At 39.4% G+C, this 71,097-nt stretch overlaps 2 protein-coding genes across 2 annotated transcripts; one reads left to right on the top strand and one right to left on the bottom strand.

Moving 5' to 3' along the window:
• Positions 1-22,448: 22,448 nt before the first annotated feature.
• Positions 22,449-30,636, top strand: LOC137259497 (glucoside xylosyltransferase 2-like). The gene is made up of 8 exons (XM_067797137.1): positions 22,449-22,621; positions 23,343-23,390; positions 24,365-24,512; positions 26,237-26,365; positions 26,759-26,951; positions 28,257-28,406; positions 29,914-30,095; positions 30,490-30,636. The coding sequence occupies exons 1-8, from the start codon at positions 22,449-22,451 to the stop codon at positions 30,634-30,636; spliced, it is 1,170 nt and encodes a 389-aa protein (XP_067653238.1).
• A 14,845-nt stretch (positions 30,637-45,481) lies between these two features.
• LOC137259496 (P-selectin glycoprotein ligand 1-like) lies at positions 45,482-46,063 on the bottom strand. Its single transcript, XM_067797136.1, has one exon. The coding sequence runs from the start codon at positions 46,061-46,063 to the stop codon at positions 45,482-45,484; it is 582 nt and encodes a 193-aa protein (XP_067653237.1).
• Positions 46,064-71,097: the final 25,034 nt, after the last annotated feature.

Genomic DNA, 71,097 nt, shown 5'->3' with positions numbered 1-71,097 from the left:
CACAAAGTCAGATACATAATCACAAAGTCAGATACATAATCACAAAGTCAGATACATAATCACAAAGTCAGATACATAATCACAAAGTCAGATACATAATCACAAAGTCAGATACATAATCAAACAAAGGTAAAAGTAAAATCTCCAACATAAGTGTCAGACCCACATCGCCCGTTCATTATGTGTATGTTAAGTACTGCACATAGATCAAGAAAACATTTTCAAAACTTGTTTTTTATCTTATCGGCAGAGTAACCCACTTGGTTAAAATTATCGAATATATAATCTAGGAATGCAAAGTTTTGATTTTCAACTTGTTCATGCATATCGTTTTCGACCAAATCTTCATCTGTACATGTTCGTGCGTTAAAATATCCACCGCATAAGACCAAAACATCCACGGGAGTGTCACTAGTGAGTGAATGAGTTAAAGTATACGCAGCACTCAGCAATATTCCAGCCATATGTCAGTAAATAATCGAGTCTGGACCAGACAATCCAGTGACCAGCAAGATGACCATCGATCTGCGCAATTGGGAACCGAGCCTGACCACTCAATCCCGTTAGTCACCTCTTACAAGAGAATGTCACTAATGTTGTGGGAAACTGTCTTGAAAAATACTAATAACAATGGTTTTTTGTACCAGGTAGATGATTCTGGGTGTACACATGCACATGCATATAAAATATCATGATCCAAACCAAACATCTTTTTGTCAAGCACATAAATATGGAATTTTCAGTGATTTTCGACCATAGTACAAACTTCTCAAACTCTTTGATTATCAAAACGGATATTCCACTAGATAATCTACCGCAGTTAGCAATTCGTTCCGCATGTTTCCTTATAGAAAAGTAGTCTGAAAATGCATCTTGTATATTCAAATCATCCAGTTAATCCTATAATATCAAGGTTTTGCAAGTAATTTACAAATTCGGTTTCACAGAGTTTATGAAGAATTGAACTAAAATATGAACTGAATGTCTTGATCTGACACATTTGTGGTTTTATTATTTCTATCCTTATTGTGATCACTGTAGTGTTCTGTAAAGTTATTGTCTCAGTCTGTAATGTGTCCTGTAAGAACGACGGGGTGCAGTCCTGGTCTTGTCTGCTTGACGTTGTTGTTGTCGTTGAGGTTATCGCTGGCAGCTTGGGAGGGGCCCCTCTCACATGCTCTGGCTATCATCAACAAGTTTGTTGCCCTTGAAATAGAATGTCTGGATGCAAACTTCTTTTCTTAGTAAGCTCTTGTCTTTGTGCAGCAGTGAGATCATTGGCGATGCCCATACCCTTTACCACCAGAACATCCCTCATTTTAACAGTATGCCATTTACTCTCCCAATGTAGCATTTTCACAACAACAAATCAATTAGGATCTGATTTCTTAGTATTTATTCTGTGGGCCTCCTCTTTGTCTCTGGTATGTGGTAATTCTTTCACTTCCCTTGCAGTGTTAAGCACTTCCAGAAAATTAGGCTTGCTTTCAGTGGATGTCACTGAACCTGGCGATTCTGGAATACCATATACCAGCATTTTATTTCTCCTATTTCGCTGCTCCTATTCCTCTAACCTCTTCTCTAACACGCAGTCTTCGGCGTCTTGCACTCTCTCAGTTAGTGACTCTTTGCTTAGTCTGAATAAATTCTGTTCTTCTTTAGTGTTGTCAATATCTGTCTTAAGTTTACTGATGTCAGACTGGAGGGATTTTATGTTCTCTTTAACCGAATTGATTTCCCCACAAACCTTGTCTTCAGAATACTGAATGCGTTTGAAAATACTGTTAATACTGTAAAAATACATTAATTTTCCTCAAATTCTCTACTCAGAGGTCATATTCAGTTCTACGTTGCTTGCTAGATGTATCGTTGATGGGAAAAATGAAGCACACAGTATGATCGGTGGAAATGTAAAACAATTTGTTAGGGCTAGTGACGTCAGGTGTGAAAATAGATCAGTCTACAACATGAAGCCCACCGCCTTCGGTCCTGTCTTAATCGCTGTATGCCAGCCAGTTCTGGAGATGGGGTTTGGTTTATGTGGATTCTCTTCACGATAGACTTTTTTTTCTTGTGTACGTTTGCACATATGTACTTATCGGATGATCTTCTGTAGATGCATGTCAAGACTCATGAGGAAAGCCAGGAATTCCAAAGCTATTTTGACCATGCCATGGTTGGTGTACAGAATCCGAAATTTGAGGTTGATTTTGTTGATGACCACGTATAGTACAGTGATAGGTGTCGCCATTTGTGGTGAAGCTTTCTGTAGAACCATTGCATTGCATGTGCGCAACAGTACAGTGAGTGCAACAGAACAGTCATCATCTGCATGAAGTCGGCTGGTCTAAATGTGAAACTGAGGGCTTTCTTTCTGCTGTTCATGACCAGTTAATCTCCAAAATGTGATTCTTAAAACGATATCGACTTGTTGATGAATCTACAAGAGACTGTCCAACACCCTGTCAGTGGATGCCCTTCCTTTGCACAAACATCAAATCGTAAACAAAATGATGGCATGGCTTTCTGAATTCTACAGTCTTGCCCAAACCTGTGGCTCTGACTCTGATGTACATCTATGGTAAGACCCTGAACATGTCCAGAGCATCATTGAAAATAATGCTTTTATAGATTTTTGGAATAGGCCCATGTACATACAAATATATAACATGGAACGATTGTGCATCTTGAAGCGAAATGTGGGAAAAAACCAACAGCACATGGCACCTGTCGAACAAAGTGGACGCTTTCTGGCACTGGGAGAGATGCTTTGTTTAGACTGATAATAAATTGTGGCAAAGGACTAAGAGACATAACCTGCGCCTTTATAGACTCATTTCACGTGCTTTGGATGCGTGCAGAAGAAGGAAGCTTAGTTTTAGAGTTCGGACATCGAACCCCAGAAGATGCCAAGAAAATGATCAACAATAATGATAAAGTGATTCATCTGCTTAGTCAATTCCTTGGAAATTACAAGATTCATGATGCATTCAGTGTGGATGATGTTAAGGTCATTGACGAGTATCATGTCACCGAATCGCCAGTTACTCTAACAGGCGAAGGAATGAAAAGGAAAAGGAAAAGGGAAAGTAAAAGGGAAAGGAAAAGGGAAAGGAAAAGGCAAGATCTTAGTTTTGTTTGTATGTTTATCTGTTTTCCTCCACATTATTCCGTAATTTGACAGCAGCAATCTTGTCAGACAAACCAATGAGCATTATACAAATTCCTCATGGCAAAATGACTAACATTGGGCAATGAAACTGAGTAGCCTGATCTAATGTAGAATCCTCAAAAGAATAAATTACAGAAGAAATGCGAATCTCCACCGTTCTGTGACATAGTGCAGATCACAGTAACTAGAGCAGTAATGATGAAAGGTTATACTATTTTAAGTAGAAGAATGTGATATATTCCAAACGTCGGCTTTTCTTGCTGTCTGGATGTTTCAGGGTTTTGTCTTACAGACCCTTGGGATATGAACATGCCACTCCACTAAGTGACTCGAGGTTTTACTCAGTGTTAGCTGGAGCAACACATAGTCAGGCAGATGATCGAATGGATTCTTATTCAGAGTGTGAACTGTAAGTATATAAGCATCAATCATGAATTAGAGTATATAGCGTCGTCCCTATCACAAAATGTCCTTGTAATAAAACGATTCTAATAAAGTACAAGGGGTACATGTATTGCCACTCCACGTTGTCGTGGCCAATGTATCCAATTACACAAATATTGAATTTCGCAAAACGATCGTTAACTCCAAGACTGATGAGTGAGTCGACCCTGATTCGAAGCAGTCCATTGATCCAACAATTAACGCAACAACAGATTTCGCATTACCATTCAATTACGTGTCTACTACACAAGACAGACTAGGCATGTCACAGCGTGAAACGGTGTGAGGATGATTTCCCCTCACCACTGTGCTTGTTTTAGAGGCATATATTGTACGTTTCTCATTATCACATGCATTAAAATATCAATCTGATTCCGTAACAATTCAATCAGCCCCCAAAACACGTTTGTCGTGATCGGAAACGGGACCGTGTCAGCATCTTTTTTAATGATTTCCTGTATGAATGTTCCATTTCTTTGCCCTTGTTTTACCAAGTGCAACCAACACGCACAAGCTGTTACAATTGTTTATGCTTATGGTGATTACAGCATATACTAAACTGACCCACCAGAAAGTCCTCAACCATTCCAGATATTGCTTGGGGTTATTTAAGGGAAGATATTGTGTATGTGTATGTGTATTTTGAAAGATACGTTGACACTTCCACGAGTTGGTTGCCAAGAGTGGACGATTCAGTGTCCAGTACTCAGTCGTCTCATCACTGTGTTTCGGCTGATGCGGTGACGTTACTGCGGGCTTCAGGTTGCGCATATGGAGAAAGTGACACTCGCCGTTTCAGGGACAGTCAGATGTGTCATTTGTTTAACTGACGTGTTCCATAAGTCTGCATGATACAGCCTAACGTATCAGCAATATGGCTGTTGGAATGTTGACACTGAAACATTTCAGCGACTCGTCTTCCCTCTTTTGATGATAGTTTTGGTATTTTAATTAGGTTATTTAAGTTAGGTTTCAGGCATAACATTCAACACTCTAGACCAAGTGAGCTTGATACTGTTGGTGCATATCATGCACATGCTATTAAAATGATGTTCAACAATTTTATGTTATGATGACATCATTGTAACTGATCTATTTTGTGTGTATTTCAGATCTAGAGATGAAACATTTGAAGGTGAGTGTGAGAAGGGGATTATACATTGTTTATCAGACATCTCTCAGATAAGCACCCAGGACAGGGTAATGGCACATGTGTGTCCTAAGACCCGGCTAACGGGATCGGATGGACACAGTAATTGGTTGTGACTTCTTTGGTGAATCGCATTGGCCTCCAATCGGACTCGATGTTCATGTTAACTACTGGATTACTGGATCGAAGTGATTTATATAACGATATTTAGCCTTGGAATATTGAAGTGGCATTCAACATACACACCTCTATTCTGGCAATGTCACGTGGTTGTTTGACCTGTTTTAATCACCTTAACATCAAATTAATTAAACATGTCAGGGAAGAATAGCTGTCATCATGACTTTACAATCAACATCATGTTGGTATATCGTCAAAGAACACCTATTATATGAGAAGGTTTCAAAGATAAGAAAACGTTCCATCAAAGTTTGGGGTCATGGTATAGGATTTTTTGACAAACCTGTAAGTCTTTCTTAATCCATGATAAAGTTGACATTTTACTGTTTCGTTTATTTGTTTACATGGTCAAACTCCACAGGTTGCGATGCTTGCCGGGACACACACAGTGAATACAAAGATCCAAATGTCACCAAAAACCAGGTTGCAATCCACATTGTGGAAAATATGTTACGATGGATGCCTGGTCAAAGTGTTCACCGTGCGTACAGAAAAGAAAAAAAGCTTGAAATGTTAAAGAAGGTGTCTGCTTTGAGAAACTCTGGAGGAGGAGCTCTTTTCTGCCATTTCTGTGGGATAACTGAAAAGGAAAGATGCATAGAACTATTCAATGACACTTTTGCAGATCATCTGATCTTTATCCTTTGTGAAAGGGAAATCTATTCTCATGAAATACAACAAGCGTGGTTAAAGGATACTGACGTTGTTGTCATTACAGTAACGAAGGCTGCCTCACCGAGTGCATCTACAGCGAGTGTAAACAGTTACATTACCACCGGCTTTTCTCTTAATAGAGCTTCTCTTCTCGTGATAAGGACATTACTTTTCGATAAACAGGCTGTAGGTGATGGGCCTCCTCTTGTCAGAGGATTGGAGAATCTTCAGAGCAGAGTAGATATTCACGTGAAGCAACCAATAGCCAGCCAGAAACTCAAGACCGAAGCCAGTATTTCTGAATCTTTGCGCCTCTATAGATTAGAAATGTATATTTCAGCATTCTCCAAAAACCGATCGGGTGGGTCTCTTTACATTGGAGTTAGTAAAGATAGAATCCGTTACAACATACATGGTGTTGAAATTACGTCTAAGAATCACACAGCGTTTACACAAGTGCTGAGGCACTTTGTTCAACAAAACCTGATGATCATACCAAACGTTCACACTCAAGCGTCATATGATGTATCAGACCTTGTGGATGTTACTTTTCATCACGTCTGTGGAGACAAATACGTGATTGAAATCTCGGTCAGGCCGGTAAATGGATGTGTGTTCACAGACAGAGGTGGGCCGTCGGCCTACAAACTAGACACAATGGGTAATGTGCGAAGGATGACATGGCAGGAATGGATGCAGAAAATTCACCTTGCAGAGTAGAGGCCAAGTAATGAAGGTGTGACAGTTTTGCATGACGGAGAATGTCATGGAGGATATACGATAATGTTTTGGTGATAACATTTGCACACGTCTTGGGGAACGTTTTCAGTGGATGAAACTGAAATAAACTGTTAACAGTACATGGGGGTCTTGTGGAGATGTTTCGTTGGTGTATAAGATTTCATGAAATACTGTAAATCACAGGAAATACCCGAGTGAGTTTCTACTTTCTCGTTAATAAACATCCTAGTTTAAACTATGCATGCCAAAAGCGCATGGTCCTATCAACAACGTTCATGGTCCATTCACTGTGGAGTGAACGTAACGTCACGGAGGATCCTGGTTAGAACTGATCTTCAGTTGATCTTCAATGAGCTTTTCTGACGACAAGCATAGGTTACTGAAGATCGATCCAAACTCTTTGTGATTTGGTTAACACGTCATCGTGTCCCAGGTGTGTAGATCGGTCTGGTCCACGTACAAACCGCCGCCATATAGCTGGAATACCCCCTCACTCCCTCACGCCACGTTACAGTTTGTGTGTCATTTTGAAGAAAACCCACCACATTTCACATTTTCAGTGAATGATGATTTAAAAACTGTTCAAACAACCATATCATGCAGAAGCCATGTTTACCAACATACACACGTGCTTGTCTATTTTTAGAACGTTATTCAGAAACCGGATGTTTACAATCAGTGAGTGGTGATATCCACATGTGAGAGTGAGTTATTCAACACGATAGATATACAGTATGGTTCAAAATTATTGAGAATAGCTAAAGCATTTCATATTTTTAAACGAGAACAAATCAGATAAAATTGAATGTATTGTGAAAGTGAACTGACCTTTTCATGTTGTGTAGGTAACAATTTAATATTTTATCAAGTCTCCTTGAGCTTCACGGCACAGTCTAAGACGGGTAGGCATACTTCCTATCAGAGAGGTTAGTGTCTCGTGAGTTATGCTGTCCCAGTATCGGACCACTTCTCTCTTCATGTCTTCAATTTTTGTCAACCCCTTTTGATTCACACATTCCTTCATCATCCCCCAAACGTTCTCAATGGGATTTAAGTCAGGACTATATGCAGGAAATGGTAATGCAGTCACATATTTCTCCTGAAACCACTGCTTGGCATGTTTTGCGGTGTGTTTAGGATCATTATCATGCTGCAAAATCCAGTCATTTCCATAAAACACATGTGCACTTGGAAGGAGAAAATTATCTAATATGTTAGTGTAGCGTTGACTTGTCAGATTTCCCTCAAACACACACAGCGGGGTCGTTCCTAATAAGGATATCCCTCCCCATACATGAAACTTTGGGCTGTATTTAGGTCGTCGATACAACGGTGCTGACGCAGACTTTGTCCTTATTTTCACATTATTGGGATATACCCATATTGAGCTTTCACCAGTAAAAATCACATTTTCCCAGTCAAAGTTTTCAAGTGCCAAACACCACCCAACACGCCTGTCTTTATGTTCTTGTTTCATGAGAAGAGAAGGAATTCCAGTCTTTTTCTCCCATCCAAGATCAATCAAATTTCTTCTAACTGTAGATTTTGATACAACTGTTGATCCCCTTTCTATCATTTCATACCTGATGTTGGAGATGCTTGCCCTTTGCTTTTTAGACGCTAAAATTCCCAGCCGGACGCGATCTGAGAAGTCCAATTTTCTGGGTCTCCCTGCTCCTTTCTGGTGCCCCAAATCCTTTCCCTCTTTAAAATTCTTCCTAATCCTATACACAGTAGAAAGAGGAGTTCCTGTTCTCTCTGCCAATGTATTTACATCATCAATTCCTTGATTACACATCTCAAAAATCAACCTTCTTTTATCTTCAGCAGACATTGTTGACAGTGCTGAGGAAAATGACGTCTGCTACAAATTCAGGGGAGGTAACTCTAATTGTACTATACTCAGTAGGCCAAGATGACTTACCTCCCTTATACCATTACTTAGTTTTAAGTATCAGTGAATCAGTTGAGGTGTTAGGATAGCTCAAAGTAAGAAGAAAAATTCTCAATAATTATGAACCAGACTATATAGTGTGCCATATCCTAGCATCAACATTCCGTATTCTGACTTTCTACATATGGAAGAGAAGTCTGTTACTTTGTATTTTCATTATCTTTCAAACTACAACCTCGTCTAGTGGTATTACTAGTCACAAATGATATGGCAGTGTTACAGTGGGTTTGCCGTTACAGATTTTGTACTGGTTAATTCTCATACATATTAATTTCACAAATTAAATTATCCACATTCATGTCAATGAAATGAATAACTTTAATGGTTCTTTGTCATTTTAAGCAGGGGACAAAAAATTGGTCAGCATATCACACTACCCTCACCAATATGGCAATATATGGGAATGCTTTTAGGGGGTTCAATACTTAGTCTACTATTCTTATCTTTTCTTTGTTTTTTTATTCTTGGAGACTAATTGCCATTAGTATGGACTGGGATTGGTGGACACACGAACATTTCTTCTTCTCTTTGTTTGCTTTTATTTCCCCCCTGTTTCTATTTCTTATACATGTTTGAGGAAAAACTTGTTCCCATTATACAGTTGATATGTTTTATGTGAATTTGTTAGTGAGTGAGTGAGTGAGTGAGTTTAGTTTTACGCCGCACTCATCAATATTCCAGCTATATGGCGGCGGTAATGTATTAGTGGATTTGTCTACTAATGTATTAGTGGATTTATCTACTAATGTATTAGTGGATTTGTCTACTAATGTATTAGCAGCATACCGCCATTCACAATACTATTCTCCCATCAGATATGTAAGATGTAAATCTTGATGTTTGCTACGATTATGGGTAATACTAAAATGATCTCAGCTATTTAGGAATAAACGGAAATAGGTACTGAATATTTGCAGGAAAAATTCTAAGTTCAGTTTACAAGACATTCATGTAGCTAAGGAAGATGTAGACATGCATGGGGTTTACATGGGGTTTAAATGATGAAACATGAATGGGGTTTCAAGAGTGGTGACTACACTCTTTAACTGCAATATGGATATTATTGTACATATGACATTAGAAGATGAGAATGGAAACTATATGATTGCAGATGTAATCATAGAAGAAAAATGATTGACGCTTGATTGATTAAAAATCATAGAAGAAAAAAGATTGACTCTTGATTGATTAAATATTAAATTTTTTCGTCTATGATTTTTAAAGATATATATGGAGTATTTATGATCCAAACTTCTATGTAAACCTATTTGAGAATACTTGCAAATTTGATAACGAATCCTTGGCTGTTGCTGGAGATTGGAATTTAGTTATTGATATTTCAATGGATCTAGAAAATAATAAATATATTTACAATCCTATCGCCAGAAATATAATTTTAGATAGGATTGAAATACTTGATGTTGTAGATGTTTGGAGAGAGATTGGAAACTTACCACTTCCTTATTTTTATATCCTGAATATGCAGTGTCAGATCAATCCTGAAAGAAACAATTGAGGAATACCACAATACTGACAGCAAGGTGAAAAATGTAAATGATTCAGAATTTAAAGTTAATGACAGTCTATTTTTGGAAACATTTTCGATGACATATAGAGGAAAAACAATTTTCCTTTTTTCTTTACAAGAAAACAAGAGATGAGGCCAAAGACTTAGGGGTTAGAATTAAAGACTATGAAGATACAATTAGAAAAAATTAGATGAAACCTTACTTTCGGAACTTTCGGAACTGAAGCAGCAGCTAAAAGAAGAAATGAAAGGAACCAACTCAAAAACAGAATCTTAGGGTATGAAGGAGAAAAGACAACAAAATATGTCTGCCATTTAGAAAATAGAAACTGTGTCAGTAAATCAATAAACAAAATTATTACTGATAATGGTGAAGAATTGCTGAAAATGATTCAATCTTAAATGAACTTAAGGAATTTTATAGAAAACTTACTCTTCAGATAATAAATATGAAGCAGACTCTCATTTTGAAAAGGTGATAACCCTAACATTGAGTGACCACTTGAGAGACAAAGTAGAAAAGACACTAACATGAATGAAATAACACTGGCTGTAAAAGCGTGAAGGATTAATTTCTTATACAACTTCATGTGTTATTCAGAATGGACACCTCTCTCATTTCGTCCCTAATGAGCGAGGTTGCAGGCATATTTGTTTCTTTTTGTAGCTGAAATCCTGGGATGTATGATACGACAAAATAGTAGAATAAAGGGTACTGTAATTGATGAGCAAGCATATACATTAGGCCGATATGCTGATGATACAGAATTATTTTTGGATGACTCGGAGGATAGTCTATACGCCGCGATTAATACAATTAATACTTTCTACAATATGCCAGGGTTAAGAGTAAATATAGATAATACTAAAACAATCTGGTTTGGCTCTAAAGCTGGAGGCAGATATATATTTTATCATGAAATGAATTTAAAGTTGTAGGAATTAAATTTACCACTGACTTAATGGGTAACTGCTTCAAGATGGCATTGAGCGAGCAAATGTGTTTGCTGCCATGTCTGCTATCTTCTCCTCAGCAGTTAGTTAGACCAGAAGTTGATCTAACACTGACAACAATCAGAAACAAGTGAATTGCAATGTAAACAATTGAAAAATAAATATAGTACATGCAAGGCCTTATTTCCAGATGGGTCCAAGGATGGTGGCGCAGTTGCTTGTGCCACTGTCATTGGATCCAGTGCTCCGTTGTTCAAAACAACCTTATCTCTAAGGTCAACCTTATCTCTAAGATTTCAACCTTAGACCTTTACTAAGGTTAGCCTCCCGTGGCACGAAACAACCTCAACTAAGGTTAACCTTAAGTTAAGGTTGATAACTAAGGTTGGTTCGACCCAACCTTAGCGTCTCTAAGGTTGGAAAGGGAATATGGCGGCTGCTTTTATTTTGAGGAAGCAGAGAGTGTACAGAAATGGGAATGTCAAAAATAGCATATTAATGTGCAATTTGTGCAACAGGCGTATCTTTTTCTTAAGGTGATCGTAACTCAAACCTTAGCGCTTAAGGTTGATCTTAGCTAAGGTCGTTTTGAACAACGGGGCACAGAACAATATCTTTTCGATTGCCCAATAACAGCTCTATTTTTACAGCAAACGCTAACGCGTCAACGCTTCAAGATATGCCCATGAATACCCATTGAAAGGTTAGGGTCCTCCTGTTTGTATTCTTTGTGATGAATGAATCACGGTCAAGCATGTCTTGCTTGACTGTGTTGAATATTTCATCACAAGGCAGTGTTCGCGTTAGGTTTTGTAAGAGTGCATGCACAAATGAAATTATAAATATGTGGTCCAAATCGTTTGCGCGTAAAATGTTCATTACAATCCAGAATCATTTCAAAATATCTTTTTTTTCAATATGCTGCTGTTTCGATGTATTTTTATAATTAAGCACATCGGAATCAGAATCTATGCGTCCTAAAAACGCACGCAAAAAAAATGTTTGCGTGTTTTTATTACTTGTTTTGCGTGAAAAACGCAGGTTTCTGGGTTAACGCGAACACTGCAAGGGATAACTATTTTAAAGCAAGAACTATGAAGGATCTTTTCAGTTATAACAGTTCTCTTTTAATTATTGCATTTTGTAAGAAGTTTTGTTAAATGATTTGTAAACAGATAAATATTTTATGATTGGAACTTTGAATGCGTAACTCAGATTGTTAGTGGCTGTATCCTCGAGGGGGGTTAGAGCACTGTAAAATTATTGTTCGTCTGAGAGGGTACGTAGGTCTCAAAACATTCAAAGTACATTCTAAAACCTTTCACTTTTTTTAATCGTAGTATATATGTATTTTCATGTATGGCGAGATGTGTCTCAATTGCTAACAGCCAAAGGGATGGTATAAACCCCCATGGTCCTGATATGGTGTTCTACCTTCAGTTGTTGGCAATTTATAGTTTATCACAATCTTACGAATCTTACCAACGTTTTGTGGATCGAGATCCTGGTCTGTTGTCTTCTCGCATGTCTGTAGTTACGTCTGGCTGCTTATAATAAAACTGTGAAACCCTTGCTGTCTAGCATTACTTTTGTTCATATCTAATGACTGCCTGATCTCCAGGGAGCGGTGGGCAACACCACCGTCACACTTGTCACACTGAAGACCCCCACATGGGTATAATGTGTTAGATTGCTGGAATACATCGAAAAGTGGTGTGAAACTAAACTCACTCTAAACACTGGTATACAGTTTGTTGACGACGGAAGGACGTGTTGGACTATAGAGAACACCAAATTGCTTCCTGTGGACAATACTTTTATACAGACAAGCTTTCAGAGAGACCTGTTAGACTACTGAGAACACCAGATTGCCTCACGTCGACAATACTTTCATGCAGAAGCTACCTTTCAGAGGCAAGTGTTAGTCATCACCAAAGAGCAAACACCAACAGAAGCTACCTTTCAGAGGCAAGTGTTAGTCATCACCAAAGAGCAAACACCAACAGCTCTAGAATGTATACATGTATATTATAATATATTTATCTGCCAAGTCTGGTCACTCGAACCAATTAGTTGCCTCATACGAAAAGCATGGGTTACTGAAGATCAATTCTAACCCCGATCTTCACGGGTCTTCAGTCTGAGCAGATTTAATGAATTTGTTATCAGATTTGGCGACGTTCCAGCCCGGGTCACAATTAGTATATACATTCTGGGATATTGGTGAGTGCAGCGTTAATTAAACTCAATCTCTCACTACATGCCAAAGCCATAAACATAGACATCCATTTTAAGCTGCAATTTCCAGTCTTCATCGGATGCAGACCAGTACGATTAACGTATTGTTTGTGTCCACTTTCGCTATTGTGAAGCTGAAACTGCACACTATAAAGTCATTTTCTAACACCTGGATCCCATGTATTGACCTCCTAAGGTGATAGGTGGTGGTTCCAAAAGTTGGCACCTCAGCCGGAGACCAAGGTTTGATTTCCCACATGATTATATGTGAGTCACATTTCCGGTGCCACCTCCAGAGATACTGCTGGAATGTTCAGAAAAGCGGTGCTAAACTTAAGTCACTCACGACTGACCCCATACCTGCTGTCTGTCAATAGGTGACTCATCAGTGACGACAATGTTGGAATGTTCAGAATTTTTAAAAATCCTTTGTGCCGTACACGTGATCGTCTAAACATCCTACTTGTATGTCTGATTCTAGTGATGTTCACAAGTCATCTTCATGCGGAAGCAGTTGGACATATCCAGACACACTTTGGCAGCCGTGTTAATGCAAGTGCAATTCAGAACAGTTACTTCAGTGAAGCGTCAGCGTTTTCAAAAGTAAAATGTTTCTTGCAATGTGCAAGTTATTTCACATCTTAACATCTAGTCTTCTTTGGTGGAGAGGCTGAGAGAGCCTATGACCCGAGGAGTTAGAAGCACTTTGAGTAGTACCCACTGAAATGTGGTATGTTATGACATCATCCTTTGTTTATAAAGTTCCCAATTTGGTTTTAGTATATTAAGTCATACATTTATAAAACATATTAATGGAAATGGGAATGCATCATATTCATGTTTAGTGGAAGAATATGATTTTTATTAGAATATTATTTTTAGTATTACTTCGGCTATAGAAATGGGCTGAGTAGGCATACACTCGTAGGCATACAGGGTCTTCAGTGTGATGAGCCGCAACCACTTGGCTACCGTCGCCCCCAATTTCACATGTACGATACATGGTTAGATTCATTGTAAGTGTCCCTTATCCCACACACCTACAGTAAAATGTTCCTGGTTCAAAAAATGTATATGGCTTTTTGCTTTCAAATCATGAATGAGACGCATCGGATTAAAGTACCGTGGGGACCTGGCGTAAAATGTACCCAGACGGGTCACTGTTGGTATTATGAGGCGACCAAGCTGGGCATCCATGGGTTGCATACTTGTGGCATAACAGTTCCAAGAATAACATTCATTTGCCCAATACTCTATATCAACTCTATTTGATGGAGGTTGTAGCTTGCACCAGAGACTATCAATCGGCAAGTCATATCTGCTCATTTAAATTGTGGAGAACTGATAATATAGGACATTACATATCACGAAATGAATAACCCAGAGTTTCCATAGCTATCACAGGATATGAAGGTAGTGTTTCGTGAACACTTTACAATGTTTCTTTACAAAACCTGGCAATATGCGTTGATAGTTTGGGGATGTTATTGTTACTCTTAAAAATTTGCCGTGACCAAAGGTATAAGAAATCCCATGGAAACCAACAAAATATAACACTCTCAAGTCTACAATTTTCAGTGAGATGTATTCAGCAAACAAGAGCAAGGTACGAAGATACACAATAGAGGTTCCATCTACAATGCAACTGAGTCACCAAAGTCTTGGTTTGAGACTTGGTTTCAGCTATACTCAATGTAACATGGCGAGCGGTCATGTAGGTCAAGCGCTGGCGGAGAGGCAGGCAGATATGTGTACTCCAGTTAATCTGTGCGTGTCTTTTATATACAAAGTCACTTATTCCTGACCATTCGAGCACTTTGCGGCCATCGCCATTAACGTAGAAAGTATTTTAGTATTTAGTATTTAGTATTTCAGTATATCAAAAGTATTTTACACTTCCCTGCTTGACGCAGGTTTCAACAAATCATATGCACATGAAAGGTGGGAAGGAATATTTCAGAAACAATACAACTCCAAAATGTTGGAACATGTATATTTAATAGCACACAGATGTACAAACAGTAGTTACCCCGTATGGTTACATTACTAAATAATTTATGGAATAGTACCAACCAGCATATTCTTATATAAGATTGGACGCAGAGATTCCATCGTGTGTACGTTCTGTGGAAGAGAACCTGAAACTGCCATGTATTTGTTTTATGAGTGTTGCCATGTAAGAGAACTTGGGGACGTCTGACCGTTTGCTTGAAAATTGCTGCAGAAGGAGAAATAACGTTTAACGCAGAAAACATACTGCTAGGATTTCAGGGTAAACACAATTACCAATTAAATGTAGTGATTGTAATCCAATGTATGAAAATATAACTATTCATTTTAAGCTCGCCCAAAGAGAAATGATAAAATACTACGTAGCCACCAGATACATAGCTTTTTCAGCTTGCTCTAGTGGCAAATGTTTCTCCTTCTGGTCATCCTTTCATAAATTATTTGAAACAAAATCAGACTAACTATATTTTCATGACCTGGAGAAATTTAAATGCCTACTGTAACCAACACACGTGTACATTTCCTAGGTATGAAGTTTCTGCCCTTGTACTATGTGTGTTGTAGAGTGGAAATAAAAATGGAAATGTAAAATACGTGTGCGTGTCTGTGTGTGTGTGTGTGTGTGTGTAAGTGAGTGTGTGTGTGTGTGTGTGTGTGTGTGTGTGTGTGTGTGTATGTGTTTGTGTGTCTGTGTATGAGTGAATTTATGCATATCATTGGTTTGTGTATGTTGTAGAGTGGGAATAAAAATGGAAATAAAATAATAATAATAAAATAAGCATTTTCAAAGGGGGGTAACTCTAGAGAACTACCTTAAAGGCCTGCCGCTAAAATACTAATAGGAACGAACATTTAAGATACAATATGTGACCCATAATAACTATCACTCAGATTCTAAACACTGTGTCCCAATAATAATTATCACTTAATCAATGATACAATTTACAGAAAATACTTTCTCGTACCATTACAGAATATGTTTTCAGAGTTTTCATCGAAACAGCTTTAGCTGATCTTCTTTGAAAGGCATATAGAAGTGAAAGGCATATAGAAGTGAAAAGCATATAGAAGTGAAAGGCATATAGAAGTGAAAAGCATATAGAAGTGAAAGGCATATAGAAGTGAAAAGCATATAGAAGTGAAAGGCATATAGAAGCTGGAACAGTAAGAACGGATAACACGTTATGAATGGAGAAGTTTTTCATTACAGTGAGAAGGACGTTTCACTGTAAGTTCTGTCACCGTTATCAATTATTTCTCTCGGTGGGGTCTAACACCGTAATCACTGACTGTGTATGAAACTTTTAAGAAAAGCCAGGAGGGAACGGAGCTGATAAGTGGAAAATGTTGCTAGCCCTGTTAACATGTAGCCAGCCCTGTATTAAAACTAGGAAACTGAGATAGTGTGTTAACGTAGTGTATTTAATGTATACTATTGAGGTAAACTTACAACTTGGTGGTCACTGTTGATAAGTCACTCACTGGTCTCCAGTGTATCGCAAGTGCATGCGCTACCCCGAATATCTTTCTGAGTTTATTAAATGCAGAAGGATTTGAATTGGTTCACCACAAATGAAATGGACAGATGTACGGATGCGTCGCCATTAGGGTATGCACCCATTTTAGATACTAGTGGTGAGCAAGTTTTACACCGCCTTTATCAAAGTTCAAGCAAAATCACAAAATCAGAAATGGGCTTCACACATTGTACCCATGTGAACAAATGAACATGGATCTTCAGCGTCTAACAAATGGGAAGATTTTCCTTTAGTTCAAAGTAAGTCTACTGGTACACCATTGGTAAATACATTCAACTTTATTAGCCTCTCTGCGTTTCAATAAGAAATTGGCACAACTTTCACGACCGATAATGTAGCATTCAGAGAGAAAATACTACACAAATGCAGTATATAAACAATACTTTTTTCGTGATGTGTATTGAAAGTAAGTTATTTTTCAGGTCTATTAATTCTTTTGTTATTCCTACCTGATCTAGGGCGGCGTGGTAGCATTGTGGTTAAAGCATTCTTCACGTCGAATGAGTTTACTTTTACGCCGCACTTAGCAATATTACAGCTATTTGGCGGCGGTCTGTAAATAATCGGGTCCTGACCAGACAATTCAGAGATCGACAGTATGAGCATCGATCTACGCAAACCATGACATGTGTCAACCTGGGCCCCGTTTCACAAAACTCTCGTAAGCCTAAGGTCTTGTAACTTTTCCCGTAGCCTTTGCACCTCCTATGTTACAGTATGCCAGGTACAAATGCTGCGAGAAAAGTTACGAGACCTTAGGCTTACGAGAGTTTTGTGAAACGGGGCCCAGGTCGGCAAGCCTGACCACCCGGTCCCGTTAGTCAAGCAGGGATTACGGTATATCAGTTCTAAACCGCGTCTCCACGTGTGTATGACTGATGGAAGCTACTGGACATAGTTACTGGCTCTGACTTTTATGTTTTAATATATCCTTTAAAGGTAAGTGTAATATTTCGATACACACACATTTGGATATAAACATACATGTTGACGAGTATTAAGTAACCGGTCGATTTATGAGTTATATTTCAAAATCCCGTGGATGTCAACAAAAATACATCTCCTGACGAATATTGAAATAATCAATCGATTCAGTATACACGTACGCACAACATATCAACACTGACTTGGACAACGAGGAGTGGATGTGCATGACTAAGCCATGGGTTTCCAACGGCAAATATCTTTCAATGAATTATTCCAAAATAACGCTGACACCCCCCCCCCCCCCCCACACACACACACACACCTCCCCTCCCCTCCTTTTTCTACCAAATACATATACACACGTGCACACTGAAGTTACAAATGTATTTTTTTAGAACAACCAGAACCCCTATTTAACCTCGTCCTATATATATGGCAAAAATTCAGACCCGCAGGTAATGCTGAGAAATATTTTGAGAACAAAAAGAATCTCTGTTTAAATTCTCCCCATATATATGGTAAAGGAGACAGACCATATGCCCAGTCAAGTGGTATAGATTAAACTTATACCCGACAATAATGCACTTTTCACTTACTCTGTGACGTCAATTGACACCGTGTTGAATGTCCCAGTCAGCTAGAACTGCACACCGCATTCAAGTGTGTCGTTGTCGTTGAGGTCTCGCAACGATGTACAGACCAAACTGTAAACGTTGTATCGCTTTGCTGACAACGTTAGCTATCGTCAACGGACTACTTTGGTCAGTTTGGAAGGGAGGGTTCAGCCAGGGTTCGACACTGAGTACCAGCAAGCTTCAAACTCGCAGGTAAAGTTAAAAATGATGTTGAGAACGCATAGAGTCTCTATTTAAACTCGCCCCATGTTTAAGACACGGCAGATATACCATTTAGTCAATCTGGCGGGGTATGTTAAATAGTAGATTAAACAGTATCTTAAACAGTATAGCGCACGTTTCACTAAGGCTGGGTTCAGAAGGGAGTCCTGCTGAGCAGACCCGCAGCTGGATAATCTTTAATCTGTATTTAAGGGACACAAAATATATCTGCAAATGTTCAATACATATAAACCATCGTACGATGTCTGCTATTGTTGATTTGATATTGATGCCTTAAATTTGAGCAATATTCTCGGACCAAAATCAGTTTCCCGAAATGTCCCACTAAATGTCATGTTAGGCGAACCAGCAACACTATTGTTTCCGATGCAAACACCATTTCATCCACGTTTTTCATGAGGGACATGGGTCCCGATCCACAAAGCGTTCGTAGAGTTACGACCTGTCGTAACTCTATAGTTTACCATGGGCTTGCGAATGTCGTAACTCTATAGTTTACCATAGGCTTGCGAATGTCGTAACTCTATAGTTTACCATAGGCTTGCGAATATCGTAGCGCCACGAACGCTTTGTGGATCGGGAGCCAGGGCCTAGATTTTCGAAGCTCTCTTAGCGCTAGGGTAGTCGTAAGTGCCACACATTAACATTAACTTACGACTATCTTAGCGCTAAGAGAGCTTCGAAAATCTTGACCCTGGCATGTAAATGACTCTACTAGTGGTTGTCAAGACTTCCAACACAGCTACCAGTTCGTAAGTGTCATGCTTGTCCTTATTTTCTTAAAGTGTGTATGTACTGTTAGTCTATCTGTTATGGGGTCATGGCAGTTCATTACATTTTAGAGGGACACCGATCTAGAGAAATTCATGTTCCGCGTTAACAATCTAATTATGTCGCCCACGTGACAAGTGGTTGGCTCCAGCTTCCTCTACCGTGACGGCACCGAACCCGGCAGCTGTGCACCCTCGCAGACTTGTCATTCCAGCCTTGTTTATGTGTTTCCACATATATCAAAGTACGCATGTTAATGGATTTATTTAAACAATGAGACAATAACAGTGGTGGATGCCCATCAGATGCTGTTGTTAGTTCTAGTGTAATTGTAATTGTAAATTTAATTATGAATGAATAACGCACCTTTTCCATCTACAAAGCACGTGTTCAAAGCGCTAACACACAATCTGTGAGGCAAAAGTACATGGCTCAATCTAGGCGGTTGTTAATCTACTTGCACCAGGTGCAACCAAAGATCTAGTTGCACCACCAGATTCCAGCTGCACTGCTTTTGTTGCAATATGTAGATGCACATATTTAGATGTTGACCCACTCAAAAACTGACTTGCAACTGGTGCAAGTTCGGCCAGTAACTAGCTTGCGCTTTGTAATACTGGGTTGCACCAGTGCAAGTCACACAGCACTAATATCGATACTTTGAATAAGGTTAAAGGTCATAACTATTCTTGAGGAACAATGCTTTCCAGAAGTTTCAAAGGTAAAGAAGCTCAACTCATAGATTCAATGGCGATCCAACCATTTCAAGGTAACACATCGGACCCAGTTTTGTGTCTTTTTGTGTACTTTGACTTCTCAAGAAATGTGACTTGTTTATAAAATTAAGAAAAAAAACTCTAGATGTCTTCAATGTCCTAAAAGACACGTATGTAAAGATAAGGTCAATACTATTCCCTGGCTGTGTAAACATGAGACAAATATACAAAATTCACGATTAAGAAGAGACAGCTTGTCTTTGACTGGCATGCCTTTGTATCAGATGGCTTGCATGCCTTTGTATCAGATGGTATTCACAGCTGATACCTTTCTTCCTGTACATGTTTCTGTGACGATACCAACTCGTTGCCTGATCCCGAGCGGGTTGATGCATGAAACCAGCAACAGTAGGAAATATATACTGTCTCTTGTGGAAACCATTGTACGATCTTTTGAAAATCTCTACAGACATGCAGTTCTGCAAAACTCCTGAACAGAAATCCCTTCGGCATTTTCAGCTGACGTACTTTACTGAATGATGTCATCCTGGAGATCTTTGTCAGCTGTTGCCTTCAAGCCAAGCATCACAGATACTATGTTGAATACAACATAAATCGTTCAAACAGCTAATCGCGCTTTGAGGTCAATATCATTCAGTGACCTAACAATACGAATTTCTTTTTGTATGTAAAATGTGTACGACTATATAATGTATGTTTTTTCATTCAGTCTCCTATGAATAATGTATTGGCAACATCTGAAAGGGGACCTCGAATATTGTTGAGAAGCAGCAACTGGTCTATAGTCAGCAACATTACAAAAGTATCCCAACTGTGCTTCTCTATCAATGCATCACAATCAACACCACCCTATAGCCTTTCTGTTTGTCTTCAGTCTGTATATATTCTATAGTGCTTTGCCGAGCCTGTCATCCAGCCCTTTTGTAGATATTTGCATGTCATTGTTATTACAGTAATAACATTGTTGGTTTATTTTTATATTTGCCTTTGTTTCTCCCAGGTGGTTCATCGAGTCTCATGTTGAAACAACTAGAAGACCCGTGTGAGTAGATATGAAACAAATTTATTCATGAAATCTATAAAACTGCATTGTGTTGGTGCATTACACACATGGGTGTGATAAATCAGCTGTGAAAACCCAATGATTACACATGATACGATTCAGTGGAATTGTAAGGCTCTAAAAATAATGTTAATGCCTTTTGACGTCTAGAAACATATTTTTTACTTCCTAGCCCGTTATTGTTTTGCGGGATACATAACAAAGCACGTGTAGACATACGTGTACGCTCATACAGAGATTTATGTTCATAACACACTTATCAACACAGAGTTGGCCATCGTTTAACAACGCGATCCGAACCTGCACTGGGCGATTTCACAGATCAAAACACACACACGCACGCACACACGCACGCACGCACGCCCCCCCCCCCCCCAAAAAAAAAAAAAAAAAAAAAAACCCAAAAAAACAAAAACAAAAACAAAAAAACAAAAACAAAAAAACCCCCAAAAAACAAAACAAAAAAAAACAAGAAAAAACAAAAACAAATAAAAAACCCAAAAAGCTTCCACAACATACGTGTCTACGACAACAGTATAAATGAACGTTTTTCTTTCAAAGATGCTATACATTAAATCATCAAATACTTTATACTCAATACATGTAAACATGACTTACTTATCTTCGGGTTTTTCTGCTTGTGGCTGCAGGCGTACATCGTTCATTGTCTGGTAGATGGCAGAATGTATCCTGTAGCATTTTCTTTGGTCACAAGAAGACCAAGTTCATGTAGACTTATCTTATGTTATTTAATTTCTTAAAGGACACTGCCAGTGAAAGGACTTGTGTTTCTGTGTATGCATTTATACCAATAAACATACAATTTACAGAACATATAATAAATGCAGGACTAACATGATATATATCACGCATATTTAAGTGACATTCTGGGCTCTAACGCAAACAGTGGCTGTTTTGAGAATTGACACACGGCAGATTGCGTTGACATAAATTGAAAACATGTTTAATAATATCAATCGATATATGTTATCCTCAGTGGTGAAGAAGCATTACAAATCAATCCAAAGTGATTTCCATTTTCTATACGGATTAATCATCATTTTGCATAGCAGAAACACGTTCATTCCCCTTCGTCTTCGTTATGATGTCTTTCTGTTTCTATTCCAAGCTGGTGATAGGTACAGCAAAATCTGATGAGAGTTTGTGCAAAGGGTTTATCGTTTATTCAGTTGAGAAAATGGTACCATGGTCAAAGTTGAGTACATGTATGTTCTTAAGTTGGGTTTCTGGAGAACGTCATTATGTCATTGAGGAGATGCACAATCCTGAATGCGCTGTTTAAAATCTGTTAGAAATAATTGGTGTAGAACTCTAACCAGATGTCATCCAGACAGACTTTGAGATCTTCCCTTGCTGATTTTTTCACAAAGCTGCAGGCGTTATGAGGTGTAGACGATACGAGGCGCAGGCGTTATGAGGTGTAGACGATACAAGGTGCAGGCGCTATGAGGTGTAGACGCTACCAGGTGCAGGCGTTATGAGGTGTAGACGCTACGAAGTGTAGGCGTTATGAGGTGTAGACGATACGAGTTGCAAGCGTTTAGAGGTCAGACGATACGAGGTGCAGGCGTTATGATGTGGAGCCGTTCTGAGGTCACACCCTTTTATGACTTGGATACCTATGAGGCAGCATATAGGTTTATTGGAAAGGATAAGGTCACAATGAAGCTCAGAGAAGAGAGGTATTATCACCATTATTAATATTATTGTTGTTACATTGTTATTTTCATATTTTCAATCCTCATTTCTAGCATGTCCGAAAGCGGCAAAGCTGTGGCTGAGAGATATTTAGGAAATTATAAAACAACACCCATGTAAGTATATATATGTTATGGAAACCCCTTATTCGTAACAGGCGACTAACTGAATCGAGTGGTCAGGCTCGCTTTGTTGACACAATCATGTCATCGTTTCCAGCTTATCGATATTCATGCTGTTGATCACTGGGCTGTCTGGTCCAGACGCGATTATTTACAGATCGTGCTATGTGCTATGTTGCCAAACTGATTAACGATAATTCTAAACTGTCAAAGTGATTGATGACAGTACTATATTGCCAAACTGATAGATGACAGTATTGTGTTGCCAAACTGATGAATGATAATACTAAACTGTCAAACTTATTGATGACAGTACTGTATTTCCAAACTGATAGATGACAGTACTATATTGCAAAACTGTTAACAATAATACTAAATTGTCAAACTATCTATCTATCTATCTATCTATCTATCTATCTATCTATCTATCTATCTATCTATCTATCTATCTATCTATCTATCTATCTATCTATCTATCTATCTATCTATCTATCTATTTCATCGGCCATCAGATCCACATGCCTTGATGTACGTGAAAAACCCTTCAGCCAGTTCTCATTAATTCACTTTTCTGAACATCCAGGTTCTCATTCACGTCCAACCACGAGACGGGAGACTCCAAACAGGTCAGGTAGGTTTTATGTCGTGTTTGTTTGCAGTGTAACGCCGGACTCAGCGATAAGGCGGCGGTCTGTAAGTAAGCTAGTCTGGGCCAGATAATCCAGTGATCAACAACATGAGCATCGATCTGCGCAACTGGGATACTAAGTCAGCGAGCCTGACTACACGATCCTATTAGTCGTCTGTTACGACAAGCATGGGTTACTGAAGATCAGTTCTAACTCGGATCTTCACGGGCCAGTACAGTACACTCAAAATTCACATACACTGCTAGACAGAAGAAAGTCTCCCCCCATATTAGACGGTAGTGGTGCCACCAAGAAATATTATCCTACGGTGATGTATTTTCACGGTTGTGTTTTGGAGAGTAGGTTTGTAGTGGTTTAGGGATAGTTTTCAGAAAGTAATATTTGAAAATTCTTTGTGACCCTTTTTATCAGACGTTGCGCAATTTCAAGTGGATACTTTGTTTAATCCTGGAGTATACCTGACTGAGTGAAACTCGCCCCGAACGAGTGACCACCTTCTCGAAGGTTGCGATCCGTGACGATCTTTCTTAAAATCTAAGATGTCAATCTGTTTCCGCGGCGGTGCGGTGGCCCAGTGATTTAGACGTATTCTCGTCGGCTTTTAATCGACCCTGGTTCGATTCCACACATTGCCACAGAAGGTTTCCCTGCTGTCATATTGCTGATATATTGCAAAAACGGCGTAAAACCATATTCACTCACGCACTCACTCACACAATCTGTATCCACCTAAGGAAACACTTGTGAAGAACCGCGTTGTAGTTGATAAACACATGCTTGTCAAAAGAGCATCAGGATTAGCTTGGTCACACTGTATCCCATTTGCATAGATTGATGCTCATGATGTCAGTCACCAGATTGTCTGGACCAGACTCGATTATTTAAAAAACGCCGTCATACTCAACATCCGTAGTGGTGACAGTAGATATAAATGTTGTTTTCCCTTGTTCGACAGTCCAGAAGGAATACATCTAGCCCTGGCCTCATGCGGTGAGGGGCTTGAAGAAGTCAAAGTTCTGGTCAAGTCTGTCCTGCTGTTTTCTCGTCACGTCACATTCCACGTGTTTAGCGATACCCCTTCACAACAGCCTCTATGTGATCATGTTCGTATGATATTTCTGTCCTATACTTTTTAACATACAATATTCTGGGGGAAGGTGAACGTCCCGAACGGAAAGTTCGGATGGGTAGTGACTGTATGTTCAGTTCTCAGATATATCAAATATATCGCCATACCGTGCACATGTGTGTGGGGGGGGGGGGGGGGGGGGGGGGGGATACATAAGTCCCCAAACCTTCGAAGTTATCTTTAAACTTACCAGATTTTTAAATTTCTTACTGTAAACCTCTGATAGCATCTTCCTAGAATCGCCAGCGGCTGAAGGGATCCCGGATGGTGTAAATCCAATTAGGATCAATGCAGGTAGCTAAATCACTGTAAGTCTCCATGGTATAGTGATCTACCGTGTGCATTTGGCGACCTATAGCTTGTTTGTATATTGTATTGCCTTCCTAAATAAAATAGTTTCAGATTTACATGCTAGTTTTACATAGTCTGTGATGCTCTAATTAGCTGACAGTCCTGATGATTATTTAACGCTTGCATTTATTGTGCATGCAAAACGTTTCCTGTCACTATGCGCACATATCGGTGTCAGTATGTTTTAGCTATATAGGCATGCTGACCTTTTCTTGTGGTTGACTTTTGAGATACAAAAGGCTAAATAAAAAAGGGAAATGTTTCTCTGGCATCGGCTAGTCACTTTTATTTGTGCGCGTAACAATTTTTATTGTCATTTTAGATAATTAATTTTGACTTTGCGCGTCCCGGTCGAGCCAATATGTTTATTATAAGAACGAGGTTGAACCCATAGGCAGGTGCTAAAATTTCCAAGCTGTATTTCTGAGAGAAAGAAATAAAAATGTGTTCCTCGCTCGCCACGTTTTCTCTATCAAAAATTTTTTAAAAAGTTCTACCGATTTCGTCACTTTTGAAAAAAAACCGTGCCCGAGAAACTTTTAATTTGTTTATGCAGCCTAATCACTGCATCAGTTCACAGAGTGACCTGGCATTCAGTATTGATGCATAAATTTAGTCAAAGTATATTGTTATAAATACTTTTACCGTGCAAATGGTCTTGTCTCTTACCTAAGGAAACTTATTTCTGTTTCATGTTAATCGGCCGTTATTCTTAAGTTCACTAGATAAACAATTAAGGAATTAGCTACATTTTACAAAATAACAATGTATCATCTTACACACCGCTCAGAGAGATAAACAATCCCGCATGAGTTTAATATTGCTTATTTAACTGGTTTGTCATTCAATATACAAGGCAGCTGAAAGTATAAGATTTTACAGGCCATATGTTTTACAGATCAAGTCATAACCGGCACGGTATATGGAAGTCAGTTCAAGGTATAAGTTTTACAGATTTAGTCCTTACCGGAACATTTTAGAAAGCAGTTCAAGGTATAAGTTTTACAGATTTAGAACTTACCGGAACATTTTAGAAAGCAGTTCAAGGTATAAGTTTTACAGATTTAGTCCTTACCGGAACATTTTAGAAAGCAGTTCAAGGTATAAGTTTTACAGATTTAGTCCTTACCGGAACATTTTAGAAAGCAGTTCAAGGTATAAGTTTTACAGATTTAGAACTTACCGGAACATTTTAGAAAGCAGTTCAAGGTATAAGTTTTACAGATTTAGTCGTTACCGGAACATTTTAGAAAGCAGTTCAAGGTATAAGTTTTACAGATTTAGAACTTACCGGAACATTTTAGAAAGCAGTTCAAGGTATAAGACCCATGGCCATATGCTTTACAGATCAAGTCCTTACCGGAAATATATAGAAAGCAGTTCAAGTTCCACGTCTACAATGCGACATTTCCACTTGGCTCGTATGAATGGAGGAACATGTTTTTGCCGTGTTCATCTCAAAGGCTGTTTTTGCCGGTAAGTGCAGAGATTGGAGTGGTGTGGCGGATGAATTTATCTTACCAAATACCTCGATGATAAGTTTGAAGCACAAGTATCAAATCATATTAAGAAGTACCGGAGTTAGGCAGTACTGGATTTCAGATGACATAGACTCTACCAGACGACGAGAAAAACAAATTCCATCGATCTGCATACGCAAAACATTGGCAATTTCCGTACACCACACGTGACTCAACTATTATTAGGTGATTAAAAATGACTAACACTAAGAACCCCATAAATGCGCACAGTTCGGCATTCCCAGCGGGTAAAATGGAAAATGTTACTCGCTGCAAATGGGGTACATTGAAAATAACAGAAGGGCGCTAATACAATCAGAACATCATGCTCAGATTCGTATTTTTTCAGTACATAATACCAAACGTCACCAGGCTCATCTACGTGGACACGGATGTCATATTCCTCAGTCCCGTGGATAATCTATGGGGCCAGTTTGACCATTTTAACAAGTCTCATATAGCTGCGCTAGTTCAAGAATCGGAAGACATCACGTACGACTGGTACAAGAGGATTGCAAAGACTCCATACTATGGAAAACTAGGTAATTGTCTCGTTTACGTCAGAGGTTGTAGGTCAGAGGTTGTAGGTCAGTGGTTGTAGGTCAGAGGTTGTAGGTCAGAGGTTGTAGGTCAGATGTTAACGCCGTTACATTTAAGGGCTTTTGTTGGTTCGATTCGGTTAGATTCTTTTGTTGCCGGTTAATCCGGGGTTGGATGATGGTCATTGGTTACTCTATAACGTTTTTGTTGGTTCGGTATTTGAGGATTAAGTCTGCTCTTGGCGATATTGCGATTATATGCCGGCAGTCCTTACAAATCATAGACTGGTTCAGACAATCCACTGATGTTAGCCGCCGCTATATTGCGTGAATGTCATTGAGGGTAGCATTATCAAACTACTCATTCCAATATTATGTAGATGGGTTTGTCACTGCTACACATGTACGAGTGAGTGAATTTAGTTTTACGCCGCTTTTAGCATTATTCTAACAATGTCACGGCGGGGGATGTCAGAAATGGGCTTCATACATTGTACCCATGTTGAAAGTCGAACCTGGGTCTTCGGCGTGACGAACGAACGCTTTACCGATGAACTACCCAACATCTATACAGGCATGGATGTAAAGGGATTTTAAAAAATGTTCTCTCAAAACAAAACTATACTGCCATTTATGTCTTGTTGACATACATCTTGGTAACATTTGACTTGTGTTGTTTACAAACCCTCAGTGTCTTATCACTTAACCATATACTTGTAGGAATCTCGTATTCTTACGACCGTGAAGCAGTTGTTGTTACAGATAAATTATCTTTCACTGTCGGTGCGGGATATTCATCGTCTTTGTCTGAAAGGAGACGGTTGTTTCCCAAATATTTTGTCCGTGATCCAGTTTTTCCACCTGAGTGAGTGAGTTTAGTTTTACGCCGCAGTCAGCAATATTCCAGCTATATGTCGGTGGTCTGTAAATAATCGAGTCGGGACCAGACAATCCAGTGACCAACACCATGAGCATCGACCTTCACAATTGGTAACCGTTGACATGTGTCAACCATGTCAGCGAGCGTGACCACCCGATCCCACTAGTCGCCTTTTATGACAAGCACAGTCACCGTTCATGGCAAGTAAAGTCGCCCTTTGTGGCAAGCATGGCTTGCTGAAGGCCTATTCTACTCCGTATGCTTACGGGTCCTGTCCACCAGATTATTTTGATTGAACTTATTTCCAAATATAGCAAAGCACACCTTTTTCGAATAAACAGACTGTTTGCAAACTATAAAGGTTGGGATGGTCCCTTCTGATTCTGATATCCTCTGATATCCTCTGATATCCTCTGATATCCTTGCAGGACTCAACTCTGGCGTTATGCTGATGGATCTTGTACGACTGAGAGAGCACCAATGGCTGGAGAAGATAATAAACTATTTCAAGGAATATCTTCCCAAACTGTTGCTTGGTGACCAAGACCTCATCAACATATATTTCTATTTTGAACCAGGTATGAAAACCTTTCGGGACAATACTTTCCATTTCGGGACAATATATGATTGAAATTGTGTCGTAATTGATTGAAAGAAATAATGGTTGCATTAAGACAACCTTCCTTGATGTGTGAAAGATCTGTGTTGACGTATGATTGATGGACAGGTGTGTTGATGAATGAACATTTGTGATGATGGACAGGTGTGTTGACTGATGAACAGTTGTGATGATGGACAGGTGTGTTGACTGATGAACAGTTGTGATGATGGACAGGTGTGTTGACTGATGAACAGTTGTGATGATGGACAGTTGTGTTGACTGATGAACAGTTGTGATGATGGACAGGTGTGTTGACTGATGAACATTTGTGATGATGGACAGGTGTGTTGATTGATGAACATTTGTGATGATGGACAGGTGTGTTGATTGATGAACATTTGTGATGATGGACAGGTGTGTTGACTGATGAACAGTTGTGATGATGGACAGGTGTGTTGATTGATGAACATTTGTGATGATGGACAGGTGTGTTGACTGATGAACATTTGTGATGATGGACAGGTGTGTTGATTGATGAACATTTGTGATGATGGACAGGTGTGTTGATTGATGAACATTTGTGATGATGGACAGGTGTGTTGATTGATGAACATTTGTGATGATGAATGGGCACATACAAAAACGTATGGACATTTGCGTTTATGGATGACTATTTGCATTGATGAATGGACTCTTGCGTCAACGTTTGGACCTGGTGGTTAATTCATTATCAAAAGACCCGGTTTGATTCTCCATACGGGTACAATGTACGAGGCCCAATTCTAGTGTCTCGGGCCGTCATATTATTAAATAATTGTTGAAAGCGGCGTAAAACGTAATTCACTCGCTCTACGTAAAACCTTTCGTAGTGTAGCAGAATACTGACAAAATAGAAACTGCCAGCACTTATTGTCACTGACAACTGTCATCAATAAACTTACCTTGCGGTCCACCCGATAGAGTTATTGCCCTTTAACAAAGGGAGGCTAATCTTACTCAAGTCTGGGAGACGTCACTATTTTTTACCCTGTGATAACGCCGCGAAGCACAGATTACACGAAACGACAAAATAAAATACAGTGATAGCTAGGATATATATTGCCGAAATCAGGCTGTTTGAAATGGGGAAAGTGCCCCAAACTCTATTATATGACTTATAAAATGTTGGTGGATAGACAGATTCGTCGACAAATAACACATGAGATACGCTGCTATATGGACGCTTAAGATGTGTCGACTGTTGGACAGATACGTCGAGTAATGGACACTACAGATGTGTTGATAGGTGAACACGCACATGGACAAATTGACATATGAGTTGTATCAAATGATGCAAAATGCGGTGATTAATGAAAACATGGTTTGATGGACAGATACACGATATGTGTTCATGGGTGAAAGTATTCATAAATGGGTAGAGAGACTGAACACAAATGGGTAAAAGTTGAGACATACAAGTACCAATTGCAAATTCTTCTTTACAGAAAAGGTGTACGTATGTTCGTGTGAGTGGAACTACAGGTCACATCATTGTCAATATCCAACACCACGATCTCGATGTCCGCCAGCTCTGAAAGATGGCGCACACATCCTCCACGGCGCCGGACAACGATTCCAGGGATTGAAATATCCCGCCCTCAAAGCCGTATATACAGCTTTTCAGTCTGTAAGTATCATATCTCCCCGGCCCTGACAACCAGGAGCAGTATGGTTGGCTGTTTGTTGTTTAACACCGCACTCAACAATATCCAAGCTATGTGGCGGCAGTCTGTAAGTGATTGGGGCTGTACCAGACAAACCAGTGATCAACAGCATGAGCAATTGCAAAGTCCCGGGTTCGATTCCTCACATGAGCACAGAGTGTGAAGCCTTTATTTCTGGAGCACCCGCCCTGGCATCGTTCGCTCGACACGCAGAAGGCCCGGGTTCGATTACCCATCATGGGTTCAATATGTGAAACCCATTTTTTGTGTGATATTGCTGGAATATTGCTAAAAACGGCGTAAAACTACACTCACCCACTCATACACTTATCCTCTGACGCCCCTTCCCTTTTTCAGCATCGACTGGGACTCGACACAAAGGCAGACCTACTGAGGAGTATTAAAACACGTCTTAAAGGCGCTAGAAGCAGTTGTGGAAGCATGCCGGAAGCATTTTATAAGAGAATTGAGGAACAGATCAATTTATCACCTATAGTGCATTAACGCATCAGACACGTATGCAATTGTCTTCAGCTGGGTATAACACAAGGGCTGAAATCGGTGAGAGATTTTCGTACATTAAGCATCCTGTGCATTATCACAGTAAGTTCGTAAAGAATATCAGCATTGTTAGATGATGAACACACTCATTAAACAATACAAGGTTCACTGCGTTGTTGTAAAGATTCATGTCATCTTTGTGAAGATTCACATCATTGATGTAAGATTCATGTCATCTTTGTAAAGATTCATGTAATCTGTGTGAAGTATCACATCCTTGTTGTAAGATTCATGGCATTGTAAGATTCATGTCATCTTTGTAAAGATTCATGGCATTGATGTAAGATTCATGTCATCTTTGTAAAGATTCATGTAATCTGTGTGAAGTATCACGTCCTCGTTGTGAAGATTCATGGCATTGTTGTAAGATTCATGTCATCTTTGTAAGGATTCATATAGTCTTTGTGTTACTATTGACATTGTAGTAAAGATTCATGTAATTGTTGTAAAGATTCCTGTCACTGTAATGATTCATCTCATTGGCATAAAGATGCATGTAAATGTTGTTATGATTCATGTCATTGTTTCAAGCCAGTTATATTTATCAAAGGAAGCATATTTAAAGAAAAGGCTGCATGCATTATTTTCTGATGGTGATGGTGATGGTGATGGTGGTGGTGGTGGTGGGGGTGATGGTGATGGTGATGGTGATGGTGATGGTGATGGTGGTGGTGGTGATGATGGTGATGGTGATGGTGGTGGTGGTGATGATGGTGATGGTGATGGTGATGGTGATGGTGGTGGTGATGGTGATGGTGGTGGTGATGGTGATGGTGATGGTGATGGTGATGGTGATGGTGGTGGTGGTGGTGATGGTGATGGTGATGGTGATGGTGGTGATGGTGGTGATGGTGATGGTGATGGTGATGGTGGTGGTGATGGTGATGGTAATGGTGGTGGTGGTGCTGATGGTGATGGTGACGGTGACGGTGATGGTGATGGTGGTGGTGATGGTGAGCATTATGCAAATGGAAGGTGTCGCAGGCATTATACCGTGGGCTTTGTGCATTGTTTTGATATCATCAACCAGTGGGTATGGGCGAAGGCATATTTATGCACATGTACACTGGATGCTCCTAGCCAGTCATGTCAAACGTGCATTAAATGTAATTAAAAAGTGATCAGTTATTACGTTTCACAATAAGGTGACAGGGCATGCTGCAAGCTGCAAGCTTTAAGGGTCTGTGTCACATTTGTCCAAACAACACTGGCTACAGACTGAGAACTTCGCGGTTGAGTACAAGTTGGGCAACTGAAGGGAACAGGTGCATGATGGATGTGTCAGTGGCAGAGGAACAGGTTGCTGGGAGGCTCTGTTGGGTGGACTGTAGGAAAATGTTATGACAACGACTCATTGATCCAGACTAAGTAGCAGAAGTAGATAAGGAGAAGATGTTGTTGGCATGTGAAGTTGAAAGGTGGTTACCGACAGACGTGTTTTTGAGAAATGGATTGTCAGCACTCAGCAATATTCCAGTTATATGGCGGCGGTCTGTAAATAATCGAGTCTGGACCAGACAACCCACTGACCAACAGCATGAACATCGATCTGAGCAATTGGGAACCGATGCCTTGTATCAACCAAGTCAGCGAACCTGACCACCCGATCCCGTGACTCGCCTCTTACGACAAACATGGGTTGCTGATGTGCTAATATTCAGGTATTGCTTACCAAACTACATTAAGTTGAACTGAAAAGTTGGGTTTTGTTACCGGAAAAAGTAAAATCGTCAAACTGATCGATTACCTTAAAGCTTAGCTGTAACAAATATACTTTGTGGGTTATTTGACTGTTTATGCATGATTATGGATGTGGGGCAGGTTGGTACCATTGTCCAACTATACAAATAATAAATTTGCTAATTAAATTAAAAAAAAAGAAAAGACAAAAAAAACCAAAAGACAAAAAAAAACCACCAAAACTCCACAAAACAAAAACAAAAAACCCCAAACAAACAAAAAAAACAACAACAAAAAAACCAAAAAAAAACAAAACACACACACATAGCGGCGACAGCAATTGGACTCGTTTATTGAGTGAGTGAGTTAATATTTAACGACACACCTTTATTGACAATGAGTGACTAAGTCTCCTTGTGAGTGAATGTAGTACGGCGCTGTTAGCAATATTCCAGCAATATCACGACCGGGAACACCAGAAACAGGCTACACACACTGTACCCATGTGGGTAAGTGAACCCGAGTCGTCGGCTTGACTAGCGAACGCCCTAACCACTAGACTATCCCACCGCCCTAGTTAACGCTCTGAACACAGATGAGTCACCTGAACCCTAAACCTACTAATGTCATCTGTTGGGGGACGATTCCAAAGACGAGTTCTAGCGATTATGTCAGTAAAACTGTCAGTTGATGCCAGGTGAGTTATGTCATACTCGAAAACTAAGCTTGGATTGGCAGACCTTGTCAATCTTAACGCTTCTTTGGTATTCACTGAGTTGTCTCGTAATAATCGATGACAGCAAGTTTACAAAACAAAAGCACAGGGACCTAAGTACATGTCCAGCAGGAATAGCTGGTGTTGACCTTGAACCCACTGTAAGAACATCCTCGATATCTCCAGGGTATACGTTCCGATAAGTCTCTACTATACCCTGGACGCATCTACGGCTCTGCCAGATAAATTTATTACCTCCCTTACCTGTCTTTTGACCCAGTCAGGTGTCTACGCTGGGAAGTTGAGCGAACCAATCACTTTCGTTTTTTGAATTATCTAACCGATTACACTTGGCAACAGAAACCATGCAGAGGTTCTCTGGAAGACGTAGAAAGAGTTCTTGCATATGTTGTTTTAAAGTTTCGGACCTGTCAATTTGTTTGTATGATTTCCCTAAAATCTGAGACGCACTGCGAGCAAACTTTCGCAGTTGCGACCTCTACCTTTGTTGACACTGGCAAGCTCGGTTATAACGGCGGCCGGCTGATTGGCTACTGCGAGGAGGCGGAGCCAGCAAAGGGAGGTAATAAATGAAAGAATCAAAGAACCTGACACATCGATCCCGTTAGACATCAGAGTTGCTGGTTTTGGACCGTATGTATTAGGATCCACGATCCAAGAGGAATAACTAGTGTTGACCTTGTACCCATCGTAAGATCATATAGCAATGTCACAGATACCATATGATCAGATCTTCGGATTATTGTCTCCGAAAGCTACCCCAGTAGCTTGTAAGATAAACTGTAGTTGAAGTAGAAGTTGAGTTAGAAGTATCACATGTTACGACTTGTTGTCTGGCTAAGAATGTCCTCTCTACATTACAACTTCAAAAATAATTTTTCTGACAATTTCAATACCAAGAGATACGGATATCAATAAAGTTATAATTCACAAATGAACTGAAATAATTTATCACATGGTTGGTCAGTCCAGCCCTGACCTTTGAAGAAGCTTACAGAAAGATCAGCGCAGTTCTCCTTGTCCCCCGCCCCATTAATGTGATGAGGTTCGCCATTCTGCCATTTAGTGAATGTCAGAGGTTCACCGTCAGTCCAGAAGAAGGTATCGTTGTCATGGAGATCATTTAAGCCAATCCAGTGAGATTCTGAAATAATAGGGACGGTATATAAATGAGTGAGTTCAGTTTTACGCCGCACTCATCAGTATTCCAGTTATATGGTGACGGTCTGTAAATAATCGAGTCTGGACCAGACAATACAGTGATCAACAACATAATCATCAATCTGTGCAATTGGGAACAGATGACATGTGTCAACAAAGTCAGCGAGCCTTACCACCCAATCCCGTAAACGCCTGTTACGATAAACACAGTCGACATTTATGGCAAGGCCTATTTTACCCCGTGACATTCACGGGTGATGGCATATAAACCTACCCTTATATCAATGTATACATTTTAGATCACAAACCTGTAACTTTCAGTCCAAAACAATGCGCATTTAGAATTCAAATCACATCTTCGGTAGGAAAGTGTAACGTTGCCACATGCGGCGTTAAACCACATTCATTCATCCTAACGGTGCCACTCCTGTGGCATAACATATTGGTTGCTCCGAATATTCTCTCGATGCTTCTGCTAGTTTTTCGTTGCATCGATCAATTACTCGTTGCTTCGATAAATCTGTTGGGAGTATTTCTCTTTGCTTAAATACTTGCGGTGCTTCGTGTGTTTTGGCGTTTGGCTGATTTGTTTTTGTTATTTTCTCGTAACTTTAAATTTTTGAAAGAAAGTTGAATGAACGGAAAATACTCGAACGAACGACAAAATAACTGAAGCAACGAAAACAAAATTAAAAGAATGAGAAAATACCCGAGGCAGCAAGCAACTAAAAAATAATTGAAGTTACGAGAAAATACTCGTAAGAACGATTAAAATCTTGAATTTTTAAGTTTTGGAAAATTGAAATACCAAAACAATACTCAAAAGCATCAACAAAATCATGGAAACAACAAGAAATTTCACTGAAAGCACATTTTATGCCACAAATTTCATAACACGGTTTGATGGATTTCATTTTTGGACATTAGTGTCATTTTTAAGTCATAAAATTCTTAACGTCCCAAGTCCCAAACGTCTCTGCAAACACGTGTCAGAAAATAGAAAACGGTACTGATAATGCAAATTTGAGACAAGATCCAGAATGCCCAGATTCAAGACAAACTTCGGACCAAGTACAAACCTCCCTTTGAAAAATCTGGAGCTCAGAGCTAAATGCTCAAAACATGGTCAAAGCCAGCAATACTTTTGCTGTGCCAGTCCTTTTCTATGCCTTTGGAGCAGTTGATTGGACAAAACAAAACATCCACTGAGTTGACAGCAAGGAATTCTAAAGCTATTTTAAACATGCCAAGGTCGTTGGATAAAATCTGAAATTTGAGGTTGATTTTGTTGATGACGATGTACTGCTGGACGGTGCAGCAATGGGAGTAAACCGGGTGAAGCTCTTCACCAGCTCTGCTCAGAGTCGCTCCTTTTGTGGAGAAGCTGTATGAGAAGCCATTGCATCGTGTGTACATGCAGTGTGTGGAACAGAATAGCAATCCAACCGACTCCTTCTCCTGGATGACGATGGCTGGTCTCAAATGTGAAACTGAGGGCTTCACATTTGCTGCTCAGGACCAGTCACCTAACGCTCGCAGTCGTATAAATGTGATTCTAAAACAAAATGTTAACATGAAATGGCGATTGTGTAATGAATTTGCAGAGACTTTCAACACCTTGTCAGTGGATGCCCTTCCTCTGCTCAAACAGCATATCTTAAAAGACATGATGGCATGGCTCGTTGTTTCTACTATCCTCTTTGCCATGCCTGTGGCTTTGACTCCGACGTCCATCCATGGTACGACCCTGAACAGGGCGTTGGTGGAATAAGCCCATATACAGCCTCAGAAGAATTCTTGCCAACAAATCTGATCTTGTCCTTTTTGATAAAGGATAATGAATCTATTTATATCATTGAATTTACTGTCCCTTTTGACAGCAATGTGACTGGCAAGATTCAAGAAAAGCATGATAAATATGTGGACCTCGCCTTTGAAATGTCTCGCTTGCATCCCGAGTACACTGTCGTCAGACTCCCCGTTGTTTTCGGTGCCCGTGGTTTGGTACCCCCTGAACTCCTGGCACAGATCAGGAGAGTGTCCGCTTTCTCCACCGGAAGCACAACCCTTCTGACACTCTGGGTAATGCAGAAGGCTGCACTGTTGGGGAGTCTCCGGACAGTTCTTGGTGAGATTGACTAGGCAGCGTTACTTGGTAGAAGTCTTGTCTTGCCTACCTGTTGAAGGGGCAAGGGCCTGAGCTGATGATGAACCCTGCTGCATATAATTTTTAATCTGTAAAACATAACAATAAAACCAGGCATATATCCATGTCTAAACGTGCTCGAAAAGCATAAATATAATGCTATTTAACGTCACATCGTCACAAGGTACTGCGTCACCGTCCTTGGACCCATCTGTAAATAAGGGAGTGTAATTGATTGCTATATTTACTTTTTAATTGGTTACATTCTTGTTTATATTGTAATTCATTAATTTCCGATTTTAAAAATCTAGTTAATGTAAAGTCGATCTTTGGCCCAACCAACTGCCAAGGAGAAGAAAGAAGTCGGGAAGGAGCTTTACTTTTCAGTTCAACGCAGCAGCAATAAATCACTTAATTCTGTGACATATTGTAAAGATAGTTTTACACGGCGTTGGTTAAGAGAAGGCTTATCATTATCAGGAAAAGTTCTAAAAGACCTAAGACAAAGCCATAGACCTGGTTTACAGAATCAAGTAGTTGTAGGTTGCTTTGACAGGCTGCACCATATACGATAGAACCATAATCAAGTTTAGATCGCACAAGTGATACACGTGAGGGTATAATGACAATAAGGCAAAGAGCTACAGTTACAGTTTTATATTGGACCTAAATGTCACAACAGTCTCTGATGCTCTGCGGGAGACTGTGCATGGACAAAGGACCTGTTTCCATACTGCACCGTCTTTACTTTTGGGACATAAAACAGGGGCTCCTTTCACAAAGCAACCTTTACTAAGGTTAACCTTAGCCTCCATTCTTTAACATTGCACTAATGTTAACTAAGTCTAACCTTAGTGCAATGTTAAAGGTCACATGCAACGTAAAACACAACTTTGCAGATATTGATACCTTTAAAAAAATTTTCGGTATGCACTTACCGAAACAAATCTTCAAAAATGCCAATACTGCCTATAAAAAGACTATTAAAAAAGCACGCGAAATCGGCACTTGGGTGAAAAAGTAGTTTCAACAGCTGTGATGCGTTGCGCCCATACGTGTGCGCAGTGAACAGTTTCGCGGAGCTTGAAACATTATGCATGCCCGAGTATGAGGTCGTGAGCAGTAGTCTAATCATGGTTGAGTACGCAAACAAGTAAATAATCTACTCGTTACACAAAACGAAAGTATGTTGATTTTCATAAGCAGCCTCTGTCACAGAGAAAACTCAATGTCTGGTTTAGAGACGCCTATAAGTCTGCCAGCCTGTCTGCTAATGACAATATGCAATGCACAACGTCAATCAATGACGCCTATCGGGCTTATACGCCATAAGCAGAGAGTCGGCTAAGTGTATCGTCAAGTGAGCCAACCAATGAAAAGATATCGTTACACTTTAGTGTGCACCCAACAGCCCTGACTGGGTTCGGTATCCCGGGACCTTCGCTTATAGCATAGCAGACTCAAGTACAAAATATTACACTTTTGATTTGCGATTTTACGCTTATAATTTTTTTCATAGTCACCAATGCACATTATTATATAATATGTCATGAATAAGTGATAGTTGTGTTTAATTATGTTTGATTGTTTGGTTGCATGTAACCTTTAAAGAATAGGGGTTAATTAACCTTAGAAGAGGTTTCTTTGTGAAAAAAGACCCATGTTCTTGTTTTATGAGAGGAGAGATCGGCGGGAATGAGTGTACAATTAGAATATTGGACAGATAAGAAGGTACAGCTTCAGTTACATAACAAAAAACAAGAAATAAGAGTTTAAACGTGATTCACAACTCGACCGGAAGCTAGTGGAGAGTGTACAATACAGGAGTAACGTCTTCATATTTTCCAGAACGAATCACAGGATTGTCTGGCCCTGCCTCAGTCGGATAGAAAGAATAGGGGCTTTACCAATCACCAAAAAACACGTTAACAAACAAAAGATATATGTCTGTCGGTTGTTTATATGGAGCTATTTGTCAGTTCGTTGCATTGTTGAATAAACGCACTTACTAAAGAATGCATATTTAGTCGAAACCGATCTGTACTTCTGGTGTGTGTTCAGTTTGACAAGTGTTCCTCCATCAGACTGGCATTGTTCCAAAGCTTTCTTCCATGTCTTTTTTACGGCATACCTCTTCAGAGCAACCGTTGTCTTTCCTACTTTCAACGTATCATAGTCCGGTCGCCCTTCAAAATTGGTAGAGAACTGTATTACCGGAATGACAATCAAAGAACTGAGCAAATAAATGGAAAATAAATATTCATATGAGAGAATTCACACATTAATCGTCTACAAATTATATTCAATGCTTGCTTCTAATTTGTAGACATGATTACTTAGAGTGAGTGAGTTAATTTAACCCGATTCCGTTAGTCGCCTCTTACGACAAGCAGAGTCGCCTTTTATGACAAGCATGAGTTTGAAATATGAATGTCATGCAGTGTGAGGGTGTGAAAAAAAGGCAAGTTTCCATCTTTTGCGGATGACCTGCACTTGTGCAAAGAACCACACAGTTGGGCAAGGGAACATGCACTCATCGTAATTCTAGTTGTTTCAGCTTGTGCCTCCACTGCCTGTTACTGAAGGAGGTGAGGTTAAATGGGGTATAACGTCGTGCTTAAGAATATTTCTCTCCCATGACGACGTGCATATGTGTCTGCGTGTGGCTTCTTGTTTTATACTGCTAGGTCACTGCGATACCATGCCGCAGTTAAGCATGAAGACCCTACCAAGACCCATCATACTGTCTCCGAGAGGACCAGTCCTTGTTGTACCTATTAGTGCCGAGTGCCAGGCATGGAACTGTAAGTACCATATGTTAACGTCTTTTGGTAAGACACGGGCAGCAATCGAACCCCCGACAGGGCAAAGTATCTAACCACTACACCACAAAAGCAGTCTTGGTACTGGGGAAATATGCGTATATGCACACATGACATATTTTAGTTTATGTTGATACAATTTTGATTTATGAAAGCAGAAAACTTCAGCTTACGTGGATGAATCTTTTGCTTTGCCTTATTGACCTTATTGCCTTCATTGTTTCTTTCGTTTCCGCTGTTTGTGAGCGAAATCACGCTGGATTGTGATTTGGATGTGTTTTTTTTAATGTTTTGGGTCTTCGATTCCAGTTTGGGGGTATTGTTGGTTCCAAATTGATCTGCTTTCTTTCTGCTTCTATTCTTCATACGTACACGGGTGCCTTGAGGTGGGTTAGTTTTTGATTCTTTCTTTCCTATTCTTCTCCCTGTCACACTACTCTTCGTTTCTTGTTTGACAGACCTGGGAGATGTTGCTCTGGGTTGGGTTTCATTCATTCTTCTACTTGCCGCCTTCTCCCTGGAATCCTGGTTGGGGACCCTGGAGGTTGGTGTTGATCTGAGTGGAGTTTTATTCACCCCACCTGAATGCTGGTTGACATTGCTGTGTGGTGTTAAAGTAGTTCTGCTTTCATTCACCCCTTCTCTGGTTATTCCCTTAGTCTGAGAATGCTGGTTGAAATTGCTGTGTGGTGTTAAAGTAGTTCTGCTTTCATTCACCCCTCCCCTAGTTATTCTCGTAATCTGTGAATGCTGGTTGAAATTGTTGCGTGGTGACGTGCTGGGTTTGGTCTCCTGGTATCCTCGTTTGCTGAGTGGCGATGAAGTTTCATCCGGTCCACCTTCCCCTGTTTCCAATCTCTTCACGTTTTGTGTCTGAACATTGCCCTGTGGTTCAAAATGGCTACGTCTGATTTTCTCTCCTGTCGGTTTATCACGGCTGATTTGACTACGAATTCTACTTGTGTTCATAGTGTCTGGTGCCATCTTTTTCTTGCCTGCTTGCGCCTTCCTTGTAGAGCGTACCAAAACAGATGTGCAGGGCTGAAGACACTCCATTTCTTTATATGATGCCAGACTTGGATTGGAATACTATTGGTGCCAGAAACAAAAAATGTATGTTATTTATAATATATAAATGAATTCAACCAAACGTGTTTTCGTAATACACATGAAAAGAAAAGTGAAACATTAAATGCATACATATAAGAACTGTCATGTCATAAACGTTCAAACACAAGTTCCTTAAAGCTAACATGCAAAATATGGACTTACAGTAGCAAATTATCAAAATTGCAAGTTCAACTTGTAAACTTATAAAATAACGCAATGAAAAAATCCCGCGAAATGACAGTTCAAAAGATTCACCACTTTCACCCCACCTGGGGTGAAAAGTAGTTTCAACAGCTGTGCTGCGCTGCGCACATGGCGCAGCGACATTGAATAAGTTCGCACAGCTTGAAGCGAGATGCCCGGATCATAAGGTGGTGAGCAGAAGTTGTCTAATCTTGGTTGTGTACACAAACATCAAATACTATATAATGTACTGTATGTGAAAAAACATATTGATTGTGAAAAGTAAACCGTGTCACGGTCAAAACTCAGTGTCTGTTTTATAGACACCTATGTGTTTGCTTGTGTTAATGACAGTATCCAAGACACAACTTCAATCATTGACCGCAGTTTGAACTTAACACCTGTCAGCTTATACACCATAAACAGGGCCTTGAGCATATCGGCAAATGAACCAGTCAAAGACGTCTTCGCTCTGACTGGTTTTGGTATCGCGGGTTATTCGTTTCGATTGTAATAAACCCAAGTATAAAATGTTGCACTTTTTGATTTGCGATTGTATTCCTGTAATTTTGTTTATTTGCTTTTTCATAATCGGCAATATATATTATATATATAATATATTATATCATGAATAAATGATAATCGTGATAATTAATAATAAAGTATGCTATATTTTTGGTTCCATGTAAGGCTTTAAGCTTCCAAAGTGAAGGATATTCCAGTTTATCAAACCTCTTCTGTTCCGGGAAAACATACGTCCTAGGTGTTTTTAAAGCTATTTTCATGACAACGATTTAATGATTTACGAGTTAACATAAGTTCCAGCTTGGCAAAACAATAGCGGCAATACACCTTCCGCTATGATCGTTAACCATTGTTTCATCCTAAAATTAACTATGTCATAAGCGTATGAAAAAGGAATGATTGGGCAATGTTCATAAACAGATGAGCGCAAAGAAGACTCCCATCACAGTCCTGTCAGAGTTATGTCTACGCCTTGAATCGTATTAAGCATCCAAGATTGTATCATAAAACTTTGCAAAATTCCTGAATAATTTAACCCTGGTCACAAAATTGTGACAGAGAATTTCTTTAGTGCACATTCAAATATTGGTAACAGTTTATCTTTAAGTATCATATAAAACAACACCATATAATACATTCCGTTTGAAACATCACTTCACAGGTGATAAATTATGTGATACTTATTGATTTATTTCAGTATAATAATAACCCGATATTCAGGCCGACGGCCTGTTTCAACATAGAATTCATGTTCAGTATATTAGCACAGTGCGCATGCGTAAAATATGCATATTCATATGTGTAGTATCACATTAGTACAATGATTTATGTGTGTGGGAATAAGTTCTCAAATTCATTGCATGATGTAAATACATTGAGACATTTCTAATAATAGTTTAATTTTTAAATGACATTATTTTTTAATATTGTCCTCACATCGATATATTGTTTTCTAATGTGTGAGCGTAATCGGCAACCCAAATGAAAATGGTATTCATCCTCTATCTCTATCGATTTACATAATTTACACAACCTGTTTTTTCGCTCGATACCAATTCCAATTAACCCAATCTGATATGAATACATCTTTCATTCTTTGTTGAAATTCCTGCAGAAATAAGTTTATGGTTTGCACCCCTTGATTTAGCCATACATACATTAATCCATTCATTTTAACATAAAATGTTTCTTACCGTGGTAACCCAGTTTACGTTTTCATTAGTATCATAGAGAAGTGATATTTTGTAACATTTTTCACATATCTGTGGTCAGGCATTCTGTTTATTTTAAGCCAGTATTTGATGACTCTATCTAAAGAAGTGACACTTTGTAACATTTTTAACACATCTGAGGTCAGGCATTCTGTTTATTTTAAGCCAGTATTTGATGACTCTATCTAAAGAGGTGACACTTTGTAACATTTTTAACACATCTGAGGTCAGGCATTCTGTTTATTTTAAGCCAGTATTTGATGACTCTATCTAAAGAAGTGACACTTTGTAACATTTTTAACACATCTGAGGTCAGGCATTCTGTTTATTTTAAGCCAGTATTTGATGACTCTATCTAAAGTGTCTAAAGTGTTAACAAATAGAGGGAAGCGTCCACATTCTCCAAAGACAGCATAGTTTGGTGTCTTGATTGCCAGCTGCAGAAATCTCTTACAAGCTATTATCTATTATTCGTTTTTATTATTGTCCCGAAATTTCACATCCGTTTGTTAGGATCGGTAATATTTTGGTATAAAAAATATGGAAGAATATTTTCCATGCTTTTGCTCGCCCTACCGTATCAAAATCCTTCGTAAAGTCTATGAACGATGCATATAATTTCTTTCTTTTCTTTGTTATTTGTTTCTCTATTAATGCCCTCAAAATAAACATGTTATCAGTAGTAGAATACTCGTGTCTAAATCCAGCTTTCGATTCAACAATTTTATCAAATATCTCTGTTCACATTCTTAGTCGGTTACATATTATTGAAGTAATTGAAAATTGTTTTACTTAATGTGCTTAAAATTGATATCCCTCGAGAGTTGTTAGGATCATTTGACTGTCCACTTTTATGTAATTACAGTAGAAGCTGTAGTAACTAACATCTGTCCAATCCGGCAAGTTGTCAACAGTGGCGTAAAATCTCAGTCTCGTTCTCGGCTTGTACGTTTATCACCAGCTCTACAATCCGACACATTGTCTAAACCGGATTATTTCTCCAGTCTCAATGAGCGCCGATTTAGACAGCTTCCAGTAGATGTAATAAAACTATATATTTATATATCGATAACAAAAGATTTCCAAACACTTACTGTCAAAATCTCGCCATTTTCCCCGCGATAATGATTAGGTCTGTGACAGGCAAAGGTCATTATTTCTTGTTGGAGAAACACACACGACGACGTCTTTGCACATACACCCCGACACACGTGTATACTGTGAGAGCCTGCTGATACTAGCTGAGGATAAATCAGTGCAAATACCAAGAAACCCGTCATTGTTGTTAATACAATGATTCGTCACCGAGTTAAGTCATGTGAACTGTTTTTGTCGTTGTTTGAAATCATACAGTCAGAACTTGCAACCTCCAGTCACCAAAGCCTTCAAACGACCCCCAAGATATATTACCAGGTCGATAAGCGCGATCTCATTGGTATGAATGTGTCAATATTTAAACATCTGGAGCTAAGGAAACCAAAGACACCATGCTTCTACCCGCATTGGATCGGATTGTCAGACGTCCATGTTGTATGAACTAGCTCATCGGGTGTTCTTCAAGGAACATATTTCAAATTGCTGTTGAGTATAGTTCTTGAGAATGCCATGAAGACATGTATCGACCCAGTAATGGACACCCGTAAGTCAGAAACCGACAGCATGCTCCTCAATGACTAATTCTGATGTGAAATTTGCAAATACAGTATTTATGCCTGAAACTTCAGTACAGTCAAATCCCATTGTGTCCTGCTCGATGAGAATTTGAATAATATCACATTTTTTCATGTTAGAAACAACCAAACTATTAAATATTAACACAAAATATCTTGTTTGTAGAAAATGTGACCAGGTCAGAATGCAACACTAGATTTTAAGAGTATGTAAAATCCAGTACTCTTTCCCAAGGTTGTGAAGAAGGCAGACATAACATCTACTTCAGTGTCCTCACCTGGATCAACATGTATTGTAGGTCTTGAGTCAACTTGTTCCTAGACATGATCTCAGTCCGTTTTAGTGAATGCTCACATTTCATGAGATAGCAATGCCCATCACAACGAAGTCCAACTAGTCCAGTTTCCTATCTCCAAAACAGAAGAAAGGCCAGTTTTGTGACTAGTTGAACGCAGCGTAGCGAGAAAAAGAAGAAATAGCAAGATCTTTGGAATGCCTTTCCTAGCAGTGTGATGTTTCAGTCATCCTCTAGTTGTCACGGGTCTCAGAGAAACTGATTGAGTAACTGAAGTCACGGTTGTCAATCCATCCCCCCTAATCCTATTATGAATCAACCCATATCTCAATGATATTTGACAGAAGAATGGAATGAACCAGTGAGTGAGTGTGTTCTGATATGACGTTACGTCGGCAATATTTCAGCCCTATTGTGACTGAAAACGAATAATAATTCTAGAATGCATAAGGGTTATTTTTTAGAAACATGTCAACGAAAGACAATAAAACCAACTAATATCTCACAGATATGAACATAAAACTGATATGTAACTCTAAAACAGATTATCACAGAGGACAATACAATGTAAACGCAGGCTACATATTGCCCACAACTGAAGGTAGATAACTAAACTCAAGTCCATGGGCAGTTACGATACATTTGCTATCTTGCGTGAATCCTAGCTGGGTTTACACAGTGCCTTCAGATGTCAGCAAGCATTGACAATCTAGCTATGAATTAAAATGACATACATGCTGCGGATAAACAAGCAGTAAGGATAAATTTACTTCGAACATTTTGGGACTAAATTCACTGTATAAATTAAACACATTGTTCAAGAAAATGTTCTTTTGCATCAGAATGTATTGTCACATGTATGTACAGTGAACCATGCCTGTGACGAACAGGTTCATAATGAACTGACGGAAATAAATCCATATTTGTTCTGCCTTCATCTTGTATATAATGACGAACCATCTTTGAGATTGTTAATGGTTCAGTCATCACCGGTGCAGTCGTCAGTGGTGCCGTCATCACTGGTGCAATCGTCGCTGGTGCAGTCGTCGCTGGTGCAATCGTCACAGGTTCAGTCGTCACTGGTTTAGTCATCACTGGTTTAGTCATCACTGGTGCAGTCGTCCCTGGTTTAGTCATCACTGGTGCAGTCGTCATTCGTTTAGTCGTCACTGGTGCCGTCATCACTGGTTTAGTCATCACTGGTGCAGTCGTCCCTGGTTTAGTCATCACTGGTGCAACCGTCATTGGTTAAGTCGTCACTGGTTCAGTCGTCTCTGGTGCAATCGTCACTGGTTTAGTCGTCTCTGGTTCAGTCGTCACTGGTGCAGTCATCACTGGTTCAGTCGTCACTAGTGCCGTCATCACTGGTGCAGTCGTCACTGGTTTAGTCATCACTGGTGCATTCGTCACTGGTGCAATCCTCACTGGTGCAGTCATCACTGGTTTAGTCGTCACTGGTTCAGTCGTCTCTGGTGCAATCCTCACTGGTTCAGTCATCACTGGTTCAGTCGTCGCTGGTGCAATCGTCGCGGGTTCAGTCGTCGCTGGTGCAATCCTCACTGGTTCAGTCGTCACTGGTTCAGTCGTCACTGGTGCAGTCATCAGTGGTGCAGTCGTCACTGGTTTAGTCATCACTGGTGCAATCGTCACTGGTTTAGTCATCACTGGTGCAATCGTCACTGGTTCAGTCATCACTGACTTAGTAGTCACTGGTTCAGTCGTCTCTGGTGCAATCCTCCCTGGTGCAGTCATCACTGGTGCAGTCGTCACTGGTGCCGTCATCACTTGTGCAATCGTCACTGGTGCCGCATTGGCCAAACGAGCGATCATGTCAATGATGGAGGGTACATTTGAGTGCATTAACTATACAGTATCTCTAACGCAAAATTGTATTCACTTACCACAACAATCATGTTTACACTGGTATGTACAAAAGAGAGACAATTCAAATATCTATTATATTGGGGATTGATAATTAACAATTATTAGCAGACCGTGTGTGTTCCGGCTTTTTATATAGGTGAAGCCAATGCCCAGACCGAGTACCTTCACCTGAATCACGGACTGCCTTGTCTTTTATATGGTAATGAGAGAGGTTTGGCTTCATCCTTAATCACAGGAGGATGTTCTTTCAAATGTTATATTACATCCACTTTACGTGTTGCTAGTTCAATCCACTCTGTCGCTTAGCCAAAATATTCGGCCGTATAATTTCACTCTCAAACTTTCTGGTACCTAGAGCTGGTATCCGGGCACGAAATTGAGTGAGAGACGCGAGCCGACGCACGCCAGTTTCATTACTCCCCCTGGTCTGCAACCTTCAGTAACTGACTATTCCCTTTATAGAGTTCTTTCTCCGGTTCCTTGTTTGGTCTTTTGTCAGATAATCCCAGGTTTCCGGAGTTGGACCTCACCCCTTACAATACCATTTCTTGTTCCTTTGTGTCACAGCCTCAGATCTGGTTGCCTTCGATCCGAATTTTCTCGTGTGAAAGTGAAAATAAACACCACAAACAACTCTGGTTACACTGAATTCCAATTCCTTGTTTCATAAGAAAATTGTGTTTACAAATGAATTTTTATTGTAAAGCTTAATGACACCATGTTTCTATCTTTTATGTTGAGGTTTAGGCAGCATACCTTAACCAAGAAACCACACATTGCTCCTGTTTCTTGAGGTCGTAAAATGATTCACAATGCATTTGGCTCACTGGTTACACCTGTTAGGTGTTTTTTGAACTTATGAAGATTCCTCTGTCAAGGTACACAGTAATTGTATTTATCTTTACCTTTGTCATACTTTGATATGAGAGATACAAAAGCTGTAGGTTGAATGACTCATTCTGGATACAGTGCTTAACTCAGCATTGCTAACAATACCTAAATATCTGAAAAAAGGCACATTACTTCCACTGAAATGGCAGAACATATACCAACCACTGTCCACCCTTATTATGATTATTATTGTCTTGTTGATAAATGTTTCCAAATGTAAAATAGCATTCATTGTATGACATAATCTGAGAGAAATCGATGTTTCCGAATCACTAACGCCACCTTGAACAGGAATACAATACCCAAAATGTTCAATCTGTCATCTTCTTGAATACTGAAATCAACACGATTGTTGGATTTCTGTGAACACAAAAAGCCCCAAATCTTTCAGTCAAGGCGTGACCATTCTATGTAGGCACCAATGACAAAAGGCAACGCTCATGTATCCACGTATCCATAGACCCGGGCACCTAGTGACCAAGTCAGTTCAGATCAATTCTTTATTACATGAAAGGCTCTAGGCCTGTATACTAAGTCGTCACAGTGTACAGTTCACATTAATATCCATTAGAAGGTATCAGTGCAATTCATAAAAAAAAACGTGATGAACAATTAAGGTTACTAAGTGCTGTTTCTTGGAGAGCATGGGTACAATTGTCACAGTTTGCATTTTTTATATTGCACAATGCCCATCACAAATTAATAATTTTGTGCCTAACAGTTTGCCATACAGTTGCGCTGGCTGCCAGAGGGTACATCCGGGGCATTGAAGCCCATTTCTGGTGTCCCCTGATGGAAGCGGCGTAAAACAATACTCAATCTCTCTTGGAGGACATTACAGAAGAGAGTATTTTGGCAATGACATGAGAGAAGAGGCAATGTGTCAGATGCTTCTAGGGTTGTCATATATAGATAAAAACATAAACTGATCCCATTTTTGATAACGTTACACAATGGACTGAATCTGTAGTTTTTGTACTGGATAGACATGTTCCTCGACTTATCACTAAATCAGCAAGACCTTCTCTAAAACATATAAAGTGAGTGAGTGAGTTAATGTTACATCAGCAGTATTGCAGCCATATCGTGACGAGAACATTGAACACTGAAATGGAATATATATATCATAACATAAAAACCTGTCAACAAGCATGGGTTGCTGAAGGCCTATTCTACCCCTGGACCTTCACGTGTCGGATGATACCAAGAATGATAGAGTGCTAGCGCTTATGTCATGATCCAAAACTGATTTTAAATCAGATGACGTTATCAGTTTTGTGTTTCTTTGATTATCACCAAATGTTCAGAGTAAATGAAACAAAGTACACGCTAACCAATGGTCTAAGGGGAATACATATTGCTGAGCTAGAATTGACCGCGCGATCTTGTAGCTAGTGACCTGGTTAAATGTGGTTTTAAACCGTAACATCAAATCGGACAATGGATGCTCAGATTTGTGAGGTTTCCTGGAGCAAAGATAACTGTAACCCAAACACATTAGGTTCTGAGAGAGAAACATCATATGCTACAATCTATTCAGTTGCTAAGAATATTCTCTCTACATCACAACCTCCAAACTTCAACAGGGCAAGACGCTTTCAAGACCATGAGATGAAACTATCAACACAGTTATATTTCACAAATGAACTGAAATAATTTATCACACGGTTCATCGTTCCAGCCCTGTCCCTTAAAAATGTTATCCAAAATGGCAACACAATTCTCCTTTTGCCTTCCTAGACTCGTATGACTTGGTTGACCTCTGTGCCATTTGCTGAATGTCAGAGGTTCACCGTCAGTCCAAAAGAAGGTGTCGTTGTCATAGCGATCCTTCAAGCCAATCCACAGGGGACCTGAAAAAGGTATATACGTTTCTAGAAATATATGAACCGACAAATCAATTTACAAAGGCTCTTAACCCATTTATGCATAGGGTCTTAGATGTTCATCAGATTTTATGACCAGGTTTCTTTTGGGAAGGAATGAAAGGAATGAGGTGTCATTTTACCAGTAAATATATTTTTCACTGTTTCCCCAAATAGAACAATATGCAGATGAGTAAACCAGGGAATTATGCTTAGGTAGGGGAAATAAACCTCTCAAATCTTACGATTTACTCTTTCCATTTGAAAGCTTAAAAATTATAAAGGAACTGGCTTTTACATGATTCGGTGTGTATTAATAAATTGAAATCTGAAAATGTTATGGGCATTCGTGATTCCATAAAATATTTTCTGAAGAACTAAACATGGCTGATAAATGTATCCATAAGGAGATTGTTGAGTAACTTGAAGAAAAGAGCTAGAGAGGACACTGGATCGGTACAAGATATCTACAATGGCCATATTCCACCATAGAGAACCTAAACCTTTCCATCATTTCCCCACTGTTGCTAGTGCCATGTACAGACATAGAAGAACAGTCCTGCCATTACGTCCACAGACCGGACCAGAGGTTCAGTTGGAGGAACCATGGACACAGACCACAGATGGTAGGAGATTCCTGCTATTTGCAAACGGGGATGAAGACAAGATGGTGGTGTTCTCAACTGACGAACAGCAGACCACTCTCCAGTCCACAGATGGATTGTTTTCAGGACCTCTTGTCTGGAACCAGCCCTAGATACTTCACGTTAGAAACCTTTCACCCAGTTTTTTTCGCAATATCTGATTTATCAGTAAGCAGTTGATCTCCATGTTTAAGATGATGGACACTAGATTTAGTACCTTTACCTTTAATTTTCTGGACCATGTTCCATACCTTGGACATGGGTGTCCGAGAATTGATTTTGGATACATAATTTTGCCAAGATTGGCGTTTGTCCTGTTTAAAGGTACGCTGCGCTTTAGCATTTAAAATATTAAATTTATTGAAATTATGCACCATAGGATGGCAACGGAAATAATGTTCTGCTTTCTTCCTTGCCTTCCTAGCTTGTTTGCAGTCATCGTTGAACCGTGGTTTTCGAATATGTGGAAGTGCAGAGGAATTTGGTATACACTCATCAGCTATGGAATTCAATTCATCAGAAAAACATTTAATAGCATCAGGAACGTCAATGAAACGTTCAGGTTTAAGTTTTTCAGCACAGAGTGTTTCATATAAAGCCCAGTTAGCCTTTTTACAATTCCGTCTTGATGATGGAGGAACATCAGATGGAGTTACAGATTTTAATATAGTAGGAAAATGGTCACTTCCACAGAGGTCATCGTGGACTGACCATTCAAATTCATTTAGTAGTTCTGAATTTGTGAGTGACAAGTCGAGAGCAGAATAGGTCCCTGTACCAGGGTGTAAATATGTGCTGGAACCACCATTATAGATACATAAGTCATTCTCAGAACAAAAGTCCTCCAACAATTTACCTTTAGCGTTTGTAGTTATACTACTCCAGAGTTGATTGTGCCCATTTAAGTCTCCCATTATAATACAGGGCTGCAGGAGTTGATCCTAGAGAGCTTGAAGATCAGTTTTGGCAAACGTCGGAGACGGGGAAATACAGAGAGAGCATAGTGTAAATGCTACATGTAAAGTAATTCTCACAGCAACAGCCTGCATATTAGTATTAAGTGAAACAGGGCTTTGAATAACGTTTTGTCTGACTAGAACGGATGACCCGCCAGTGGCTCTATCACCCGGTGGTGAAAAACAATGATATGCATTAAAATGACGAAGGTCAAATGTATCTGTTTGTTTTAAATATGTCTCCTGAAGACATATCGCTGAAGGTGTAAAATCTTGGACTAATAACTGTAATTCATGTAAATTAGTCCTCAATCCTCTGCAGTTCCACTGTACAATTATTATTGGAATAAACTATCTTTTGGGGGGATTTATTGGGGATCTACCCTGCACATTTTTGGAAGGCGACAAGCTATGTGCCCTAGAATGGACGTTTTCAGAAACGTTCATGTCTTCAAAAGACCAATATTTATTGAACAATTGAATTTTATTTTGTGACCCTTTTGGGGCACTGCCACTTTGTTGTTTTGAAGCATCAGACTTAGACTTAGACTATCAGCTGTCGATTGAGACTCTGAGTGTGACTGAGATGATGATGATTTGTGATCAGAAGAAGACTTGGATGTACTAGGAAGTGATTTCTCAGTCTATGATGATATAGCAGGGTATAGCATCCGTGGAGAGTCGCAATTGACCCAAGTCAAGGTAGTTTGGCAGCTTGTGGATGACTTTGGTATTTTAGAGCTGTACACAGATGATGTTTTTGCTACTGTAGCATAACTTTCTGTAAGGTCAGATCTCTTCACCAGATTCTTTGCTTCAGAAAAAGAGATATTTGGGGTAAACTTCATTCTGTTAATCGCCATTTGCTCTTTCCATATTGGGCACTGTTTCGAAGAAGATGAATGGTCGGCTGAGCAGTTGGTGCATTTTTTAAAATCACTGTCATAATCTTCTGTTGTGTGTGTCTTCTCACCACAGTGAGCGCACATAACAGACAATCTACAGGTAGGTACACCGTGTCCATATTTCTGACATTTAAATCACCTGAGCGGGTTGGGGATGTATGTTTCAACTTGGATGTTACAGTAACCTGCCTTTACTGACTTAGGAGCATTTGGAGACGAGAAGGAAAACAGATACGTATTTGTTTGGATAGTTTCATTGTTTTTCCGGGTTGAAAAACGCCTGACATAAAGCACACCCTGATCTTTCATTTCGGATGCTATGTCAAGTTCTGACATATCAACAAACAGTCGATCACGATCTCTGACAATACCTTTACTTGTATTCAGGAAATTGTGAGCAGAGACCGTGACCGGAATGCCCACGAAAGATTTAATACTCATCGGATTGGCTGCTTGCTGTTTTTCCCCGCACTCAACTAGAAGTGCACCCGAACGTAAGCGTCTAGTGTTTTTAACATCCCCAGCAATACCTTGAATACCCTTAGATACTGCAAAAGGGTTCAACTGTAATGGCTTCTTCTCAGGAGTTTCAATTACAAGGGAACGTGGCCAATACTCAATCGATGCAGGCGGTCTGTGGTCAGTATCAACAGGGGCAATATCAAGTGGACGTTTCGGTTTTTTTGGGTGGGATTTCATAAGCCATGGTTAGTGTAATACCGTTCACCATCCGAGCTCCCCACCCACCACGGAGTATCACAAGGACAATGCTGAAAGCAACTGGGTCTCAAACTTGCAGCACCAAGGATACCCGGATGATATACTCCAGCAGAAGAATTATAAATAATTAATCTACCAGATTGGCCCTTGAGCCACCGCCTTCTGGGCATAAGACTCTAGGCAAAGTTCAGAACATCAAAAATGCATTTGAAAATCAGAAAATATTGATGAACAATTAAGCCAAGACCGAAATTAAAAGTCCAAATCAAATTTGTGCAATGGCATATATATATAGTCCATGCACAGGGCTTGGCATGACCAGCCGATTGGTTGAATCGGGCCCATTCAACCACCCGTCTAGGTGAAGTAAGGGCAGAAGTGGTGTGTTAGGCAAACAGAACATGGTTATAGGCCCGATTGCCCTCATCCACCAGGATCCTGTCCTCCACCGACACGGGACGCAACCCACGGCAAACGGATTGCCCAGTTCGGCCGCTCCTTACGACCAGCAATGTGGTGCTATGGACCTTGCTGACCCGGGTCCACACGGGGGTTGGCGAGCTCTTGGTGTTACCCAGCACCCACCACGAGGAGGTGGCTCACCACGGGTGCCTTTTTCACATGTATTCTAAGTGCTTGACTTTCGGAATTTCTAGAAATGACCAATTTAATTACCCCCGCACAAGTGGTTTTCAGAAAGAACTTTACAACAATAGATAACATTTTCGTTTTACATATACTTGCTAATATAATATCAACTCAAAGACAAAACTCTTCTGCGCGTTTATTGATTTCACGAAAGCATTTGACACTGTCTGGAGAATCGGTCTGTGGACGAACATACAGGAGATCGGAATTCACGGTAAATCTGTTACGCTTATTACCAGCATGCACGATAATGTTAAAACAATTGTAAAATTCAACAATGATTCCTCTTGTTATTTTCCTTGTGAGAAGGGTGTTCGCCAGGGAAAGAAATTGCCCCCGCTCTTATTTTCAATCTTTTCAAACGATTTAGAAAACCGCCGGTATGAACGCGGCTGCGATGGAGTTAAATTAGAGATGTTTAGTTAATATGAACTACAAGTGTTCTTACAACTTTTAGTACTATTATATGCTGATGATACTGTTCTTTTTGGAAAAACAAAAATATATCTTCAAAACTCGTTAGACTCATTTTCTGATTATGGCGGAAACTTGGAATTAAACGTTAATTTATCCAAAACAAAAGTTGTTTCTGGCTAAAACATCAAGATTTGAATTTAAATATGTAAATAGAAAATTTAATATCGTTGATAGCGATGTTTATTTAGGAATAGAATTCCATAGAAATAAAAGAATGGCTGCCGGCAAATGCCACAAAAGCGATGTACTGTCTGTTGCAGAAACCACGAAATGTAACTCTACCACTTGATTGTCTCATGTCAGCTTGTGGTGTTATGATATCACCAATCCTTACATACGGATCCGAAATAAAGGGACATGGGAAACAAGAACTTACTGAAAGTGTCCATTTAAAATTTCTAAAAAACTGCCTCCGGTTTAAAAAATTCCCCCAAACGTTATGGTTTATGGCGAATTAGGTAGAACTCTCTTAAACATAAGAATCCATGTCAATATGTTGTCTTTTGGGCATAAACTCGCGTCTACTGAAACGATCAAACTATCTCATGTTTTGTACCAATATGTTAGTCATGACTTTGAACAACACCCTACGACATACCTTTGGTTACACTCCAGAAAACATTTATGAGACAGAATCGGTTTATATGAAATATATCTAAATCCATCGACATATTCTACAAAGTCGTTAGTTTGAAAAGCAAAACAAATACAGATCAGTTTATTCAAATATGACAAAACGTTCCAGCTCTAAGGGATTCTATTATCAATACTTTAAAAAACACTGTATTTTGAAAAATATCTTATATTTCCAAAATCTACACACATCCCTATTTTAAAACTTAGAACCCCAAATCGAAATCTTCTGATCGATGGCTGAATATACCTAGAGAAGAAAGAATATGCAGACTATGTGACTGTAACTTAGTTGGTGACGAATTCCATTATCTTTTTAAAAAGAAAATAATTCATCCCCCAAAATATCACAGCTGGGCCAGTTTATCAACTCTCAGCAAGATCATGTCGATGGTCAGTTTTAATCCTAGCAAATGTTTATTTCTTTTTATCCCCCACTTGTATAAATTGTTACGTAAACATCTCATCATCATGACGCATGTTTATGTGTATGTACATTTGCATATTCTTTGCTCTTGTACCACTTGTACCATGATGGTTTTAAGGGAATAAAGAAATTGAAGCTGAAGTTGACGTTGAAGTAGCAACGGACTCTGGTCAGTGTTGTTTTAGACTGTAGGTCTTATGGGAGGACACCATTAGCGCTAGTAGATACGTGCAGTGTATATTTATATGTACCCTTACATGTTTTGGGGTAAGTTGCATGTATGGATTTGGCTAAATGTACTTATGTACACATTTTTCTATTCAGTGGTTAAAAAAATGTTGTTTAAACAGCCCTGCTCCTCTGTTGGAGATATGGCTTGATTGTCAGTTTAAGTCTTACTGTCTGTCTGGTTGGTTGTTTAATCAACTCAGCAATATCGCTATATATATGGTCTGACTACGAGTTTTAACCAGATAATCCAGTGATCAACAGCATGCGCATCAATCTACGCAATTTTGGGTATCATGACATGTGTCAACCAAGCCAACGAACCTGACCACCCGATCCCGCTAGCCTTACGACAAACATGGGATACTGAAGATCAGTTTCAACCCGGATTTTCACGGGTTGTCGAAGTCAGAATATTCGTCGTTCATCAAACCAGCCCTCTTTGTGTGAAGACTGAATCCAAATCTGTGTAAGTAATGCAACCAGAGGCGCTTCCAGGACTGAAACTGAACTATATGCGCACGCTTGTTTTGTATACCCTTAAAAAGAAGCCTTTCTGAAAGGCAACTTTGAAGTATATATGTATGTATGTGGGTTATATAGAAAGTACATATTATTAATTTGTTGAATGCTTCAAATGTAACACTTATTTACATACATACGGTATTTCGGTATTACTTAGTGTATGCGTCCGCTTTATACGGCACTGTTCCAGAGCGTGCTCCCAAGTCTTCTTCGCAGCGCACTTTTTGACATTAAAGATTGCAACACATATTGCAGTAGTGAAAATACGAAAGTCATACTTACTCACGGACGCATATTTTGAAACTGATTGGTACTTTTGGCGTGTGTTTATTTTCACAAGCGTTCCTCCATCAGAACGACACTGTTCCAGAGATTGCTCCCAAGTCTTCTTTATATCGTACCTTTTTGTAAAGGTTGCCTTACCCGCCATCAGCTGCCTATGACCCTGTACACCTGCCAAAGAACATGGGGCTTCATCACTTGTTAGAACAAGGGATGGTACTTTAAAAGAAACAGAAAACCTTAAACACCTTTGTGTTGGCCAAATGAATGCATGTTTGCTTATGCGTTTTATGAACAATCTACTCGAACTGTCGAAGGAGTCTAATATATTGCAAAAGTTCGAGTAATTCAGAAGTTGCATTCTTCGCGGAGTGCATTATAGTAAATGGTTGTACGTTCGATGTTTTGTTCTCGAGAGCATACCCGTCTTTTACGTTAAAGGCTTTCTCCTGACCACATGATATATGACCACTTGTTCAATACACCTTGTCCTAAAACTAGTTATATGACCACTTGTTCAATACACCTTGTCCAGACACTAGTTATATGACCACTTGTTCAATACACATTGTCCAACCACTAGTTATATGACCACTTGTTTAGCATAACTTGTTGTTTTGCAAGATCAGTTGCGTTTGCCTTTTGCAATACGTCAAAAACTATTTTTCATATGACCACTTGTTCAATACACCTTGTCCTAAAACTAGTTATATGACCACTTGTTCAATACACCTTGCCCAACCACAAATTATATGACCACTTGTTCAATACACCTTGTCCAACCACTAGTTATATGACCACTTAATTAATACCAATTGTCCAACCACTAGTTATATGACCACTTGTTTAATACACCTTGTCCAAACACTAGTTATATGACCACTTGTTTAATATCAGTTGTCCAATCACTACTTATATGACCTCTTTTCTATAGACCTTGTCCAACCACTGGTTATATGACCTCTTGTTCAATACACCTTGTCCAACCACTAGTTATATGACCACTTAATTAATACCAATTGTCCAAACACTAGTTATATGACCACTTGTTTAATACACCTTGTCCAAACACTAGTTATATGACCACTTGTTTAATACACCTTGTCCAACCACTAGTTATATGACCACTTAATTAATACCAATTGTCCAAACACTAGTTATATGACCACTTGTTTAATATCAGTTGTCCAATCACTACTTATATGACCTCTTTTCTATAGACCTTGTCCAACCACTGGTTATATGACCTCTTGTTCAATACACCTTGTCCAACCACTAGTTATATGACCACTTAATTAATACCAATTGTCCAAACACTAGTTATATGACCACTTGTTTAATACACCTTGTCCAAACACTAGTTATATGACCACTTGTTTAATACACCTTGTCCAACCACTAGTTATATGACCACTTGTTTAATACCAATTGTCCAAACACTAGTTATATGACCACTTGTTTAATATCAGTTGTCCAATCACTACTTATATGACCTCTTTTCTATAGACCTTGTCCAACCACTGGTTATATGACCTCTTGTTCAATACACCTTGTCCAACCACTAGTTATATGACCACTTAATTAATACCAATTGTCCAAACACTAGTTATATGACCACTTGTTTAATACACCTTGTCCAAACACTAGTTATATGACCACTTGTTTAATACACCTTGTCCAAACACTAGTTATATGACCACTTGTTTAATACACCTTGTCCAACCACTAATTATATGACCACTTGTTCAATACACCTTGTCCAACCACTAGTTATATGACCACTTGTTTAATACCCCTTGTCCAACCACTAGTTATATGGCCTAGCCCACCTTTAGTTTGTCTGCCTTTTCCACTTCTCTTCTTGTCTTTTGCCGATTTATCAATATGCATGCACACATATAAGGCAGAGTCATCTGAGCAGTTGTGGACACTGTTCGAGTTGTCTGTGACATCCACTGCCTTGAGGTTGCACACTGAAGGAGCATCAGTGTTACGTTAACGCGATTATCTCGTTTGTCAAATGCACATATTAAAATTCTGTTAACAAAGCAGAGGATCATGAAATATAAGTAACGACATAAAGCATTGACTTGTATGCCTGTGAAATGTGTCGTGATACTGAAGGAGAAACACGACAAATGGTGGACATTAATGATTTTGACAAAGAGGGCGGAGGCATGAACATTGGTCTCTGATCTTTCAGGAGTCCGTGCTTATCTACATAAATCATCAATGCCCACCTCAAACAGTGCAACAGCTATAGAGTGCAATAACGATACAATCAAGTTCAATGAAGTGAGCCCTTTCCTTTGCTATCTGAACACATGATAGAGAGATATCTTCATTTGTGTAATTGATACTTATTCAACTGACACAAAATCAATGCCTACTTCTAACAGTGCCACATCTATAGAGCGCAATAACGATACAATCAAATTCAATGCAATGAGCCCTTTCCTTTGCTAACTGAACACATGATAGACAGACGTCTACATTTGTGCAAGTGATACCCACTCAACTGACATCTTGGACTCAAAGTCTCCTCCGCAAGAGCGCCTTCAACTAAGCACTGTACTTCTGTTACGATCTCAGGAGTTGATGGTTTCTGGAAGTGACAAACAAACACACAGATAGAAAATTAACATTTGTCCCTCAACGTAACACTGCTGCTGTTAGTTTCAACATTATCTTATCTACATTAGATCTACAATCTCTTCAAGCAATATTCTTCAAAATCATTCGAATCCGCCTGTCACATATTTGACGGCAAAATGAAACCAATACTGCTCTATGCGTCTGAGATATCGGGAGTCAAATATCAAGAAAGTATAGAAAGATACAAGTTATTTATTTTAATAGATTTTCGTTTAAGATCCTCCACGTGGCCATTCTCCTGAATAAATAGATTGATTGATTAACGATACAAAATTTACCTTGTCAGTATGAACGCTTCTTTCTGGTCTTGTAAGATGAGCTGAACAGACAAAGGTTGATATGTCCTGCCTGGATGATTCACACATTCCGGTCTTTGCACACACATGTCTACAGACATTTTCAACGTAGGAGGACCCAGTCAGCCAAAGCTTGCAGTTTAACAAAACCAGAGAGGCCAGCAAACTTTTCATGGTGGAATCTAAATATACATTTAAACGTTGCTTTGAATACCTTATCCTGTTTATTGGTACAGGAACCATCATCCATAAACAGAACATAGACGACATTAACAAATGATGCCCCACTACCTCATCCCAATGTGACTATCCGGGTTAGGTTTCGTCATATCGTAAGAAGCGGCAGGATCGAGTGGTCAAACTCACTGACTTGGTTGACATATTTGGCGTTAAATACAAACCAACCCATCGTCCAATGCCCATTTCCATTGAGGTGAAGGAGGCTTTATATTCTAATGTTGTCATCCATCAATATTGCTGAGATATGACGCCGGACTGACGCCATCTGGCACTTCTTGACAACCCAGTGGCTGTAGAACTAAGCAGGCCCCTGTCCCAGCGGACAACATACCTTTTTCAGCCTCTACGTTTTAAACTGCACTAAGGGCATGGCAGCGAGGTTACACATGCGAGTTTCCACAACGGGGAAACATCGAGTTCTATAAATCATGACAGGACACTCCAGTTAAGACAGTATTAACAGTTTAAGATACATTCTAAAGTAAATGTTGTGTACCTATTTTGTAAATACTCCAGCTGAAATAAGAAATTATCTCTATTTCCTATTCAAGAACGAATTCTCATTTGCAATTCTTAAACCATATTTAGAAACATACATTTTGACCTATCAGGTTAAAACCTGGTAATTATTCCTTTAATATCTTTTTCAACAAATGACCATCGTTATTATTGTACAAGAAAAAGGTTATACAATTTGAAAGCAGCAATTCTTGTCTGATTCCGAAATGTGTACAACTCCTGAAAATTACTAAAATGGAGTTCTTGTTTCAAGTAGCTCTGATCAAATCCTTCTAGAGATCACATGTCCCTATTCGGCTTCTCCCGGAATAATACGAGTTGGTCAGTCTCGAAATGTTCCTCAGTGATTATGAGCATTCTACGAGCATTGCGAGCGTGATAACGTAAGATGACGTTCATCGATAGGGGACAGGTCTCCTTGGAACTCACGGAAAGAGGCGTTTGGTGATGCTGCATGATAAAGTGCAGTGTTTGGTGATGCTGCATGATAAAGTGCAGTGTTTGGTGATGCTGCATGATAAGGTGCAGTGTTTGCACTTTAAAGATATAATCGTTCTTTGAATGCGTGTGGGTAGAGTCTCTGAGATTAAAGGGGAGATAACTCCCGTGATGAGGGAGATTACTCTCACTGTGAAGAAGCCAACAATGAGAAGTGTATTATGTCTGTTAATGGTGGTCTTCTGCTATAATGATGTTTGACTGGTCGGTGGCCGGACACCATCACCTTCATACATCGAAAAGTGTTTTAGTTTTCGCTTGAAATGTAACAAAATACAACATTCAATATGTATAATGGAAAACCGTCAATGGCACAGGGTCCTGTAACATTCAGTATGCATAATAGAAAAAGATCAAAACATTTAAAATGGCAAACGTACAGATGTGCAAATCGTGTGGCACCTTCTGGAACTAAAATAATTGTTTGCCAATCTATTACACAATAAGTATTAATTACACATATTAAGGGCTTAACAGAGCGAGGTCTTCAGTTTGGAAACATTTTCAGTTGACCTCTTGTCAGTGGCCTGTGGTATTGTTTCAAAATAGATTAAACAGTAATTTCATTACTTTCACATGTATGTCACATTTTCGCAATATATTGCAAGACATACTGCAATACGTCAACATATCACAATATAACGCAATACGGAAATACTGGCAATACCCACCCCTAGTACGTATAGATAATCTTAAAACCTTGCAGTAGTAAAATGTTTATAACAACCAAGATTATAAGAAACCCCCCCCCCTAGATATATATATATACATAATACATAATATATATATGATGTGTTTGTTTTTTATCGAGTCAGGTTTCTGTATATTTTGGCTAAATCAGGCCAATAAGCTACTGATATAGCGAACTAAAGTTCGAGGCCCTATTGCTTTCGTTAAAATAGTAGTTTACTTTATTCTCAGTAATTTGAGTGAACATTTCATTAGTCTATGAAGGGATTAGACTATCTATCACGTCACAACGTAATGTTGAATACACACACCTATCTACCCAAGGCCAGGAATGCAATGACGATAAAGTCTCATAAAACAACACGGGTAAGATTGTTTGTGTTTTATTCTTAACACAGAACGTTATTCTTAACAAATGCATATCCATACACTCTTACTTTCTGAAATTAAGTGAGAAATTTCAACACTTGTGTTTCATTATGTTTTGTTTAATTTCCTGGGATAGGACATGCTATCTCAATACATATAATACAATATACGTCTGGTGCCATTCCATATTGTATTTATCAATTCACGTAATTTTCGCTGCTTTTTTGCCACGCACGTCCAGTAAAATTCCATACCTGTAATGTTTTACATTATATTTTTTTTTAATCTAAAAATTTCTTACCAGGGTGGTGCCTTCACTGTGACACAAAAGTCTGTACTCTGATGTATTTCGGTTTCTAGTAAATGTTGGTGCTTCTCCACCCGCTGTGACTATAGAAATGACTCGATGATTTAGTCACATATTCTACATTCTAAAAAAACCAGTCGTAAAGACATTTCACCATCCTGTTCTCGATGGATGTATCGTGTTCAAAAATAACATGAACGATTTATGACAAAGCGGAGTTCAAATGTATCAGTGTCTACATAGTATGTAAAGAGACACTGTGGTATGCCGGAGTGTCGGCTAGCAGGTTTAGTATCTTAAACTGTTCTTTGCTACACTGATTGTCACCACATTCAGACTGGGTAACACAACAAGAATGTGAGTCCATACATGCATGCATATGCTGCTGCCACAAAACGTCCGAGTCCCGTGCTGTTATTCGAACGACAGAATGTCTCATTCGAAGTCGGACGCCTTGTCCACATGACCAAAGAGGTTAACCCCTTCAGCAAGCTGACAAGGTAGGGATGTCATCTGTGGGATGACTCTACGACTGCTACATACTCCCCCGTCAACAGAAGGCACGTCCCGGGTCCCATAGATGGCTAGATGTGAAGGTATGAACTCTAATGCAAGTGACGTGTTAGGCTCAAAACCGAAAACAATATACGATGTGTTACTGGCCATTAAGACACAAACTGACTATTTTAACAAACGATTCAATTCTATGGAAAGTAAACTGCTTGATAAAGTTAGGAAAATGCTTGATGGAGAGATAAATAACGTGAGGGACGAATTTAATGAAAGAATCACAGATGTAAACAAAAACAAAACATTGACCAGTTACGAGACGAGCATGAACAACTTGGACATCATGTTGATAATCAACATCAACAACACTCCAGGTCCTACGCTGATGTGGCAAGTAGCAGACACATTCATTTGAATATTGTGCTAAAGAATGTTACGGAATCCGCACGTGAGAATTTCGTCAACAAAGTAAACGCTGTTATTAAAGACGATCTGAAACTGAATGACATTCAGGTTAAATGTGCTGAAAGGTAAGAATCAAATGACTTGAGATACCCTGGTATCATTATGGCCACTTGTCAATCGTATGAGGACGAGAAAGCAATTTTGGCAAACAAGAAGAAATTGAGGGACAGCAAGATCTACCGCAATGTGTATATCAACAGTGATAAAGCACTCCAGCAGCGCATATTTAAAGTGAACATGCGACTTCTGTTCACTACGGTGGGTGGGGGTGGACACCTGAGGGTGTCAGGGAGTCGACTACATCGTGCGCAGCGTCGGGACAGCGACAGTGGCAGACGGGCAGGACGCAGGGAGACAGATCGTGGATAGTACAGAGTCACGACGCTGCAACAGTGGAGACAGGCGTACGTACTACGATCACACACGTGATGCTGCTAATTTTAGCACTGAATCGCCACGTCATGAAAACCGGGCCAATCAACTCTCGTAACATCGGACCTCGCCTAGACAACCAACCAATCAACTTCGTCACCTCGGACCTGGCCTAGACAACCAACCAATCAACTTCGTCACCTCGGACCTCGCCTAGGCAACCAACCAATCAACGTGAAGAGCGTGGGAACAGTCAACACAGGGCAAGATCATGTTAGGTCAAGAGTGGGTCCTGGAATGTGAAGGGATGGTCATGTGACATTAACTCTCAGAATGCATGTATTGTTGAGGCAGACGTGTGCGCAGTACGCTGAATGTGATATTATAGGTTTAGTTGAGACTTATTTGCGCAAATCAGAGACAATAAAAGTAGATGGTTACACATTGTTTTGACAAAACCGTGATAAGCTTCATGTCCGAGCTCCTAAAGGCTCGGGCGGTGTTGTTTTTCTTTTAATTAAACTGAACTGCTGAATGTTTTTGATGTAAAAACTAAGGACACTACAAATGAAGGTATACTGTGGTTACAATTGCAAAATAAGTTGGACAATACTATTAGTTATATTTGTGTTTGTTATCTTCCCCCCGAAAACTCCTCAAGGGGAATTTGTGCAGAAACTTTTCATGACAATTTACTTTCACAGGTGTATGAATATGTAAATGTTGAATTGTTATATGGTTATTTCAAAATAAGGAATAGCCGAAGTAAGGAAATATAGGAAATGGGTTTTAATGAAGGCGTTGACTTTATACCTCCCAGACGTGTTAAAGACTTTACAATGAATAATCATGGTAAACTGTGTGTTGATTTTTGTGTAGATCAAATAAGCTAAATGGGCGTGGTGAGGGAAATGATGATTATACTTATATATACCTATTGTTTTGTGACCTATGAAAGTGTGAATAGGTGTAGTAGCTTTGAAGTGGTACGCCCGTCAGAGCTGGTTAGCAGGGCAGGGTGTGTGGGTACTGTGGAGGGTGACGCTTTATTGAATGTGGACCATTCTATGCTTTCTTGGAATATGACACTCGGCAACAACGTTCGTGAGAATGTAATGCATAAGGAGATTTTATTGAGCATTTTAATACAAAATCTGTTCCATCGACTTTCCTGGAAGAGGATAATGTTATAACACAGTTGTCCAGTATTGGCGAAAGACTTGAGTATTCTGATAAACAACAGACTGATATTGATAACAGTTACGATGGCTTTGTGAATGCTGTTCATCAGGACTCATGGTTACCTAGGAAACGGATTTGGTTGTGTGACAGTGCTAGGGGTAATAAAAGACGGCGAACTAGACGGCAGTGGTGGACTGATGACCTCTCGCAGAGATGGAATGTTTTGTGTTTAGCAAAAAAAAGGAATAGTGTAAATCACGCGGTAACAATAAGCCTGTTTTAAAGGCTCGCTATATTGAGTTCAGAAAGGATTTTGACAGATATGTGCAAAGAGCTAAGCGACAGTATAGGAAGAAGTTACACGTGGAATTAGAGACAACATGTGATGAGAATCAACAACAGTTTTGGAAACAGATGGGTAAAATAGGTGTGGGGAACGAGAGACAGAAGAAGATACCTTGGGGGCTTGTAGGAGAAGATGGTGAGGTGTACAGAGACAAGGAGACTGTGTTAGACAGATGGAAGACTGACTACCACAGACTGCTGACACAGACTCGGGGTGTGACTCTGCTGATCAGGTGTGTGACCAGGTGTGTGATGGCGAGACTGACTCGTCCTGTCTTAGTGAAGAAGTATCACTGGAGGAGGTGCACCACGCTCTAGATAAAGCCAAGTCTGGCAAAGTCCCTGGTGTAGATGAGATTCCTGTGCATATTTTTAAGTGTAACTCTATAGCTGTCATCTTGCACAGACTGTATATATATGTGTGTTTTAAGTCATCAATCACTCCACGAATGTGGTATAGAGGAATAATATGCCCCATACCGAAGTCTACAGCGGCAGACCCAAGGGATTCACTGGGATATCGAGGACTCACACTCGCGACTGCTGTCTACAAGATCTACTGTAGTATACTTAACGAGAGACTATATTCATGGGCAAAACGGAATGGAGTAATTAGCGATGAACAGAATGGATTCCGACGGAGTCGGTCAACAATTGATCATGTTAGTACCTTATCTTCCATTATAGAGACACGAAAACAGTTGTGAAAATCTACTAATACTGCCTTTATAGTGTTACGAGTGTGTACTTTCTGTATATTTTGATATTAATTAAGTAATAAATATTATTGGGTCACAACATTTAGTGTTTTGAATAACAATAATGATGGATCACATTTCGTTTTAATATCTGGTCAACACTTTTAGGATTCTGGTTTTCCGGAATTTATCTGCTCCTAGTTTTCTATGTGTTTACTTCCGGGAGATTTACTCGAGGGCATTTTACAGTGTTGACGATGTTCGTAAGTGCCCGAACTTTCGGGAAATGACTTAGTATATATGAAAAGGCTGTTGCGGGACACACTCATTCACATCACTGGAGTTACATCAGAACCACAGACTTCACTTGTGCTAACGCCGTCCATCACCGTGCAATACGATTTTACTTAGGAGTGGGAAAGTATACACCTAATCCTGCTATCAACGGTGACTCTGGTTGGATTCCTCCCCTGGCCCGCCAGTGGCCGGCAGTGGTCAGACACTGGGCTCGTCTCAAGAATATGCACCCAGACCGATCATTTACAGATGTGTTTTTATTTGGACCCACCATATACGGAAACGGAACTGGACCAACAGGATTGGAGATTTTATGACAAGGAATAATTTATACTTTTATCGGTGACATAGAGATGCGTCTTCTTTCTAGAACTGTGCTGAGAATTGTATTTGACGAATATGTAATGACGTGGAACAATCTGGTTAAATCTGACACCACACAAAATGGAAGGAATAAGTTGCGTCAATATAGACATTTTAAATCTGAATATTCTACTGAGGAATATCTTAAGTGCCCTATGCCTCGTGCCCACAGGAGTGCCCTTGCTAAGTTGCGGACTGAAGTTGCCCCACTTAAGATTGAGACCGGACGCTATGAAAACACCCCACTGTGTGAAGGACGTTGTTTTAATTGCCCTGATGAGATTGAAGATGAGCTCCACATGCTACTAAACTGCCCATTGTATGAGAGTGAAAGAGAGAGACTGCTTAATGTTTGCATGACTGTCTGTCCTACTTTTAACATGTTATCTGACAGTGATAAATTTTATTATGCATTATCAAGTCCAAGAGTGGTATTTGAAACGGCCAGAACCTGCAATAACATTCTTTTTTAAAAGAAGAAGTATTTTATATAAAGAACTCTTACCTTTCCATATTGTATTGTATTGTGTATATGCATTTTAATATATATTGTAGCCTTTTTTGTATGTGTCTCTCATAAATCGTTGTACGATTAGTCGTATACAATTTTATTTTGTCAAATTTTATATGTTGTAATGATTTTTATTCGTATACGAGTGAGACGTTAATAAACATTTCTTTCTTTCTTTTTTTCTTCATAGCTGGGTGCTGGGGCGTATCTTTCACACACACACACACACACACGCACTCACAGACACATACATACATACATAGATACATACATATACACACACATACTAACACACACACAGACACACGCACACATACACACGCACGCACGCACGCACGCACATACATACATACATACATACATGCATACATACATACATACATACATACATACATACATACATACATACATAGATACATACATACATATACACACACATACTAACACACACACAGACACACGCACACATACACACGCACACACGCACGCACGCACGCACGCACATACATACATACATACATAGATACATACATATACACACACATACTAACACACACACAGACACACGCACACATACACACGCACGCACGCACGCACGCACATACATACATACATACATACATAGATACATACATATACACACACATACTAACACACACACAGACACACGCACACATACACACGCACGCACGCACGCACGCACGCACATACATACATACATACATACATACACACATCATACATACATACATACATACATACATACATACATACATACATACATACATACATACATACATATACACACACATACTAACACACACACAGACACACGCACACATACACACGCACGCACGCACGCTCGCACGCACACACATACATACATACATACATACATACATACATAGATACATACATATACACACACATACTAACACACACACAGACACACGCACACATACACACGCACACACGCACGCACGCACGCACGCACATACATACATACATACATACATACATACATACATACATACATATACACACACATACTAACACACACACAGACACACGCACACATACACACGCACGCACGCACGCACGCACATACATACATACATACATACATACACACACACACACACACACATACATACAACATACATACATACATACATACATACATACATACATACATACATACATACATACATACATACATACATACATACATACATACATACATACATACATACATACATACTCCACTGGACAATGAGGATGTCTGGACAGGTTATTATTATGAAAATATGGGCTTCACATACAGGGTCTGAAGCCAAACAACATACAAGGTACATGTATTTGTATGTTGACGTATTCTGTTGGAATATCACTGGACATTACTCCAGATGAAAAAGTAAAATAGTTGTACTCTGCTCGGTTAGAATGGGACAGGTTTTCGGGTTCTATTTTCTGGTTATGATTTAATTCTGTTGAAGGCATGATGAATGGAGTTCTTGTGTAGTAAGATTCATGTACGGCATTGAAACACACTCTGAAATTGGATTAGAAAAATACGACACGAAATTGGTGGCGTATTTGGTTCGGCGACGAAACTAGGTTCCTGTTGTAAAGACGGAATGCAAGAAGCAGACCTGGAGTGTATAGACGTGTTAATAAATGTTTATTTATTTATTTATTTAAAATGTTTATTTATTATTAATACACGCTCCAAACTGTCTACCCGTCGTGGATAGAAACAGTGTTAGAAGTGTAATGGTGTGGACATCCATATCCAAAACCAATCGTACGGATCTTATCCATATGCAGGGAAACTTGACGGCCGTTCGGTGTTCTGCAGATATTCTGCAAACTCATCTCCTTCCAGACCTGAAATCTTTCAACAGTACAACACTAGACCACATACTGCACATGCCACAATGGACGTTCTGGCTAACAATAATCTGCTGCCTTGGCCTTCTCATTCACCTGATTTTTACCTCATAGAACATTTTTGGGATGAATTGGATCGACGTCTCCGTCAGCGTCATCTTCAACACCAAAACCCGGGAGCTAGCTGCATTTCTGCAGTAGGAGTGGAGAAGGATCCCCTAAGCGACTGTACAGCGCCTGACAGAGCGTGTCAGAACTGTTATTCGTGTGCGTGGGGGACGATACAGATACTGACATTTTAGTGGACCCTGGTCGAAAACGAGGCTGTCACTTTCGTATCGCTGTCTATAATTCTATGCTCTGGTGTTTCCTGTTCCGATGTGTCTGTGTTCAACAAATACACGTACATGAATTATACCAATATCACAACGGATTTCCGGATTATGCGTTTCTTTTTCGAGATAGTATAGGCTGTTAATTTATGTCTTTAGTAATGAATAGGTTATGTTAGATGTCGGATAGATTTACAGAGGGATTTACATAAACGTGTAAATAAATAACACCCCCCTCAAAAAAAAAACACACAAAAAAAAAAAAAAAAAAAAGTAAAAAAAAAAGACTAACTGACTCTGAACCCAGAAACAATAATTAACTTAGAAATTCAAAACCAGTGTAAATTGAGATGCTGTGTTACAATGACTCACAATGTGCCTAATATCCAAACATTTGTACAGCTGGCCTTATAGTCAGACTATGCATTTAATATTCTGTTTGATTCTAACCGGGTCTTCACGGGTGATGAGAGTGAATGTGTATACTTTAATGTATTGATATCTTTTGGACTCTTATGAATACTTTTTGTAATAGTTATTTTTCTCAATCCGTAATGAGTGCCAGGTTAGTCAAATATTGAATATTTATAAGAACAGCATAGACTCATTGTGAATACATTCATTCACACGATTCAATTATCAAGGATACGGGGTATGAATATAGTTAAGTCATCCATTCTTTTATGATCGCATTCAAGTGTGCTTTCTCTGAGCAACGAACGATTCACTGTATACCAAACACACTATTTTCTGAGTGAGAAATATCACATACTACAATCTTTTCTATTGCTAAGACATTCTTTATTTTAACACATTAACCTCAAAACTGCAACATGTCAAGACAATTTCAAGACCAAGAGATGAAGATATCAACAAAGCTATATTTCACAAATAAAACGAAATACTTTATCACATGGATGGTCCGCCCATCCTTGGCCCTTGACACGTACATGAAGAGCAACACAGTTCTCCTTTTTTCCTGCAGTATGTATGTGATGAGGTTCGTGAGACAGCCATTTAGTGAATGTCAGAGGTTCTCCGTCAAGCCAGAAGAAGGTATCGTTGTCATGGAGATCATTCAAGCCTATCCAGTGTTGCTCTGTAATAACACAGGTGTCATTTAGAAAACATACCTACCATTATTTTAGTTTACAAATATCAGATGTATACACCTGTAAGTTTCCAAGCCTAAAGGATGTGAATCTTCAAGTCAGAACTACAGAAAATGGTTTGATGCGGGCTTTTTATATTTTTATTTTTATTTTATTTAATTGTAGTCGTACGGGCGCTATTTTATATTTATCATGAAAAATTACAATACATTTAGCAATGAGTGATTCTTTTGCATGTGGATCTTTGCCACTCTGGATAGGATATTCAAATCGAAAAGTCAATTGTCATACAAGTGTCTTTAGGCATCCGGTTGGGTGAAATGTGTACCATAAAGCATGGATTACTGAAATCCTTAGGATATCCTCAATCGACTGTTAATATTAACCTTTATATGTTGGTGAAAATATTCCCATATTATGTGCATGTATTTGTGCCTGTTCAATATTCTGTTACTTTATTATATAATAACGTAGTCATGATATTTGAAGAATCATCGGAGCTATTCATTCATTCATTCATTCATTCATTCATTCATTCATTCTGTTGTATTGTCTAATAAACATTAACCTCATACTTACTAGAACATGAATATTGTTTCATTAGTGATCGTTGCCTTTGGATTGTGTTTACTTTGACAAGTGCTCCTCCATCAGACTGGCATTGTTCCAAAGCTTTCTTCCATGTCTTCTCTACAGCATACCTTTTGACAGTAATAGATGTCCTCCCCGCTTTTAACGTATCATATCCCAACCGACCTTCCAAAACGAAATTGTATCCGATTACTTCAATGAACAGTGTGAGGAATATATTTTGAAAATAGAAATTGAAATTCCGAAAGAAATTAGAAATTACAACGTTTACTGATACTTTTTTACAATTTCTTTGGCCATTCCTCGGGTAAAACTTTGAATGTCATACAGTGTGAATATGGGAATAGAAAGATCTCTGTTAGTGTCTGAACCGCACTGAAAGAGCAGTGACTTTTGCAAAGGATCACACTATTGGTCAGGGTGACATGCAATCAATGAAATGACAGAATGGCGAGTTATCCAGAATTCTGTCTATTTGGACCTGCGCAGTCAGAGTTATTTATGGAAATCTGTGCACATGTTCTAGTTTATATTGACACTTTCCTGATTTGAGGAAACAAACAAGAGAAGGTTGTTGTCCTTAAATTCACAACGCAGCTTTTGATAATGTACAACTTACTTGTATGAATGTTTTTGACCTTATCACCTTCATTGCGCTTTTCGTTTTCCCTGTTTGTGAGCAAAGTGGCGCTAGATCGTGATTTGGATGTGTCTTGCTGCATCGGTTGAAATGTGTTCGGGGTCTTTGACCTCACTTTTGGAGTATCGTTGATTCCAAGTTGATCTGCTTTCTTTCTCCATCTGTTTTCCATCTGGACACCGATCACATGGGATGCGTTTGAGTTAGATTCACTCATTCTAACTCTCCATGCAAAATTACTTTTCGTTTCTTGTATGAAGGATGTGGGTGATGTTGATTTGTGTTGGGTTTCACCCATTCTTCGTTTTGCCGCATTCATCTTGGAATCCTGGTTAAGGACTCTGGAGGCTGATGTTGATCTGTGTTGGATTTTATTCACCCCGTATAAATGCTGTTTGACGTTTTTGTATGTTGGTGAAGTAACTCTGACTTCATTCACCCCTTCTCTAGTTACGCTCTTAGTCTGTAAATGCAGGTTGACATTGCTGTGTGGTGGTGAAGTAGTTCTGCTTTCATTCACCCGTCCTCTGGTTTTTCCCTTCATGGATATGGTCTCCTGGTATCCTGGTTTGCTGAGTGATGATGGAGTTAATTCAGTTTCATCTCGCCCACCTTCTCCTGTTTCGAATCTCTTCACGTTTTGTGTCTGCACATTGCCCTGTGGTTCAAAGTTGCTGCGTCTGATTGTCTCTCCTGTCTGTTCATAACCGCTGATTTGACCACGATTTCTATTTGCTGTGTTCAAGGAATCTTCTACACTCTGTCCCTTGTTTTTTGACGCAATCGTTGGTGAGATGATCGGCTCAGATTTGCAGGGCTTAGTACACTCCATTTGTTTGTCTGTTTCCAGATTTTGATTGGAAAACTATCGATGCAAAAAAACAAAATATAGACATT

The sequence above is a fragment of the Haliotis asinina genome, chromosome 13 (assembly GCF_037392515.1).
Source record: "Haliotis asinina isolate JCU_RB_2024 chromosome 13, JCU_Hal_asi_v2, whole genome shotgun sequence".
NCBI lineage: Eukaryota > Metazoa > Mollusca > Gastropoda > Lepetellida > Haliotidae > Haliotis > Haliotis asinina.
Note: the sequence above shows the minus strand (reverse complement) of the source record. Positions and strands in the feature narration are given on the sequence as shown.

Bases quoted from the DNA above. Each gene is read 5' to 3' on its own strand.
- LOC137259497 (XM_067797137.1), top strand. From the start codon at position 22,449: ATGAGGTGTAGACGATACGAGTTGCAAGCGTTTAGAGGTCAGACGATA. The intron at 26,952-28,256 runs GTAATTGTCTCG...ATATCCTTGCAG, and splicing joins TCCATACTATGGAAAACTAG to GACTCAACTCTGGCGTTATG. The intron at 28,407-29,913 runs GTATGAAAACCT...TCTTCTTTACAG, and splicing joins ATATTTCTATTTTGAACCAG to AAAAGGTGTACGTATGTTCG.
- LOC137259496 (XM_067797136.1), bottom strand. From the start codon at position 46,063: ATGATCGCTCGTTTGGCCAATGCGGCACCAGTGACGATTGCACAAGTG.